Below are 72,089 nucleotides of genomic sequence, written 5' to 3' on the forward strand. Positions count from 1 at the left end.
TAATACTGAAACTTATTCCACTGAAAAACATGAAATCAGTTGACTCATGAGTTGCCATGCAGTGGAATACATTGTACTGAGACACATAGGATATGCATTTAAAAACCATTTACATTCCCACCCAAAGTAACACAGAAATGAAACATAACAAACCAAGTGGGGACAACTTTTAAATTGTTAAATGTGTTACAAAACAGAACATGGAAAAGAATGTTTACCCTGAGTTTATACAAAGCTTACATGTTTAGATTGTAAGCTCTTTTGCACAGGGCCTTCCTCTTCTTTTCAACTGGAGCTGGTCATTATCTATGTAACTCTGTATGTTCTACGTATGAAAACCATGAGATTTCTATTTTGGTGCTCTAAAAATGCATGTTAATAATAAAATAATAATAATAATAATAAGCGGCTCAAGGTTAACAAAAGTCCAGAGACAGGCATACACTAGCCCAAAAGGGAAACAAGAACATGGAGCTTTGGGAAACAGGAACAAGAACCGGGTGATACCAGCCCGGGAGAGAGTCCAGAAAAAGGTTCGGACTGGAACTTGGAAATCAGAAACATAGACCCAGTGTCCAGCAGCTATGGAGACCTATAAACTGGCAAGGAGGGAAGCCAGTTCATGGTTTAAATAAGGGCCAGACTTGCCTTTACCACCTCAGACCAGGCAAAGTGCAATAGAGTAGATAGGACTTCCTCAAAAAATAGTCAAACAAACACTGGCGACTTTTCATTTTTCAGGGTGATAGGCTGCAAAAGATTTTTTTCTGGGGTACCTGGCTTCTCCCCTACATTTCCTAGCATATGGCACCTAAACTATACACTGGGATTATGTGTAGGGCAATATAACACCTCTATTTTATTTTATGAAGGTTTCCCAGGCTTGTGTAGTGTAATGTATTGGCTGCAACATATACGTCCATTCAACTTTAACTTCCTGCCGTATGCAAATTCGGCAACGTCAGTGCAACTTCGCTTCGCTTGCAGCAGTAACGCTAGAGCAACTTCGCCAGCATTTCGCGCCCTGGACGCAATTTTGGATTTTAGTGAATTAGCGTTGTCCTGGCGAATCTACGCCTGTCAAAGTGTTGCACTTAATCTGTAGTTAACTCTGGTGGGCTAGTAAAAGCTCTGACAAGGGAGTTAGTTATTATAATGCTATCGGGCCAGAAGTGTCAGGGCACCCCCTTTATTATGCACACTATATCATCAACTAATTAAATCAGCATAAGTAAAAGTCCCCCACCATTTACTCTCACCACCATAAATGGTCCTTGTAAATACACTTGTACCACCTGTTCTTTCCCTTAGACTCTCCAATCCAAGATGGCAAAACCGTCAGGGTTTCGGCTTGTTTTCCAAAGTGGGATACAAATCACTAAATGCAGATATCAAGGAGCAGCACAATCTTTTTTTACTTCAGCAGTCTTTAAAAAATGAGGATTACTGCACAAATACTATAATTTTCTGCCTTGTATCCCATCGTTATGGTTATGGATACATGTATACAAGGATCCATTGTGACTAAAATATAATTATCATTCCAACAAAACACATTAAATGTGTTCAGTATATCCATAGTATCCCCAGTGTATGATTTACAGATTTTATTGCGACACATTGTTTTATTATTATTTTTGTACTTGAACAAGATCTGTAGTACCGCTCCTTTTATCCAACAGTAAAGCTCATTCAAAACACAGGTAAGTAATGCTTGCTGATGGATACAAAGATAACAAATAAAAAGAAATGTGCTCGAAACTTGTCGCTAATGGATAAGAAGAATTTATGGTGTTTTCGACTTGTCATTAAGTAACAAACACTTTTTTAATATAGAAAAGAAAAATAAGAGTGCATACTTATAGGGGTCAATTTATTAAACCTTGATTTTTTTCTGGTCATGGTTTATAGGGGGAAAACTCAAATTTTTCATGGAAAAAAACTGGAATTTTTGGAAATTTAACATACCCAAAAAGCTGCTAAAAAGCTGAATCCAAAAATACACCATCTCTAACCTGTCAAGGTCATATAGAAGTCAATGGCAGATGTCCCTAAAGTTGGTTCTTGACATTGTGATCTGCGCTGGATAATGAGAAAAAATCGGGGTTTGGTTCGATAATCTAAAAAAGACAGTATTTGCAATGAATATTCGATAAAATCGAGTTTTCAGAGTATCAATCGTACAATACGAATTGACAATAGATTTTGTCCCTATGTTTTGTCTACGATTTTTTTTCAAGAAAAATTATTGATAAATGAGTTAAATTCATGGAAGGGAGTTAGGTTGACTTTGTTTTCATAAAAAACTGAGATTAATTTGAAAGTTTTAGTAAATGAGCCCCTAAGTGTAACAATAAGAATATTTGAATTAAAAAGCTTTTACAAGATGTTTTTGGTCAGGTAGCTTAACTTAGGTTTCAGCTACTAAACTAGTTAATAGTGCAGTACTGGCCAGTGTAAGAAGCCCCAACATGATTCCCAAATGCCAACTTCATCCACATGTGATTTTGTTATGTTTTAATGAATTATACATTTTGAACTCTAAAAGCATATTTTGTTATTGCATAAGATAAATGATGACTTATCTGCAGTGTTGGGCTGGCCCACCAATACACATCCACATTTCAGTGGGCCCTCTTGCTTCTAACTATTTGACCAATTTGGTAGTCATTCCTCATTTCTGTATGGAAATAAGATGTAAGAATATAGTATAGAATGTAAAGAAAATAACTTAGAGAATAAAGAGGTTGAATGAGGACATCAGAAAAAGTAGTTTGGAGAGTGGGACCATGTCCTATGGATGATCTGCCGCTGGCATCCCAGTCCAACTCTGTTTAACAGCAACAATTATAGAGTATAAAGCTGAAACTGGAACTTGAAAAAATTATTCAGGAGCTGCAAACTACCCAGTATCTGAGCAAGTAAGTAGGTAATATGCATGGTGGAGAAGAGACACTATATTGAGAACATATCACTCAGATATTACACTTCACTGCATATTGTCAGCAACTAAACACAACTTCCCATGTATAATATAGATAAACACTGCATTCTGCATGATAAATGACTAAATATGTAATTCGCATATCTTGCTGGCAACAACTACATTATTATTATTTATAACAACTTCATTGCAGCTACTAACCCACTGAGCAAAATGGCCTGTGATATTGTCCAGGGCACAAGGATCCTGTGAACTTTTTAAAATGATATTGCCAGGGCAAAAGGCTACTACCAGATTTCTTGCTTTTAAATGACAATTATTTCCTATTGCGTGAGCTATACAGACTATCACTTACCTTCAATAAAACTATATTAGCTTGATACGAGTAGATCAGTTAGTCATCTTAGTAGTTTGGTCATTGAAAGTTATCCCAAGTAATTTTGTATCATTCTCACCTTAAGGTTAAGGCCATACACTATAAGATCCACTCTTTTGGCAAGGTTGCCAAACGAGTGGATACTAACCCGATATGCCCACTAACGGGCGGGGCTATATCGGGTGATTCCAAACGTTAGGCTCGGATCGTAGAGAAAAAAATCAAACTTGACTGATCGATATCTGGCCGATTTTTGGCTTGATTTCGAACGGGAGGACCCATTGGGAGCCCGCACACATGGGCAGATAAGCTGCCAAATCGGTCTGGAATCGATATCGGCAGCTTTAATCTGCCTGTGTATGGCCACCTTTAGACGATAATTACTCATGAGCCAACCTACACCCTCTTTCATGTAACATGGGACCTGAGGACTAATATTCTTGATAGAATACTTCATCTGAATATTTAGTTTCCTTGGAAACAAGAAGACTTTACTTAATTGTTCTTTAAGACTTTTTTTGGGGATTAGGAAATGAGGCTGTCAAAATGTTCAGAACCCTGAATGATTCACCTGATTCAGGAAACAATATTAGACTAAAATCATGCCACACAATGTTGCTTTGCAGACTGAACAAACAATATGTAGAAGTTTCCATAACTAAACATGCAGTCAGCCCCATTTGCACATCAGTATTTACACTGGTTGCACATCAGTAGTATTGTTAGTGCAAATAGTAATATAATACACAGTATTGCAGAAGCTGCTATAAATAAAAGATAGCTGATAAATGCAGTAAACTGATTTTGCATTAGTGACTTGAGTTGTAAAATATATATACATATTCCATACACAAGAACTTTTGGATTGAGTACAGACAATATGGATTGTATTGTGTATGCAGAAATCATTCTTATTGAACTGTTTTAGAGCAGGTTGAACAAATCTAACTACAAGCTAAAAGCTAAATCTCCAGAACAATATAAATAGCAAAACTCTAAAGAAATATAAGTTTGAAGACTAATTTACTGTGGGTGTCTGTGGTTTGTTTTATAAGCCATACAGTACACTCACACATTGCATGCAGTTTTCATAATTGTTTAACATAAATGACACAGACATTAAATTATAGGTAATAGGGGTCATTTACTTACTACGCTACACAACGTGCAATTTCATGCACAATCACCATGTTTTATACCCACAATTTAGTGGTGTTTTTTGAACAATAATTCCAGCATCGTTGTGTATGCTTGAAATCTAACATAAAAACTACTGAATTGTGTCAAAGTGCAATTGCATCAGTTTTAACACAATGGGGGCACAATTTTGTAAGGCGTAATTTTGGTTGGTGTCATTTCCACCAGTTACCACCAAAATTACATGTGGGGCTGATTCTTTAGGCGCAAGTCTGCTGGGTCCACTGATGCAGCCCCAACTTAGAACCCTGGAGCCACATTCGGTAGGAGGCAGAAGGAAGGCACAGGTGCCAAGTACAACTATACAGATACATGCAATTTATCAGGTACCTGACTGTAGACAATTTAGTGGCCCCCTCAAGTACACTTGCGGTCATACAGTATGCGGCATGCTGTGTGCATGAGCCCTGAATATATTCGAGACCTGGGTGCTCATGCATAAGAAGTAGATACAAAGTGCAAAATGATGGCACTCACAGGATTTAAAGCAAAAAACAGACAAAGGGTGTTTTTTTGACACCCTTTGTCTGTTTTTTGCTTGAAATCCTGTGAGTGCCATCATTTTGCACTTTGTGTGTATATATATATATATATATATATATATATATATATATATATATATATATATATATATATATATATATATATATATATTCCCGTATAAAAAGAAACACCATTTACATTTTTGTGTCAGGTTCCTGCACATGCACTTGCCGAATATGGCCCAAGCGGTTAAAATGGTTGCTATGGTAAAGCAATTGCCAAAAAGCAGCAAGGGTCAGCAGCAGAGACATTTTCACGCATGTGCATATACTTTTCAGCAGCCATATTGATTAAGTGTATGGGGAAACATGGCGCATGTGACAGAACGGTTAGGGGCCCATTCACTAAGTCGAGTGAAGGAATAGAGGAAAATAGACGAAAAATTGTTCAAATTTCGAATGTTTTTTTTTGGCTACTTCGACCATCGAATTGGCTACTTCGACCTTCGACTACGACCTTTCGACTTTGAATCGAACGATTCAAACTAAAAATCGTTCGAATATTCGACCATTCTATAATCGAAGTACTGTCTCTTTAAGAAAAACTTTGACCCCCTAGTTCGCCACCTAAAACCTACCGAGGCCAATGTTAACCTATGGGGAAGGTCCCCATAGGCTTTACAAGGTTTTTCTGATCGAAGGATAATCCTTCAATCGATGGATTAAAATCCTTCAAATCGTTCGATTCGAAGGATTTAATCGTTCGATCGAACAATTTTTCCTTTGATCGTTCGATTCGAAGGATTTAATCGTTCGATTCGAAGGATTTCATCGATCGAACGATTATTCCTTCAAATTGCGCTAAATCCTTCGACTTCGATATTCGAAGGATTTCAATTCGGCAGTCGAATATCGAGGGTTGATTAACCCTCGATATTCGACCCTAGGTAAATGTGCCCCTAAGTGTCATACATATTCAAAGGCACTGCACTTGAAATTAAGGTTATTTTGAAATAAAACCTAGCAATCTGCCACATGCTATAAATATCATAAGAATGGTTTCCTTGTCCTTTAACTAGTAAAAACAGCTTTAAAGTTGACCTTTTACCCAGACACAGAAAACTGTATAATAAAAGTTCTTTTCAAATTAAACATGAAATCCAATTTCATTTTTTATTAAAGCATTCATAGCTGTTGTAAGCTCATTTAAAAATATCAGCTGTCAATCAAAATGTGTCTGCCCCTCCTCTATGCCTTAGGCATAGAGGCTGGGCAGACAATTACTTTTACTTTATATTCAGCACTTCCTAGATATCACTGCTCTCTCCACATTCCCCCAGTTCTCTTAACCATTTAATTGTATAGCCAGTGAATAGAGATGGACATCGGGTCTCCCATTCTGGTGCACAAACAAGATTCTGAGATGATAAAAGGCTTGTCTTAATAACAGTGTCCACAAAAATGGCTCCTGCCTGCTTGCTATAATTATGAATTCCCAGACTGAAGGAAACAAGATTTAAATAATTTATATTGTGTAATTAAAGTTCATTTTGCTTGACTTATGTCAAAAAATAGGATTTTGAAAAAAGAATCTGGGTGACGGGTCCCCTTTAAACTAAAACTCATGTGGTTAATAGGCTAAATTATTATGGTTTGCTGGAACTTTTTTTTAAAGAATTTCCTAAGGGCTCTTACACATGAGCGTTCTCACCTGCGCTCCCCTGCGTTCCGTTTTTTGGCGTTCAGCCGCAGGGGAGCGCAGGAATAGACGCAAGTCATTATTTGAAATGGGGCTGTACTCACTCAGGCGCGTGTAGGCGCCGAACGCAGGTTCAGACGCAACATGCTGCATTTTTCCTGCGTTCGGCGCCTACACGCGCCTGAGTGAGTACAGCCCCATTTCAAATAATGACTTGCGCCTATTCCTGCACTCCCCTGCGGCTGAACGCCAAAAAACGGAACGCAGGGGAGCGCAGGTCAGAACGCTCATGTGTAAGAGCCCTTACTGCGCTGGAATAATTAATTCCAAAATGAAACATTAACCATTCAGAGCCAGATTTCAACCCAAAGTGTCCCTAGTCCGCTTGCAAACTGCTTGTCCCCCACAGCTCAAACCCACCTGATCTTGCACACTCCCCCCTCGCTTGCACCCCTGCTTCCTCTACTGCCCACTGCTGCTGGTGCGGTTCTCCAATCACTGGCATTGGGGACTTGGTGGGCATTCTGAAGATCTGACACAAGTATTGAATTTGATAAAAATGTGAATAAGTTAGGCCTTTTCTGTCTGAAAATATTATAAAGTTTTTTATAAATGGGAACAATATATAACCATTAGGAATCTTTCAAGATTCACCTGTTCAATGTTTCATAAATCAGCCTCCTAAATATTTTTGTCCTTCAATATTGCCAGACAATAACTTTATGACATAATTTACTTGTTATTAGGCACTTATAGAAATACAATTCTAAAAGGATTGATTCCAATTTTATACCTGCTGGCTAGTGATGAGCTAAATTTTTTGCTGGAAAATTAATAGTACTCTATGAAGTACTTCTACATTGTTAGATATTTCATAATGGAAAATTTAACCTGGCCTCAATCACACATATCACAATCGTTTTCTTAGTTTGTAATAATAATAATAATAATGGTGTGACAGAAACATGCAATAAAAGGAATCTTGCTTATAATAGAATGTTGCATGTAAAAAAAATCTCAAATGACAGGAAACATAAAGCAGAAAGAAATTTGTGACAGTTAAATGAGGGGTGGAGGTGAGTGGAAAATTATTATAGTTATGAAAGTTTGTCAGTTTGTATCGGGTGATCTTTAACTGAAATCCAGCTCATTAGAAATGTCCAATTAGCAATGCTAAACTCACTTCATTTCTTGAAATACCTAATTATATACATACATGTATCAAAGGTAAATTAGTTATTGTTAGACTTGGTTGCACAAAAATGGTTTTTATACAACAGCAGCATCTAGTGGACAATGTTCATATAATTTTAAAGCACAAAGAGTCCCGTGCTGTGCATTTCATATCATTACTTTTATTTTTTTTGTGTGGTTTTTCAAATATTTGCCTTTCTATTCTGCCTCTCCAGCCTGAAATTTAAAAAGCTGCCTGGTTGCATGAGTCACCAACTCTCAGAAAAAAAGATATATCTTGAGGCTAGCATTTAAAAATTAAGACCAACAGGGAGATGTCTTAGAATACCATAGTCTACACCTTATTAAAATTAATTTCAAGGTGAACACCCTCTTTGTTTTTTTCCCCTGACAGTCAGCCATGATATTCCTATCTATGTGTATAAAGATTACATTTATATTTCTTTAAAGGAGAATAAAAGTTAAAGTCACTGGGGTTGCCAAAATACACAATGCGCAATATGTTGGCACTCTAAAAATACTTGTTAATAATAATAATAAATAATTTAAGCAACCCCCCCAGTAATTAAAATCAATTACCTGATATCCTGTAATCCTAACATTTAGCAGCCTCCAGTGATTTTAAGTTTAGTCATCTTTTAATAATATCCTGAACATCTTACAAACATAAAGCCTGACACACACATACAAATAAATGGTGAGCACAACTTTCCCTTGTTTGTTATAGTTATACAGGAGCAGTGACCAGCTCCATGTTGTAGCTCCCACCCATCTATAGTCAGGTGATCCCAGTGATGGCCAATAAAAGGGCAACCATATTTGAGAGTTTTAACCTTGAAAAGCAGCAAGTAAGTTGCAGGTAAAACTTATTCCCTGTCTAAAATGTATAATAAAGCAATATAATTTTTAATGAATCTGATGCAAGTTAAGTGTAGGACTGGCCAGATATTGGATGACTTTGACGTAGTTGGCCAGCTTGAATATATTGCAATATATGGACAAACAATCCCTGTTTTGTTTAAAGAGTAAGGCATTTTTTAGTAGCTTATGGCACAAAATGTCTCGAATAGTTATCCTGGTGGTCTAGTGGCTTACCCTAAGGCAGGCGGGGGCGCCCGCCATGCCTTTGGCTGGGATGCCCGCTGCATTCCTCCTGTCCCATCCAGCGCTGATTCACCTATGGTCCGCACGGCTGCGCGCTTCTGGGTTTATGCACCGGCGTGATGACATCATCTTGCAATGGCGCGAAATTTAAAGTATTTAAAGCGGCTTTGAATGAAAACTCATTGCCCGTTGTTAGGTTCAATTTAGTTTGTTCCTGGTGCTATTTCTAATCCTATTGCCTTGCCTGGCTATTCTGAACTCTGTATCCTGACCCTTGCCTGCCTGTTTATTCTGAGCTCTTCAAGCTGATCCTTGCTTGTTTGATTATTCTAAGTTCTCCAATCCTGATTCTGGCCTGTCTGACTATTATACGCTCTCCAATCCTGATTCTGGCCTGTTTGAGTATTCTTAACTCTGCTTGTGCTGGCCCGGCCTGCCCGTCTACGCTACATTGTCTGGTCTGTCTACCAAGCTGTGTTCCTTCCATCCAGTATCCTTGGTGAAACGATTGTGCCCCTTTGATCATCCAGAACCTTTAGCTTTGCTCCTCTCTTAGTAAGACCTGGCAGCATCAAATTAGCTGAGGGCTGTTAAAGGCAGAAGCAAGAGCCGAGACCAGGGAGCCTAGCATTGGTTCTGGAGTTAGGGTGCCGAACGTGACAGTCTCTATGTCCTAAATATATTAATAATGGGTTGAGTGCAGAGGACCTCTTTTGTTTGTCTACAGCTATTATGAGGCCATGTGCCACAGCCTTGGAATTTTATGGCCCAGTGTTTATACCAGGGTTCTATAGATAGTGTAACGTCATAATTGATATACAAGGCGAGTCATGAATCTGTAATGTAATTTTCTGGATAATTATCCCATTTTATGGAAACACTTAGACAGCATAACTGTAGAATTCATAGCATTGCAAAGATGCTATAATTTTAAAAAAAATGCACAATTGATATCATTGTATAACTAAAGGATGATAGCTGGTTAGTCCGTCCACACATGTAGTTTAAATAAAGACATTTTTAAGAATAATCTTTGTGTGCTGTCTGAATCTTCAGAATACTGTGGGTCTAGTGGAAAGTGGCTATTTATGTACTATTCATGTTTCTTAGCCTTGGAAATTTGAATTTGAATTCTCCTGTGTTATAAACCTTTGGCATTGCCATGTGCTTTTATAAGAATGCAAAGCAAAAGAGATTTCACTTTGCAGTCAAGCATCATGGGGAGAAGATGAATGTTAAGAGATATTATCAGGAGAAGCTTTACATTTTATTGATACACAGATTATAACATTCTGATTTTGAATCAGAATGTGAAAAAGAACAAATGAGTCGGTGTGGACACAAAAGGCGACAGGTAGAACACACAAGGAATGTAAATGACACATACTTTTAGATAGTTTAGGATTATGATACTGTGTGACATCTACCAATGGACCTTCAAATAATATAATATTTTTTATCCGATTCGTGTCAAGTAGTGATGGGCAAATTTATTTGGCAGGCGCGAATTTGCGGCGAATTTGCGTGTTTTGCCGCTGGAGAATAAATTTGCGAAAATTCGCAGGTGAAAATTCGCTGGCGTCGTTGAAATTTTGACGCAGGTGATGGTTCAGACGCTCATTGACTTTAATGGGTGCTGGCGTCAACTTTGACTCCGGTGAATTGTTGCCGATGTCAAAATCGCCATTTTGTGAATTTTTTGACATTTTTGCAGATTTCGTGGGAAATTCACGAAATTCGTGGCAAAACGGGACAAATTTGCCCATTACTAGTGTCAAGATGCAAGTGAAACTGTGTCAACTTTGATACATCACCCTTAATTGCATCAGGCATATTTCCCTCTGGCATCTGCAAATGAACTGGAATATTGAGAGAAAAACATGCCAATTGCGCTTAAACTTGCACTTCGCACCACTATATTCTAGACTTTTAGCTGACAAATACATTTTAAAAAATTAAAAACTTGAGAAATAATCTGGGGGGGGTACAACAGCTACCAGCTATATGGGTTGTAGATAATAAATGTATGTTGCATTTTACTTATATACGGGGATGGGGCATAAGAGGTGATTGCATACACACAGTCACACATATACAGAGTCACATGCAATTTTTTGTGGGCCATTTTTGACAATGGTAGAACTGAATATGGCATAAGGGATCTTTTTAATTGCAAGATTCAGCTAGCTAGCTATCTTAAGTGTTAAAAAAAGCTTTTAGTAATGTACACTCCCTTAGACAGAAGGACAATTCTGTTTTCCTAGAATTCCAGTATAGTTACTGGTACCCACAAAACAATGCATCATTACATTTCGAGCATCATTTGCATTGCTATAAGCAATGGCAATACTATGCTAGATGCATGCAAAGGAACAACATAGGAAAGTAGCACTGGAAGTTATTATTCCATGTTGATTTCAGTGCTTCACTATTGCTTAGAAAATAAACATTATAGGTAGTTGGACCCCCTTAGCCTCATCGAACAGTGTCACTGGTTTTCTTTTAATGTTACTTAAGGACTTAATTACAGACACTTTTTGGCCAGATTTTAATGAATGCCCTAAAAAAGCAGCGACCACAAAACTGTGCAAGATTGTTCAATGATCCAGCAGAGTCCATGCCCTCCTATAGCTTAAGGCTATAAAAATCACAACGTTTAGAATTTAGAATGTTCTAAAAATAGATCTGTAATTTCCAAATAGAATCATTTTGAACAACCACCAAATATGATGCATGTTCCAAGGTCTGCAAGGAAGATATCCTGTGGGTTACGTATGGCAGGCATGCAATATTCCCCAGCAAGTAGTGAAGTTACATGAGCTAACATCATGCTACACTCACTGGATGGCTTTGGAACAACTGGACAATTCAGGTTATAGATAGGTCAGTATACACCTAAAACACCCCCCCCCCCCAACACACACACATACACTCACAATAACCAAGGTAATTTGTTCAGAGCTCTTTATCTGCCTTTGAACACTCAACCCCCTACCCTTGCTTAGCCTGCTGCCATTGTGCAGCTCATTATCAGAGGGCTTCTCAGTGCACTGGTAATTAGTGTTATCAGCTTCTCCTCCGCTTGTCAGACCTGGAAGGGACAGAAAGTGTCAAAGTGCTTTCATTTTCTTATTTAGTGCAAGAAATAACAACAACTGTAGATATTTCTTAATTAAAACTATAGGCAAAAAAGTATGTTCAGCTCAAGCCCTATTCATTGAGCTCATGTTGAAACAAGCTATTCAACTGTTTAACAGCAACACAGCAACTGAAACATGTATCTCAAGTATATCTGATATCTTTGCCCCAGGGTAAAGCGAAATTCAGTCGGCCTCATTAGAAAATGTGCATAAACACTATCTGAACTTCCAGATACAAACATAAAAGTATTTTTTTACACACACATTACGGATTCCACACATTGAAAGAAACTAAGATAGTCTGCAACATGTAAGAATCATTTTCCCACTCTTCTTAAGCTCACAAAGTCATTCAAACCCTCCCTTGTTGAGTTATGAAGTGGAGGATTCGGGGAATAGTGGCTGGTGTACAAATTCTCTGGAAATTAGAAGGAATCCATCACTTCACAATAAGAAAAGGTCAGGGGGGGGGGTGAATGTCTTTATCTTACCCTTTAAGGGATTTGATAATGGTTCTTATGAGCAGACAGACTATAGTGCTTTCCATTTCTTTCCAAGCCTCAAAGTAATAAAATGGGTGCAGAATTTAAAATACATTGTCATCACTCACAAATACGCCTGTCCCATCTATTCTAATGAATTATGTGCAAGAGTACATACTCACACAAGGTACCATGGAATTGACTAACCCATGGATTCCCTTAGGGAGTTGCGTAAATAGCTGACGAATGCCAATATTAATGTTAAATGACAGACAGGACACCATTATACCACAAATCTTGATCAATTAGCAGTAAGCATGTTTATTTAAATATAACGGGCAAGATTAAGTTAGACAAGAAACCCTTTCTCTTTCTTTAACTCCAGATTTTCCCATAAAGACATATGTTCAATGACAAAAACATAGCTTAGTGTTTATCACATTAAAACTCTATTGACGTCTATTGGGAAAAAGTGCAACTGAATTATGAGAAAGATTTTTTTTCTGCTCTAATTACATGTTGACGTTTTCACGTGATTAATCATAAAATAGTGTTTTCTCGTTGATTTGAATCTGGCCCAAAATATTTAACTCAGTGGGGCTCATTTATAAACTTTGTGCAAGGCGGAATGATTTGCACAGTGAAAATATTTGCCCTGCGTAAGGTTATATTTATAAAACTGGATAAGAGTGGTGTGGAAACAGAATTGCGATTTTTTTTTCACACTGCGAATGTCCATAAGAGATTTATAAATATGGCGAAAAATGCAAATCGTGAATACTCTGCGTCTGAGTTATGTCACAACTGGTGGCGGAGAAAATACTCGCAAAACAGTTTTGCAAATTGTGAATTTAAGTTACTGTCAATACTATTTTCACGCACAACAACTTCGCACACTGAGCACACTCACACAAAAACCGCCTCATTTGCGCGTCATTTGCAAAAATTTATGCAGAATGCGAATTCGCAAAAACTGGAAAGATGGGCACAGCAGTGCAATATTTTAGCATTCAGGAAAAAGCATGGGCAATACATGCATTTGCGAATAAATATGCGCTGCGCAAACTTTATAAATGACCCCCAATGTATGTCTTTCTTCAACTTGAGTTACAATGTAAGAGTGATACAACTGTGCAGAGAAGCTTTAGGAGACATGTTCTCTATTCTGGAGGCTGCCCAGCCAGACAGCTGGCCAGAACAAAATAGAGCTGTCCTCAAGTTTATATTAGCAGTATAAAACTTCAGTTAAGGAAACAGTTGCCAGGCAGGTTCCAAGTTAGTCTTCTGCGCATCTCCTTGCTGAACTCATTCTAGAAGCCTTCTGAACTAACTTTTGATAGGTAGACACTACTCATTGCAATTGGTCTTCTTTGTTTTCATTTGCCTTTTTATTCTGCCTATAACCTAAAATATAAATGTATCTTTTCCATTAGGCTTTCATGGCAGAATCTGCAAACCAAACTATTGACCTAATTAAAAAATTGCATCTTGAAGTTGGCAGTGAACGTTCCATTGTAATTTCTGATCTAATAAAGTTGAAGGTACAATGGTGTATATATAGTTTGTTTATTTGGGATTATTTTGGATCATTGGGACACACTAGGGTTGCAACCTTTGCCGGTGGCTAAACCTGGACAAAGGGGGCAGGGCAGATAGCATTGGGGTGTAGCAGTGATGTTTGGGTGGGCATGATGATGATGTTGTGGAGTTATGATGCCAGGTCAAAGTTATTCCGTGACTGGCTGGATTTCTGTCCAATTTTTGCAATGTTTTAAATGTGACAGAAAGTAGTGATGTGTGGGCCGACCTGATACCAACGGGACCCGCTGGTTTACCTGCTGGTCGGGCGGGTTTGGGTTGACCTCGCACTGCTCTGCGCGGGTGGCGGGCGGGTGCGGGTTGAGCTCTTCTCCTGCTCTTAGGGTTGCCACCTTTTTTAAAATGTATTACCGGCTGCTGGGGGCGGGGTCACAAAGTGGCGGGTCGTGACGTCAAAAGGGGCGGGGTCACGCCACAGTCGCTAGAAGAAGTAAAAGTTAAGGTAAGTTCCAGGGGATTGGGGGCAGGCCGAGGGCTCCTTTTAATGGTATTACAAATTTACCGGCAGCTACATTGCCGGTAAATTTGTAATACCGGCCCCGGCCATGGGTAACCATACCTGCTCTCCCCATCCGCCACCTTCAAATGCCGGCTTCGGACATTGCCTGCTTGCCCCGCCCATTGTGTGACGTCATCGGTGGGTGGGGGAAAACCCGGACCCGCACATCACTAACAGAAAGTTTTGAATGGACAGCCCTTTGACCAACTCCAGTTGAAAACCCACATGGCTGGAAACCCTACCTCTAGCTATTCTGCCCAATAAATAAGTCCAATCCTTTAAGTACAGGTAGGGGATCTATCCCCTCAGTTATTTAGAAAGCTTTGAAATACAGCAATGCTCATTTAGACAAACTATTTTTGATTGATTTGCTTATCTATGTTTCTGTAATAACAAGAACTGAACTGCGCTTGATAATGACTAAGCCATGTCAAGGTGAGTATCTTGGCACTTAATTGGTTTTCATTTATTGGCCAGATCATTGTTCAGGTTTCACAAGGCTGAAACAGAAAGTTGAGACCCAACCAGGCCTTAGAAAAACTGGCAACCCTAGCACACACATAGGTCACCTTCTTTGTAGGCCAAAAAGAAACAGGGACCGTGTAATAAGGTTTTAAACAGCTAAAACCATATAGAACATCCGCTCAGTTGCTGCATCCTCTTTTTGCGTTACCCTGTTCCTAACCATGGAGCCTCAGACGCTTACAGACTACAACTCCCAGCATGCAAATCGCTCTTTATTATATGTTGAAGGTTGCTGGGAGCTGTAGTCCAAGAACATCTGCACCCGGTTATGAGACAGCCAGCAATTGGAGCGGTTTCTCCTTGATCTCAGTTTAGTGATACTCTTCCTAAGAAGCTGTTTTATATAAGAGGCGAATGCCTTTCACATTTCAGAGCAAAGTCCACTTTTTATTTAACACTTGAGATCCTCTGCCACACAATCAAAGCTTTATAAAAGTTACTTCCGCTTCTGCGCAGTGAGAGCATTTGCAGCAGCCTGGGCGGGCTAAAAGAGGGTGTTGCGCCGCCCGCCTGTCATCCAACGGGGGCACAGCAGCACCAAAGCCAGAGATGGAGCCTGAGTCAGGGTCCAACTATGTATCGGGGTCTCCCGGGTGTCTGACTTCGGGGCACAGCTCCCTTTTAAGTCCGCTGCCCCTGTCTCCGGGCGCGCTGCAGTTTGATGAAGACGATGATGATCTGGAGGTGTTTAGTAAGGTATTGTTGCCTGCAATGAGCTTGCACTGTCACAAAGTTCTCTTATTCAAAGCCGTGTTCCTTCCGCTGTTTAAGAAATACATTTCCCAAGCCTGGTTATGTTTGAGCGAGGATTCTGGGAATTGTAGTTCTGCAACAAACAAAAAAAGTACAACTGAGCAAGTTTTCCGTCTCTCTTTCAATGGACTCTGGTTACAAGTGCTAGGAAAGGCAGCAGCGGGGCAAGGGGTGTGAGTATTCTTCCCTAGGCTCAGTGGCAGCGTTGAAATGCTCTGGAATCTCCCATTGAGCGAGGGGCGAAACCATTGTCTCGTTATGTACAAGCAGCGGATTTTCATGGATCTGCTTTTGTGCGTGGAGCCCGGGGATCAGACTGTTTTACTACCATTATATTGTATTGCTCAGCTGAAAAGCTCTTATCAAAGACAGGCTTTATTGTGATGTTATTGCTGTGTACCCACCCCAGTCCTCATTCTAATAGGACACATTGGACGAATCATTGCAATTAATACTAATTATTACATGTATTTACAAATGGCACAGATTCTTCACCCTCTGAGGCAAATTGGAGAGGCTTCAGATGGGGTTTTTTGCCTTCCCCCAACCTTTTTTTTTTTTTTTACCCATGAGCCACATTCACATATAAAGAGTTGGGGAGCAATACAAAATGAAAAAAACATCCTGGGGTGTGCCAAATAAGGATATGATTGGCTATTCAGTTTCTCTATGTGGATTGACAGCCTACGGGAGGCTCTGTTGGGCCATAAACCTGGTTTTTAATGCAACTAAAACTTACCTCCAAGCCGGGAATTTAAAAATGTGCACCTGCTTTGAGTCCACTGGGAGCAACATCTAAGGGGTTGGAGAGCAACATGTCGCTCACAAGCCACTGGTTGGGGATCACTGGTCTAGATCAACTAGCAATTAGGCAGGATAAAAATAGAGTTAAAAGGTTGAACTTGATGGGCGTGTGTCTTTTTTCAACCTAACTTACTTTGTTACAATGCAGTGAGGCCTTAGATACCTCCGTAACATAACTTGCTTGGAAATGGATGTTGTTCAGTGCGGACACCAGCAGAAACAATAACTGCTATCATCTAAGTGATGCACACCCACTTGTGTGACCTTTGTGATAGTTCAAGAAGCTGGCAGATCAGTGGCAAGAGTGTAACAACGTGTAATGCTTTTCTTTCTCTTATATATAAAATGTATTTAATGCACATACAGTTCAACCCCCATTTTATGCTTTTCTGGGCACCGAATGGCGTAAGTCAGGAAAATGCATTATATATTGATGGGCAGTTTTGGACTGGCCCACCGGGATACCAGGAAAACTCCCGGTGGACCCAGGTGTCAGGGGGCCCTTGTGCTGCTAAAGATTTGACCAATTTCATGGCCATTTCCTATTTGTTTGAGAACAAAGAGGCTAAAAAGATGGAATAATAGATTCCAGTATGTAAAGAATAGAGACTAGGAGAATAGAGGTTGAGTGAGGACAACTTTAAAATCACTGTATGTAAACTTGAGGTTTCACTGTAAACAAAGAGCACTTTGATAAACAACCTACACTATATATTAAAGGGAAATTAAACTTCCCAGCCTCCACTTTTTTAAGTGTTTAGCCCACCCCAACTATGTTGTATAACCGTGCCGCTAAATTTAACAGGTTCTCACTTGTGGCCATCACAATGCATCATGCAGACTGGAAACAGATCTGGTTTCAGGTGTATAAGCTCCTGGACCAACAGGGAGTCTTACACCAGATGTCGTGTTGCCAAACTGTGTGGCCGCCAACCTGTCACAGAGCTCTGAATTTGTACATCCGATATGGACGTAGGTTTAAAACTACAAGTTTGTCATCTTTTATCCAGAAAGCTCTGAATTACAGGAAGACACGTAGAGTGCATTTTAAGCAAACAATCAAATGTTTTACATTTTTCTTTTTTTCTCTATAATAATACTGAAGTACCTTGTACTTCATAACTCAGGTAGTATAAAGCCAAACAATGTAATTGGGTTTATTAAACATGTGATTTTGTTTTTTTTTTTATGTAAAGTGTAATTTTTCACCTTCTAAAGCAGCTCTGGGGAGGGGGGTAGCCGGCCTTGTAAACTGTTCTAAATTTATAGGAAATGAAGTGATGAAAAAAAAAGTTTTTCCCATGACCGTATCCTTTAAGAATCTGCACCTGAATTACTGAGCTGCCAGACTGAAACTGACACATTAAACTTTAAATTTAGATTTTGGAAAATCAGTAAAAAATCAGTAAAAAAAAAAAAAAAAAAATTGTTTGACCCCCATAACCTGATAGCATTTTCAGTTGCAGGATGAATATAGGCAGAATGAGAGCAGAAAATATCATACAAAATAATGATGATTAATTGTAACACACTAAAAGTAAACATCCTTTTAAAGGACAAGTCACCCCCAAAATAAAAATGTGCCTATGCCTAAAAAAAACATACTTGTAAGCAACCTTCTAATATATATTTCTAATTACATTATTTCTATTAAAAAATGTCAGTACATTTTAATAAATAGCAAAAACAGTTGCTATTGAAAGCAGTATTTGCTTAACTCCTGGTTGTTACTTTTTAAACAATGTTGCAAAAGTCTTCCTTCCCCAGCAAAGACAGGTCTGTTAATCAGCTGCTTGTTTTACATTGTAACAACAGTCAAGCCATCCGGTCAGAGAATAAACTGGGACAAAAGCTTTCGAGCAATACAAATAACTTAAAAACCATAGAAAATTTTTAATGAATGTATGTTGCAAAGTTGCTTTGAATTCTGTTTTCTTTTATTTGGTTTGACATTTTCTTTAAGAGACCTGAGAAAAATCGAGATAACAGAAACATGTGAAGTATTTTTGAATATGGAGTCTTGGCTGGAGGAGAGCTGGTTTCTGCAATTTGCTTTTCGAATTATTAGCTTTTTCCATTCTGCCTATTTCCAACGTGCAAATGAAAATACCATCCAGTTGTAGATATTAAAGGACCTGGAAAGGCTAAATGTTAACCCCCCCCCCCAGTTTTTCCCTTGTGCCAATGCTTTTTTTTCTTAGGATAAGAATGCATTGGCCCAATGAAATGACTTCATTGAATTCCTGGCTTGGAACATCTTCATGATGATCCCATAGGCTGTTGACTATATCTATTTTTTAATTTATTTTTTAATCCATATATCTATTTATATGTTGTTCTAAGACTGCATTGTAAGCATATGCGGATTGTTAAGGAACTGTACTTTGCACTGAAGTCTTCGAACATCCGTTCCAAAGTTTACTTTCTGCTGATATGACAGGAAAGAAAATGAGCTGTCCGTTTTACTGAATGCCTTGTAAGCTTCTGAGTTTTGTGAAGCATTGCCAAGTGCCAGTACGTGGAAGCACATAATTATAGGTTTTGTGGTTAGAGCTCTTATGCTTTTAGCTTTAGCTCCTTAACATTTGCTATGCACTAAATAAAAAGCATTCCTCTGGTACAGATTCTATTGTTATTTTGTAACCCTTGTTTGTTCAAATATATTGAGTTTCTTGTTGTACATTATTGTAACACTGCATAACTTGCTATATACAGTTAGGCCCATAAATATTTGGACAGAGACAACTTTTTTCTAATTTTGGTTCTGTACATTACCACAATTAATTTTAAATTATACAACTCAGATGCAGTTGAACTGCAGACTTTCATCTTTAATTCAGTGGATTGAACAAAAAGATTGCATAATGTGAGGAACTAAAACCTTTTTTAACACAATCACTTCATTTCAGGGGCTCACAAGTAATTGGACAAATTACAAAAACTGAAAATAAAATTTTCATTTCTAATAATTGGTTGAAAATCCTTTGCAATGACAGTCTTGAACTCATGGACATCACCATATTCTGAGTTTCCTATTTTTAATGCTCTTCCAGGCCTTTACTGCATTACTGCAATGGCTTTCAGTTGCTGTTTGTTTGTGGTTCTTTCTGTCTTCAACAAGTGAAATGCAGCTCAATTGGGGTCAGATCAGGTGACTGACTTGGCCATTCAAGAATATTCCACTTCTTTGCTTTAATAAACTCCTGAGTTGCTTTGGCTTTATGTTTTGGGTCATTGTCGATCTGTATTATGAAATTCCTCCCAATCAATTTCACTGCATTTAGCTGGATTTAAGCAGACCGTGTCTCTGAACACCTCAGAATTCATTCAGCTGCTTCTGTCCTGTTTCACATAATGGATAAACACTAGTGTCCCAGTGCCACTGGCAGCCATGCACACCCAAACCATCACACTGCCTCCACCATGTTTTACAGATGATGTGGTATGCTTTGGATCATGAGCTGTTCCACGCCTTCTCCATACTTTTTTCTTGTCATCATTCTGGTAGAGGTTGATCTTGGTTTCATCTATCCAAAGAATGTTTTTCCAGAACTGTGTTGGCTTTTTTAGATGTTTTTGAGCAAATGTCCATTCTAGCCTTTGTATTCTTGATGCTTATGAGTGGCTTGCACCTTGCAGTGCACTCTCTGTATTTACTTTCACGCAGTCTTCTCTTTATGGTAGACTTGGATATCGATACACCTACCTCCTGGAGAGTGTTGTTCACTTGTTTGGCTCTTGTGAAGGGGTTTCTCTTCACCATGGAAATGATTCTGTATCATCCACCACTGTTGTCTTCCGTGACGTCCAGGTCTTTTTACATTGCTGAGTTCACCAGTACTTTCTTTCTTTCTCTGGATGTACCAAACTGTAGATTTTGCCACTCCTAATATTGTAGCAATTTCTCGGATGGGTTTTTTTCTGTCTCTGCAGCTTAAGGATGGTTTGTTTCACCTGCATGGAGAGCTCTTTTGACCGCATGTTGTGGTTTGTTCACAGCAAAATCTTCCACATACAAGCACCCCCCTCAAATCTACTCCAGAGCTTTTATATGCTTCATTGATAATGCCATAACAAAGGAATTGCCCACAACTGCCCATAAAATAGCCTTTGAGTCCGTGCCCAATTACTTTTTAGCCCCTGGTCCAATTACTTTTGAACCCCTGAAATGAAGGGATTGTGTTAAAAAAAACATTTTTATGCAATCTGTTTGTTTAACCAACTGAATTAAAGCTGAAAGTCTGCAGTTTAACTGCATCTGAGTTGTTTCATTTAAAATTCATTGTGGTAATGTACAGAACCAAATTTAGAAAAAAGTTGCCTCTGACCAAATATTTATGGGCCTAACTGTACATAAGCAGATGAGGCTAGTAATGGTGATGGCTGGTTTAGGTACAAATAAAAGGAGTTATCAATGTTTTGCAAAAGTACAAGTGCACTCTAACGAGAGATGGTTGTAGATGGGTTTCTGGTACAGGTTAAGGATGGCCTCGGAAAAGAGGTAGCTGCTACTATTAAGGTATATCATGAACATTCGGATTTCAAGAAAAAAAAGTCTTGAACCTCTCCAGCTACCACTGGCAAAAACGCATCCTGGTTTGCTAGGATCAACAATATTCCAGCTATTGGCCACAAAAACCCAGGTAAAATGGCTTACCTTGTTTTGCTTTGACCTTATCATTTAGGTGGTTTCACAGAGGTGGAATCAATTTCTGGCTTTTAGGAATGAGATTTAAACTGGCCATACACAGGCAGATTTTAGCTGTCCATTCAGCCCCTTCAGACAGAGCCTGCAGTTTATCTGGCAGTGTATGGGCCCTATACAGTGTCCTATCTGATATATATCTGGCTAAAAATCAGGTTTCATAATCCAATATGGACAAGACTTACAGCATTGTGTATTTGCTCAGGCCCAAACAATTAGATTGGCCCAATATCACTACCACAAGGTGGCCATATCGTGTAAACAAGCTTGCTAAACAAGCAAAGCAAGTTTTAGTTAAGCATAAATCTGATTTGACTAATTTAAAACAAACATAATTGTGTAAACACTTTGAGGACTATAAACATAGGAGGGTGTATGGTTAGTTATTGTGCTTTTGAGTGCCTTTATTGGATTCCATTAATCAACTTCATCTTTGACCTTGTTTCTTTTTCCTTGTTTATCTCCCACTACTACAGGTATGGGACCTATTATCCAGAATGCTCGGGACCTGGTGTTTTCTTGATAATGGATCTTTACGTAATTTGGATCTTCATACTTTAAATCTACTAGAAAATCATGTAAACATTAAATAAACCTAATAGAATGGTTTTAAATCCAATAAGGTTTAATTATGTATTAGTTTGGATCAAGTACAATGTACTGTTTAATTATTATAGAGAAAAGGGAAATATGTTTTCAAAAATTGTATTATTTGGATAAACTGGAGCCTATGGAAGACAGCTATTCCGTAATTTGGAGCTTTCTGGATAATGGGTTTCCAAATAACTGATACCATACCTGTACTTTGTTAATTTGGCCTTTCTATTTCTATTGCCTGACCCTGTATTGCTCTAGTGAATTTGACTGCTTTGAAAGTTTTAATACAGAGCATATGTGGTTAGTAACTTAAGTACCAGTCCCTCACTTGTTGTGGGTAACAAAGCACAAAATGGGTGAATGCACAAATATATGTCCTAAGCATATCCTCTTAACGTGATAGAACTCACCAAGGTAGAATCATGGCCCAGGTGCTCCTGCCCCAGGCCCTCTGCTTAAGGAGGCGGACAATCCTAATGACACGAAACACATAAGGCTCGAGATGATTGTTTAATAAAAGATTTTTTCTAAATTTTAAATCTATGTTTTTGGTCTGATTTATCTGTAGTTTTCCACTGAGTGCCCTAAAGCCTCTTTTTTTCGCATTGTACACAATGGGTGAACAAGACGATTTATTGGCCATAACAAACCTGTACTAGTGTAGGTGATGAACCATACCTAGTTTCCTTTCCACTGGCAGTAATGTTAATTGCTGTTAGGAAATCATATTTCAGGCTACTTTAGTGATGTGTATGTCTTTCCAGCATGATTTCCATTACTGCTGATAGTAAGGGATATTTTGTCTGCTGCGTTAGCTACAAACTACAATCTGCAACAAAAGGTCCCGTTTGCCATTGCCTTAGCTAATTTTTAATCCTGTGATCTGAAAAGTATAAAGTGATGGAACTTTGCAGTATAAAAGTCCTAAATAAATAAGACTAAATTAACTTTACTTTGGTTTTGAGATAGTCTGGTGTAGTATACTGCTTGTACAGTAAGTGGGTACTGCCCTGAGCACATTTAAATATTATAATTTATAATAAGTATATTATACACTTAGGGCAGTAGATTGTGGCAGCACAATGCTGTCAGCTTAGGCACAGAATGACCACTGTAGAACTGTTGTCCTACCAACACAGGCACTGTTAGGCACAGGCCCACAAACATATCATTTACAGATGTACAAACATTTTTGAACTCCACACACATTCTATTTTGTGCTCCTTTCTTTCTGCCCCTGTTATTTGCTTTCCTCCACTTTCCCCCTGGCCTCTTTTTCTTATTTTTTTTGCTCTTTCTGGCTTTTTTAAATTATTTTTCACATCCCAGTAACTCTTATTCATTCTTATATTTCAAGTTTGCTTTTTCCACTCCTCTTACATCTGCCAGGTTATCAGCAAACTTTCCTTAATTTACTCCCTCAGTTCCAAATTCTCTACATTAATTGCTCTCCCTTTCTCTGTTTTCAGATTGTCTCCTATGTCTCCTACTCTGACCCAATTTCTTCCTCTACTATAACACTTTTCTTTTCCTCTGCACTTTTTATCTACCCTACCCACCATGACTCCTCTCCACCATTATGTTCTATTTTTACAAAAACACCCCTGCTTACTGACCTGCTAGTCTAAAGGCTGTTTAAGATGGCAGGGGATGGGAACTGATGGAAGTCATTAGGTTGTTGCACAGGGACAGAACTGTTGGGGGGGGGGAGGTCGGTTAATGTATACATGGATATTTTATTCATTGCTGACCTCAGGTACTTCCTTTCATCTTTGCTATACCTTCAACGCTGCTGCACTTGCCAACAAAGTTTAGGTGCCAGAACATAGAGCAGAAACTGGATTGGCTGGAGGGAGGTGCAAGTTTCATCCAGCCAATCAGATTACCAGCAGCAGTACCAGACTTTAAGATTAAAGTTACACACCAAAGCTGTAGCAGAAGAAGGATAATATAGTTGCTATGGATTGTAAAATATGCAAACTCACAGTAGTTACAGTCCCACCTGACATTTAGGCTGCCAGTAGTGTCCCCTACACCAAGCTGGAGACTTTGCACTAGTAGTAAAAGATACAAATACAATTTTGTTTTTCTTCTCTTTTTTTCCCCGTGTGTCAGCAGAGACTGCAGGCAGTTTTGGGAAGGCTTAACCTTCCCAAGCCTTAATGAAAATCTGCCCATGGGCTTGGATCAAGTACAAGGTACTATCTTCTTCTTACAGGAAATTTAGGAAAATTTAGAATGGAGTCTATGGGAGGTGGCCTTCCTGTCATTTGGAGCTTTCCGGATAACTGATCCCATACCTGTATAAGGTATAGGTATTTGATCCATTATCCTGAAACCTGTTCTCAAAAAAACCCTAATTCAGCCCCATACCTGTATCCGCACCGTGTGCAAGGTAGCCCTTAATCTCAACACACACCCCCAGAGGCTTGCATCTATTATTTTACAACAGCTAACCCAGCAACCCTCGGTACACTATATTGTGTTGGCTAGCAAGGACATGTGTAGGGTCTAATTTACTACGAACATCGGTTTTAAATTGCACCAGTGCAGTTGCCCCTAGGAACCAGTCAGATGTTCACATTAATTTTCCAAATCGTTAGTCTCATCAAAATCGATTTGCTAATGGTTCAGTTTAGCACCTCTGTTCTCCTTAAGACTGTGAAACAGATGACTAGTTGTACATATATTTAGTAGTGTATGTCATCAGCAGAACATGAAAACCGTGTGTGTGTTTGGAGTGTATTTTCTCTTTAAAGCAATGGTGCTGAAATAAGGTAACTGAAGAAATTAACACTTGCCAAATGTTTAATTTGCTGCAGATGGCATCACTGTCTGGAGAGATTTGCAGTAAATATCAATTCCAACACAGTTTGTTATGCTAAGAAGAGCTGCTATAAACTAGAAAAAGAAGAAAAATACTTTGGAAATGCAATAAAAAAACAAAAACAAGAATATACTATTCTTTTATCAACTTATACCTGTATAACTTATCCCTTATCCGGAAACCTGTTATCCAAAAAAAGCTCAGAATTACAGAAGGTAATTTCCCATAGAGCCCATTATAAGCAAATAATTAAAATTTTTAAAAATGATTTCCCTTTTCTCTGTAAACAGTACCTTATACTTGATGGTAATTAAGCTGTGCACATCTATATTGCAAGCAAAACAATCCTATTGGGTTTCTTTAATATTTACATTTTTTAGCAGACTTAAGGTATGGTGATCCAAATTACTGAAAGATCCCTTATCTGGATATCCCCAGGTCTCAAGCATTCTGGATAATAGATCTTTTACCTGTATGCATGTATATTTTTTTTGTTGAGAAGCACTGTACAGCAGATCAATAAATTAGTCGAATTAGTAGAAAGATAAATACAAATAAGAACAAAATACAATATAAATAACTATAAAGTACAGTTACAATAAAAATGAAGTGCTTAGTGTCAAGGAGACAAGACAAGAGAGAGAGAATAAAGTAACTCCTCTTGCATATATGGATATTATAAGTTACCCAGGCATTCCATCACCACATAAAAACAAAAGGCCAAGTATTTTTATACAGATTATGGGTGACTTCTAATATTCTCATATTTTGCAACAGGGGGTACTTTATTTATATTTTAACCAATTACATCACTAAGCACCATTTATAAGGATATAATTTCAGGCCCGGATTTGTTGCTAGGCCACAAAGGCCTGGACCTAGGGCGGTGAAATTTTAGGGCTAGAATGCCGCCCACCAGCATCATTGAAAATCATATGTAGTGTAGAGGAAGAAAGCACTCACAGCAAAGAACTGATAGAAGCAAATATAATCTTTACTTCATCACAACAAATTGGGACATCGATGCGTTTCAATCCCCTATCGAGGGTCCTTGGGTTTGTAAAACTTTTATTTAGTACAAGGGAAGAATTGTTGAAAATAACTAGGAATGCAAAGATTTTTTGATTTCCAAATTTTTTCATATAATTACAAACATGCATCAGATATAAGCAAAAAAGTTGGCATTCAATTATCCAGAGCTTCAAAGTCACATGACTTTGTATTCAGCGAAACCAAACCCAAACCCTACATATGCACCAAATGCAGGATTTGATTAGGATTCAGCCAAATCCAATTAGAAATCAAATTCTGCATTTGGTGCGCCCCTTCACAGAACAATGCTGTCCCACTCTTTCCGTTTTTAGTAGACCAGTTAGCTTACCTATTACGTATTCATGGGCCAGGTTATCTCATTATATCAAAATGATAATGTTATGTACCTGTGCATCTCATAGGCAGGACAGAAGTCATAAACTCATACCTCTTGTCTTGTGAGCTTCACTTTGGGCAGTTGGCATAGAACATATTTTCAAATGTTTTTTATTATAATTATTATTTCATGTTATTCATTTTATTCAAGTGACTGCCCCAATGGTCGTTTTAATATATACTGTGCCAGACTAGGACTGCTTGTAATTCTGGTACTGACTTATTGTAAATGAAAGAATGTAGTTGCAAAAATATTTTCCATAGCTTTTAAGCTAAAACTAGTATTATAGTTTCTACATGGCTTGGGGGGATGAGGACGATGTTGAAGGGGGGGGTGTGATATTACCAGATCCCTGCTAGAGAAATGTAGCTGCTGTTTAGCAGGGACTTGGAAGATTCTAAAGTAATAACACGTGGCAGGAGTGATTCGTTAGTCAACAACACAAAAAACTAAACCTGTAAAAAATGTAAATGCAACAATGCCACATTCTAACCCTCATTTACAATATTTTCATATTGATTTGAAATATACCTTGAATCTTGCTAAAGCAACTCCCATAGATTTTTACATGAACATGCTATGTGATGTGTAATGTGATTAAATTACAATACGAGTTTCTCACTGTGCTTGTGATAATAATCGTGACATTATTTCTAAACAAGCAATACACTATGCCTTTACTGTTATTTGCAGTTTTCAAATATCTCTTCCTGTTTGCTGTCTTTATTCTATTCTGTTCTGCAAGAAAAAGCCAGCAGGTGGTGATGTTGCCCTTTTACAAAAAATGTTTTCTCTGTGAAACTGCTTTTGCCTGTTTAAATACTTAAGATGTAAGTGCATACGCATGTATGTACCGGTCTTATTACATTAGTGATGGGCGAATCTGACCCGTTTAGCTTCGCCAAATGATTCCGAAACAGCGGAAATTCGGCAAAATGCATTGAAATCTATGGACGAACCTTGGAGAAAATGTTCACTCATCACTTATTGTGGCTCCACTGGAGCTGGGACTGGAGTGAATGCAGTTCCAGATGGAGAGGCCACAAAGGCCTGGGCCTAGGACGCAACATTTTAGTGGCAGCATGCCGCCCTGCCACATCCTAAGGGGCACTGGGTGCTCCGGTACTTAAGAGCGCACTCGCACAGGGTCTTAAGGGGCTGGTGCTAGGATCATGTGGCCACGGGAGGGGGTGCGTGCGCTCAAATAATAATTGTTTTGAACACACTTTAATTGCTTGGATTCCCCTTCTAGGGACAGGGGTCTTACCATCTCATAATTATCCCCTTTTTATAATCATACTTCACCTGTTATAAAAGTGGTCCAATTATAGCACTGTATTATTTTCAGCCGTATTAAATGTCAAGCTTTTGTATACATTTATACAGGTATCCATTATCCAGAAAGCTCCGAATTAAGGAAGGGCCATCTCCCATGGACTCCATTTTATATAAATATTCCAAATTTTTAAAAATTATTTCCTTTTTCAATGTAATAATAGAACAGTATATTGTTATTGATCCAGACTTACCGTATAAGATATAATTAATCCTTACTGGAGGCAAACCAATCCTATTGGGTTTATTTAATGCTTACATGATTCTTTGAAGATCCAGGTCTCGAGCATTCTAGATAACAGGGCCTATACCTGTAACAGAAATATCACTGCAGAAATGGCCATTAAGAACTCCATTAACCCCAGACATGCCATAATTATCACTTCAAATTGGATAGATTTAATTCAATGCCTTCCCTACACGTGCACAAGCAGGATGCAGATATAGGACCTATTATCCAGAATGCCTGGGACCTGGGGTTTTCCAGATAAGAGATATTTCTCTAAATTGGATCTCCATAATCTGTCTACTAAAAAATCATTTAAACATTAATTAAACCCAATAACATTGTTTTGCCTCCAATAAGGATCTATTATATCTTAGCTGAGCCAGCCTGGGACAGTTGGGAGTATGCAGTCTAACAAACAGCACATCTCCAGTCTGCACTCTCTTTCACTCTTGTGCTTAAAACTCCTAGTCATAGTGATAGTCATAGTTATGGCAGTAACACTGTACTCCACTCTCTGGTATTGTCTGTATTTTACTTTAATTCAGCGCAGGAAAGTTTATTTTTAGATTTTGCGGTAGATTCAACAGTGACTCATTTGGCAGTGATTGATAGGCCTGTTCTGTTGTGCCACTATACAATGCAAAGCAGTGACAGCTCAGATTCTCAGTGAAGCTTTAATTAGAAGGTCCTATACATTCAACTTTAGAAGTGTTGAATTGAGGTTTCATTGCTGTTTCTATAGTAACTCCATTTAGTATTTTTCATCATTTTACAAAAGTGGAAGGAAGATTTTCTAAGAATATGCAGAAAAATTAATACCTGTTATTAGCGCCAGTATTTTTTTTTCCATCATTTATTATTAACTGTGGATACATGTTGCGTGTGTGCTGCTGATAAGTTCTAGTTATCAAGTAAACACATTTAAGAAATCAACAAATATTTTTATTTAGTTTCTCTGTCTGCTGTCCTAATGGGATTCTGTCATCCTATTTATATCATCTGTGTTCTAAACTCAACTTTTTAATTCAGTAGCAGCTGATTTTAGGATTTATCATTTTATGAAGTTTAAATATATAGTGGTTTTGTTTGCTCTTCCTCTAAATAGGTAATAAAAAATCGTTGGAAGAATATCCTCAGATATAATTATACACACTCTTAATTTGTGTTACCATAGTTCTTTTAAGACTCTCTTTCTGACCCTGAAAGCATTTCTATAAGGTCTACCATAAAGCAATACAGAATTGCAGTAAAAACTAACAAGGCCCATGACAAAAGCTTTCTGATGTAAGCACAAATGTTGACTGTAACTTTTCTAGAAATGAAGTTAACCCTTACAGATATAAGTGTATTACCTTGTGCAGGATTAGGTCAGTAATCCCCAGCAACCAAAGGGCATTTTCAGATGCAGGCCAGAAGGAAATATATTAGAAAGTTTAATTATTTGAAAACAATAAATGGTAAAAAAATAGTTCCATATATAACCAGATGCATTTCTTTAAAGGTGTACTTCCCTGCAAATGCAACGTCTCTGTTATTGAACTTTATGCAGTTTAAAGTGATCCTATCATCAAAAAAATAAATAATAATAGAACCTGCACTTTGGTTGAGGGAAACAATAGTTCACTTTCAGATTGTTCACCAGAAGACTTTTTGCAGTTGCTTTGCTTTTTTTTTTTTTTTTTTTTTTACTGTTTTTCGAGAATTGAAGTTTAAAATGTAATGTTCCTGCCTCTGGTGGTTCAATCTGGCTGCTCGGTAATCCAGGTACATATTCTGAACGGTTACAATTTTCTACATTAGTTGATACATTTCTCAGCAGCACCTGTAAAATATTAGCAACTTTTGTATCAATTCTAACAGCTACCTTTAATAAAACTCAGGGATTCTGCTTTAGTAGGGCTAAAGATAAGAGATGTATCAACTAATGTATTAATTGAGAACAGTTTACAGAGTCTGCGAACCCCCCCCCCCCCCGAGCTGCTTCAAAAATGTAACTTCAATATTAGAAAAAAAAAAGTGACAAATATAAAATAGAAAGTAATTGAACTATGGCTTTGATTCCGCTGCCAGAATTCATATCCACGCAAACACATATTTCGGCTTATAAGGTGCACTTTATTCTTTAAAAAGGCCTTTTAGTAATATTGCATCATATTTAGTGGTGATCAAACCTGTCGAGATTTGCTGAAAAATTCACTGAATATTGCCGAAATGCATTGGCATATGAACAAGTGAGATTTTATGAGAATTGAAAGCTCGCCACATTCTTGGTGGCAAGCTTTTTATTTTTGACAAAAACCTGTTGGAAAAAACATGTGCAATCTGTAATCAAGATCAGCAAAGGCAAATGAGTTCAGGACATCACTCAGATTTTCTGCAATGGAAAGACCCAAGTTTGATAAATCTGTTCCTTATTGTCTGAAAATGCAAAATAACTAATCCTGATCACAGTAACTGACCTGTAAACAACGGAGCAGCTCTAAGGGCACACCTGGAGATTCGGGGAGATTTAGTCGGCCCGGAGACTAATCGCCTCTTCTTTGGGACAACTAATCTCCCCAAACTGCTTCCTTTTGTCTTCCGCCTCCTTCAATGAAAAAAACCCTGCGGCAATGCACTCGCAGCGCTTTGATTTTTGAAGTCGCCCAAAGTTTCTGTGAGGACTTCAGAAATTGAAGCGCCATGAATCTGCCTGATCTGCCCATATGCCCCTGCCCTTAGAAGAGCACAGCAATGTCTTTTGTTGTTGTTACAGAACATTAGACTTGTAGTTCACAAGGTCGGGTTGCATAATTATGTAAGCTGTAGTATTTCTTCTAAAAAAAAAAAAGTGATACCATTTATCCACTTGCAGTGCCAGATGCAAGAAATAAGGAAATGACGAGAGAAAGGGATCTAATGATTAAATTTCTTAAAGGAATACTGTCATCGGAAAACATGTTTTTTTCAAAACGCATCAGTCAATAGTGCTGCTCCAGCAGAATTCTGCACTGAAACCCATTTCTCAAAAGAGCAAACAGATTTTTTTATATTCAATTTTTTTCCCAGCTGCCCCAGATTTCAAAATTGAATATAACAAAATCTGTTCTTTTGAAAAAAGGATTTCAGTGCACTTAATGGCCTAAGCATTTTGCAATTTGTTCTCTTTACTACTTTTTTTAAAGAACCAGTAACTTCAAATTTTTTTTGAAAAAATTTGTTTGTATAGAATGAAAAAACCACCAAGCCATATGTAACTTTAAAATCGCAAAGTCTTTATCGAAAAATAAATTACCGAAACTCCACTTGCACTCCTTCTCCTCCCTGGCTATCTCCTTTTGAAGGCAGGGAGGAGAAATTGAGTGCCGCACGATGGATCGTCGCCCGGTCGCCTTTTCTGAAGAGGAGCGCAAGCAGAGTTTCGGTAAGTTATTTTTTAATAAAGACTTTGAGATTTTAAAGTTAAATAGGTCTTGGTGTTTTTTTTTTTCATTCTTTACAAACAAATTTAAAAAAAAAGTTTCATTTTTGAGTTATTTAGCTTTTTATTCAGCAGCTTTTCAATTTGCATCTTAAGCAATCTGGTAACTAGGGTCCAAATTACCCTAGCAACCATGCATTGATTTGAATAAGAGACTGGAATATGAATAGGAGAGGCCTGAATAGAAAGAGCAGTAATAAAAAGTAACAATACATTTGTTGCCTAACAGAGCATTTATTTTTTTAGAAGGGAGTAAGCAACGCCCATTTGAAAGCTGCAAAGAGTCAGAAGAAAAAAGCAAACAACTATAAAACTATAAAACAATTATGAAAACCAATTGAAAAGTTGCTTAGAACTGTCTGTTCTATAACATAATAAAAGTTACTTTAAAGGTAAACCACTCCTTTAATATATGTTTCTCCTGAATACTTTCTGGTTAGCAAAATTTCAGAGCCCTAAAAAAACGAAACCTAAGATGTTTAACGAATGCTACTCTTGAAAATTTAATATCTTTTCATGTTGACACTCAGTGAGCAGTATATTTTGTCACCCTTAAGATTTATGAAGATAAGCTTCTCTCATTATGATTAGAATTTTGACACGTATTTACTGATGTGTTTTACAGCCTTCATCTAGGGGGTTTAGAATGAGGTGCTAACTGTTAGTTACTCATGCTGGATATAATCTCCAGCCTGCCGAACCCCCTTCCATTTGGAATCTTTGGCTCCTTTCTGGTTGTTAAAAAAAAAACTCTAAGAAAAACACGCTGCAGGTATGACAGCTTGTCATGTCTTTGTGCAGCTTCATTTGTAGAAATGAAAAACTTTTTCCATCGCTGTGCATATGATACAGAAAGGAAATGTGATTAATGATTTATCCATCTGAGAATTCTTCAGCCATATGGAGAGCGAGGCTTGCAGCAACTTTAAAACAAACTCCTCATTAAAGTGCTAATTAAAGCAGTAGTTTATACAGCCACTTAATATCTTGGTGACCTAGAATTTTTCTGATTTTTAATTACTTTTGAATTTTAAGTCTTGAACTAGAAATATATAGATGGCAGTTCACAAGAAGTGTTGGCTGAAACTTCTGAAGCGTTTGCAATCTGTTGCGCACTTTTGTCTTCCAATACTCCTCTATCTGACTCTTTATAAACCTATAAGCTAGACACCAACATAATTTGTTTAAGAGACAGACACCAAGTCCACTTATCTGGCTGCTAAGCATTTTTTAAAGAAGGGCCCTTAAAGTGGGTGCTATTGGCAATTACACTAGTGCAATTTAGCATCTGTGTTCTACTACTAGTGTAGTGATCCTGCCTATGAGCATCCCATCACTTACCTTAATCTGCTCTATCTACCGCACAGTATTTTTACTATGAATTCTTCCAGCTCAGTAACTTTATTAATGCCACACGGTTCTGAATTCTTTATGGAGGCATGATATAGGAAGTTCAACCAAATAATGTATGTTATTCTTAACAAGCAGTTGAGTTTTTCATCAACTCTGAATCAGACTGCATATACTATTCCTTCTCCTAGAACAGTCCAATGAGAACTCTACAGTTAGCCATAATAGGGTCCAATTTCACTTCATGTGTCAATTTAAGATGTTCTATACATCACACTCTGTTCTATATAGGCTTAGGATGTGTGATATGTGCATTTGACAAAATTATCAGGCACAAGCTCTTGTCAAGCGATTTCAATAAAGTCAACGGGGCAGTTAGGGATGCTTCAATGCCTAAAGCAGCCCCATGTGCCATTATCCTGCACAACTTCATGCCTTAAATAAATATTCTAACCTAATATTTGGTGCTGCATTGTGCTATGCAAGAGAATACCTGTTCACTTTTTTTCTCAGTATTGATCGTTTTCTTTTTTTCTTCTTAATGTGTTTAGGACATGGCACTTACTGATGGTAATTCATTTAGTCCTTTAATGCTAGCCTCTCCATCATCCATGATAAATCAATATAAATTTGAAGATGAGCCCGATGTCAAGGATATTTTCATTACTGTTGATGAGCCAGAAAGCCATGTAAATGCAATTGAAACATTTATTACGTACAGAATTGCTACAAAGGTGAGTGAGTATTTTTGACCTTGTCTTTCAAGTTCACAGTCCTACATCTATTATTGCTAGTATTTGTTTTTTCATGAATTGGAAATGTCTCCTGCCCCAGTATCGCTTTTTAAACATACTCCTGATTACAGCAAAAGAAATTAGCAATAGTGAGAATACAAAACAATTATATGTTAAAATATAAATGATAGGTTTTTTTATGTAAAAAGTAGGCAGAATCTATTTCCAACACAATTTCAATTTATTGTACTCATGTTGAACAAAGTTGTATATTGATTTGAAATGCTGTTTAAGTGAAACGATCAGTGGATTGCTCTTATCTATAGATTGAACATACTTATGTGAAATCATTCAGTGCATGCATCATACTTTTCATTTCCATTTGGAAAAGGGATGTGTCTGTATATGCTAAATGCTTCAATTAATGGAGAACTAAAACCTTAATAAAGACACTTTCCAAGATGATGAACCCCCCTGTGACAAGTGTGAAGTTTTGGATCATTGCTGCTATTGAGAAGCTGAAACTTTAGGTTGGTGCAATAAGTTCAGTGTATACAATGACATTTTTAGCCATATTCATTTTTAGGCTTTAGTTCTCCTTTAAATCTGCTTCATCTGCATGTTACATGGGCAACAAATCTTCCCCTATCGAAATCCACTGCATGTGACTGCACCCAGCCCCGACGCAATGTTTCCAGGTGCAGGCAGCACAGCAGGCTATTGTCCATCTAGGGACTGATCCTTGGCCATCTTATTTCAGTAAGCCTGATTTTCAGACAACTGCCACACCAGTTCTTTGGATAAATGCTTCGTAAGCCTGACTGTGTCTGACTATGTGCAGCCGCATGGAGCAGATTTTGCCAGCAAATGCATAATTGCATGTTTCGGCACAGACATCCACAGACAGGCCGATGCAGTGGCTCCGGGTGCAGTCACAGGACTAGGCAGATGTAGCGTAAGGGCTGATTCTTGGCCTGTGTGTATCCACGGGCAACATTCAGCCTGTTGTGGCAATAACCTAACACTCAACTAAAGCCCACGAGAAGGGATTGAAAACACATCTCTCTGGGTGGTTCTGTAACAGGAAATATTTCATACCAGTACTATCTGCAGCTTCTCGTTTGTTTTTGTCGATCCCTCTCTTCTAGTATCATTATGCAGTGAACATGTAAGGGGTTAAGCACAGTTGACATGTACTATGCGACTCTGTATAAAGGAGACTGGTGCGTAATCATATGGCTGCTGTATTTCAAAGCAGTCCTGTGACCAAGTGTTTATCAATTTTCTTACTTTTTCATGCAAATGTAAATATTTATAAAGGAAATCAAATTCATTGCCCATATATGAAGTGCAGAGGTTGTATATGGTTGAATAATCATTGCTCACGTTTGTATGCCCCTTTGTTTCAGACATCTCGCAGTCAATTTGACTCATGTGAGTTTGAAGTCCGGCGGCGGTATCAAGATTTCCTGTGGCTTAAAAGTAGACTGGAAGATGCCCATCCTACCTTAATAATACCTGTATGTATCTTTGTTTTATTAATATGAACTCGTCACATTATTAACAGATATTGTATATACTACATGCAAATAGCTTTACTTAGGGACTACATGGAGGTTTTTGGCGCGATCCGACACGCTGCAACAAAATGCCAGCGTCAAATCGCATGCAACGGAAATAAGGTAAGTAAATACTAGGGATGCACCGAATCCACTATTTTGGATTCGTCCCAATCCATCTTGTTAGATTTGGAGGAATACCGAACCGAATCCGAATCCTAATTTGAATATGCAAATTAGGGGCAGGAAAGGAAGAAGAGGGAAAAAAAATTGGTTTGCATCCTTGTTTTGTAGCAAAAAGTCAAGTAAAATCCCGCCCTCCCCACAATTTGCATATGCAAATTAGGATTCGGTTTGGCCAGGCACAAGGATTCAGCCGAATCCTGCTGAAAAAGACCGAATCTTGGCCGTATCCCGAACCGAATCCTGGGTAACTCAGCTGTAAGCCATCCTGATCAGTCAATAAGCAACTCTAAAATAAGTGTCTGTGGACTTGGGTTGTTTAACTGACACCCCAAGCACCTTTGGAACCAAGCCATGGGGAAGCACACACAGCAAGTGGACTCTAAGGCCGCCTTGAAGTTGGAACAGTATGCACGCTCTTCAAACCAAAATGGTGCCCGAAGCTCTCCTTCTCCTGTGCAGCAGCATCAACTCGACCCAGATTCTGAACCGCCAAACTCCTCCACGCAGACTATGCAGGATATCTTAACGGCGATCGCTAACTTCCAGTCCTCCTTAACTGCCATGCTGACCACTAAAATAGAGGCTTTAAAGGTGGAATTGTCATTGCTAAAACAGGACGTCCAGGCCATCCGTTGGAGAACAGGGGGCACTAGAGTAACGAGTTAGTTCTTTGGAAGACTGCATAGCTCCACTGTCCAACGAGATCTCACAACTGCACAAGCTGCTAATACAAGCAATGAAGCAAATGGAAGACATGAAAAACCAGCAGAGAGTGGTGGGTCTCCCAGAGAGAATTAAGGGCCAATAACCAGAGCGGTTTGCTTAATGGCTCAGAGATTTGCTTGGGGGAGACATATTTTCCAAACAATTTGTTGCTAAAAGGGCCCACTGGGTCCCAATGAAAGCTCCCCCTCCAGGTGCACTTCAAGCTTTGTGTAAAAAGGTGACTTACTCTGTCAAGGAGCCTGTGTTTCCTTATACCCGGAGTACACGGCTGCCCTTCAACGCCAGCACAGTACCTTTTTATGAGGTCAAGAGACTGATGCGAGACCTGGGTATCAACTACAGCATGCCGTTTCCAGCCAAGCTCTGTATTGTAGACTGAGGTAATACACACATCTTTGATGGACCAACCACTGTGGAAGCTTGGATAGACTCCTTCCCATGACCAGCACAACACAGTCCATCACAGCAATGGCCTTGTCAAGCCCGCTTCCCTTGACAGACTACACGGGTGTAGATACAGAACTAAGGGACTCTGGCTCCCGATTTTGCCAGAGTTCGGGAGGTTGGTTCAATTCCCTGATAACCTCACTGACACTGCAAATAGGACCCCAAACTTTGTGACTTGTTCAATGCGGTTACACAAGAGGCCCGCCTTCCATACATGACTGTTTTCATGCTTCATAGGGCCACTGATATGAATATTTGGCGCCTCTTTGCCAACTTACAGTATGGGCCACACACAGTGTTACAGGGAAGAAAGTGATTGTAGCCCTAGACATAGAGAAAGCCTTCAACACTGTGGAGTGGCAATGCCTCTGGTCACTTCTAGCGCAATACGGGCTTGGGGACCAGTTTATTGTGTGGGTGAAAGCCTTGTATGACTCCCCTAATACAAGGATACTGGTGAATGCGGAGTTGACAGAGGAATTTTCTCTAACGTGAGGCACCTGCTAGGGCTGCCCACTGTCATCTCTCATGGTTGCCTTGGCCATAGGGCCATTGGCCATTAAAATTCACAGCAATACAGACATAAAAGTTCTCAAGTTACAGAGATTGGAGAAAAAGGTCTTGCTATATGCAGACAACTTACTAGTATACCTAGCCAAACCAAAACAATCTCTCTCTGTTCTACTGACAGAAGTTACAAGGTTACAAGGTTTAGTTGCATTTCAGGCCTTAAGATAACCTGGGCAAAGTCATTGGTGTTCCTCATAGATGACAGACTTGTTAGGGACCCACTGTATAGACCCCCAACTGCAATGGGTAAACTTTTTTGGGCTACAGTATTGGCCTGCATGAACACTTCTTTGGGTCAAATATGGCAGATACTAACCTATTTGGCACAGGGATGCCCTGCCAAGTTCGTGAAAATATGGGACTGTTGGTTAGCTGAACCGCAGACAGGCAGCACAGCACTTTAACTCTGAATACTGATGCTCTTGCCCTAAGTGGCTAAGCGTGGCTGCGCAGATGATAAAGGAAAACCCATCAAAACTCTCACTTTCACTACTCATTACATCTACTCCCCCTTAATTGTTCACACTTATTCCCTTTCCTTTAAAGTTAAAAAATTCAATAAAGCAAATCTTTAAATAAAAAAAAAATAAAAAAATTGTGGTGAACCCTTTCCATCGCGTTGAGAAGCAACTAAAACTAGCGCCTAAGGTGGGCAGCAGTGGTAGATTGGGGCTTAAAAACTGGAGTTACGTTTAATTATTAAGCTTTAAATAGTTTCACAATATGAAAGGACTTCATATTTCCTCTGCCTGAGAGCAGCAGTAGTGATAACTGTTGTGCCATCATGTATGTATAAGTAATGTAGTGTTTTGACAATCCCCCTTTACTGATTGATAATTTTAACTATGCAGCGATATATCCACAAACCTGCACTATTGTCAAGAGCAGACTAAAAAACCTTAAGACTGTTATATACAAACTTTCAGAATTGCAGAAAAAGTGATCCTTAGTATAGCTGTAACAGGGCTGTAGCACCACTTGCCAGGTAGAATATCCTTTATAACTAAATATTTACCCCATATTCTTTCCAGTAGTGCTGAACTTTTTGCAGCTTCTTTTGATGAACCCTATCCTTCTCAAGGTGTAGCTTGGACCTTTCCCAGACTACCTCCTATTCCTCTCAGAAAATACTCTGTGACTAAATAAAACATTATTGTCATCGAAATTTAAGTAGTAATGTGTGTCGAAATCTTTAAAGATAATGCAAGTTTTCTTCTTAATTTCTGTAGCCCCTTCCAGAGAAATTCATAGTTAGAGGAATGGTTGAACGATTTACTGAGGAATTCATCGAGACTCGAAGAAAAGCTTTACATAAATTTTTGAACAGAATTGCGGATCACCCAACATTAACTTTTAATGAAGACTTCAAGATTTTCCTCACTGCTCAAGCATGGGTAAGTTTCTCGTACAATTACACAGTTACTGGAGTGTTACACTGCAATCGGCTCTATAAATGTGGTTTTACTTCCCCAATTAAGCCTCATTTCTGAATTTATGATAGATTTAAAAAATTTTGTTAAAGGAATTCTAAACACACTAAACAATTATAACGCCAGAAATCAGCTTTTGACATTTTTCTCTCTTACAGCATTTTTATGATATTGGCAATTTTACACTGCCAGTATCGTGGTTTTTTTCACAGCAGTGTTGGGCTGCCAAGAGGGTTGAGTCAATGTGTAACCAGGGTCTGACTGGGCCAACGGGACACCGGGAAAAGACCCAGTGGGCTCCGGCTTATTTGTGCCCCAGCGGCCCAGACCAGCTCCTGCGCTCCCTCTTCTTTCTAGTCGCACTGCAGCACCATAAAACTTACGCACATGCTTGTGTGGGGAGGGAGTAATCGGTGGCACAAAGTAAGCAGCTGGGGGAAGGTGTGGGGGGACCCTGAGGCTACAGGCTCATTGCGCTCTGGGCCCCCCAGTCTGACATTGTACATAACCAGACACTGCTGCACAGTTTTTTTCCCTCTGTTTTCACTTTACATGCCTCTTGTGTGGTACAGGCTGGTTGTACTACTATAGAGATAGTTTAAAAAAGGGCATCAACGGTTCTTAATTTGGTGTTGGCGTATTTTTTATTTTGTTTTTGTCAACATGCATTCTCTTTTGGTAACTGGTTAAGTCTTGTTTAAACGTTATACGCTGGATTTTTTTCATTTGGTTTGATATTTGCATTGGTTATACATATACTTTAAGAAATATATTTGTGCCAGGGATGTTGCATTGCAACCCTGCTAAAAAACATGACATGCATTTCATTCTGTCCTTAAATATATGGAAAGCGGTACTTTTAAGTTTGACAGGTTTTAGCCGTAAGGAGCCGGCTTTTACATTTTTACCTGGAAAAATCTTTTTGAAGTCATTCACAAGTGGGTTCACAGAACTGCAGCATTGTCTTTATGAACATTATTACCTCAGCTAGTGTTCTCTTGTGCTCTAAAGGACGCAGAAATCAATCTGTACTTTGTTTCTAGCTATTAAACATAATTTTCTGCAAAGTGTCTGAACCATTGCTGAGACTGACTTCATTTTCTGCTTTACTCTCCTTACTTTTCCTACATTAATAGCCTTTTTGGGTTTAAACTCCCTCTGTGCTTTGACTTTTCAAGAAGCCCACGTCCTCTGGAAATGTTGTTAGTGCTTACTTTGTCACTTTCTGGCACAGTTTCATGAATTCTCTCTAACCAGAAATGATATAAGCATGCATGTAATTTGCCTTTAGCTTATTGAGTGTAAAGAGAGGAAAAAAGTGAACCTAGAATGTAGCCATGTTACAAGTGCTATATAGGATCAAGAACTACCTGCAGGTAAGGGTGCCAAATGGGAAAAGCAGGTGCAGTACACCATATTCTTTGAACCCTTCCTTGCAGATTGATAAGTTACTGCAGTTGTCTATGAGAGAACTCCATTTAGCTCATGAACACAGCACTGCCTGCGTCCGGCTGTGTTCTATTCATTGAGGAGTGGAAAGACATGGGTAACTACCTCTTCTTGCACTTTAAATTGTGTGTCATTTAGATTACATGTAATTCACTTATTATTTCCCTTTACAATAGTGGAGCAATGTAATTTAATAAAATGAGTACTTTAGTAAATAAATAAGAATTTTGTGGAAATGTCAATAGAGTTCATGGGGGCAAGTAAGTGTTTTGGAGAAATTTTGATAAAAGCAGCTCTAAACTGCTGTTCTATTTGTGGAGGTATAAAATGTGGTGTATAAAACAATCTTTGTTTTATTCTAAAATTAATTATGCAGAGTTTCCTAAACATATTCATAAAAAATACACTATGGTGTACATTGGCCTCTAAATGATTTGTTGTTTGTTTTTTGTTCTTGCTGGAAGAAACACAACGTACAAATGAATAACAAACTGTGTCTGATGAAGCATTCTGTTGTGACCTTCAAATATAACTTCTATGAAGAATGAGATGGTGTTTAATTATTTTTTTCCCTGGTAAATGTAATCTAGTACAGTGGGGAGAAATGTTAATATCTACAATTTTTTATGACAGGAGTTAACGTCTCACAAGAAACAAGGCCCTGGTCTCTTCAGCAGAATGGGACAGACTATCAAGGCTGTGGCTTCGTCTGTGAGGGGTATTAAAAATCGGCCTGACGAGTTTACAGAATTAGGGGAATACGTTGATGCTTTCAGTCAAAAAATAAATGTACTTGATAAAATATCCCAAAGAATTTATAAAGAACAAAAAGGTATCATTTTATGTTCATTTGATTAACTAATACTGTTGCCAAAATTAGGTGTTTACTTTTCTGTGAAAACGTGTCCCTCTTACCTCTGGATTTAGAAATGGGAATACCCCATAAGTGGGGCTCTTTTATGTGATGCATGTGGTATTCATTAAAGGACATGTAAAGCCTACATTTTCCTACCATGTATATAAGTTGGGCAGATCTTCCTGACACAAGCCACATCATTTATTGCATATACCCCCTCCATTTGCCAGCACCATCACATTTTCCTAAAACAAATAGCAACTTTCACCTGGTGGCCATTTTCCCTCTGACACATCGTCAGTAACATTGACATCTACAAATAGAACATGTAAAGTTCATGTGATGCAGAATGCTGGTTTACACAAGCACAACATACTTGAATAAAATGTTCTGATGGGGTTGAGCACTGTAATGGTTAAGGTCAGGAGAGGTGGTTAGCAGAAGACAATAGGATCAGACAGCTAGAGTTTCTATGGTAACCAGCAATGCTATCTCTTCATTGGCTGTTAGACTGGAGGTTGTGTTTAGTAATCTGAGTTGAGAAGAACTGAGCATGCTCATTAGCCAACAGCCAAAGTACATTCCTGAGGGAGGAGGCAGAGTGGGTTAGAGGAGTAGAAGGATTTCTAAGTGATTAAGGGAATGCTGCAGCCTCACTGTTAACTTTTTAATGTCCATAGTGGCAGTTATCTAAAGATTTCAAAGAGGCTGTTCACTGATTAAATTTTTGTGTGTAGGGTTTACATGTCCTTCAAAAAGATAGTTTACCTTTTGGCCCACTGGACCAAACTACCACCTACACTCTGGGGCAGGATCAATTATTTAAAATTAAATACTTGCCCAAATTCCTGAACCTTTTCCACAATGCTCCGGCCTGGGTCCCTAAACACTTTTTAAGAAAGTAAACTAAGCTCTCATACCTTTTTTGTGGAATAATAAAGTACCTAGAACTATATATATAACTATAACTATAACTATATATATATATATATATATATATATATATATATATATATATATGCCCAATATGAAAGCACTCACAGCAGATTTCATCAGTGTATATACGCGTTTCAACCCTCAATGGGTCGTCATCAGGATAGTGTATCCAAGTGAATAGCACACATTTAAAAATTCTCACACCAATCAATGTAGTGTTTCAATAGTGACATCATCATCCAATTACCCTTAACCATTACCTACACCGCCACTATGTAGATACATCTCAATTTAACCCTCTACTTCAGACACATTCTTAAAAGAGGAAGAACTAATGTATATCTAGATCGAATATGGTATAACAACCTTACATTATAAACTGGATCAGTACCACCAGTTTATATTAAAAATAATCAAAAATCGCCATCCATATACAGCAAACCCTCCAATTTTAATCAATCACTCCCATCGGTATCATCCTATTCAGAATGTGTCATCAGTTAGCATATCCCACACCACTATTAAAAGTGAATATGTGCAAATAAAAATTTATCATCTCAATTGTAAAGTGCTAAGTGCATACTTAGATATAAGTGCCTTAGTCTAATATGACATATGCCATATAAATAGACATATACATTAAGAGTTAAAACATTAAAACTCTTCAATCAAATAGTGTTCTGTGATATAAAAGTTAAATCCATCAAGTGCAAATCAGCAATAAATAGCAATATCATAAAAATCAAAAGAGTTGAAAAGATCTAAGAAATTTCTAAAAAGTCCAGAGAGATGCAAGCCAGCGCCATCAGACTACCAGTCTCTCAGCGTAAAGTCTATTCCGAATGATGAGAAGGGCATCCTATAATTCATTATAAAAAACAGGATAATGAATACATCTCATTCAACCCCTTGGGGGAGATAGTATCCAGGGTCCGTATCCATCTGGCTTCCTTTTGTAGCAAGATCTTCCCCCTATCTCCACCCCTTCTCAATGGGGGAACACAATCAATCAGCATCGCCCGCAATGATGGCAATGAATGGCCACTATTCACAAAATGTCTGGCAAGGGGGATTTCAGTTTTCCCGGTAGCCAAAGCTGACCGAATTGCCGATCTGTGATTGTTCATCCGCAATCTAAAGGATGTAACACATTTGCCTATATAGTATAGGCCACATGGGCAAACGATACAGTAGATCACATGATCAGAGGTGCAAGTTAATCGGTGTCGTATCTGTAACCTCTTCCCACTATGGGGATGGGGGAATGTGTCTCCAATTAGTAGACAGCCACATGTTTTACAGTTTCCACAGCGAAAACAGACAGGTTTTCCTCTTGTTAACCACATGCCGCTGTTCTCATTCTTCAGATCTGTCACCATCAGTACATCCTTTAGAGATCGGCCCCGTCGATAGGCACATATAGGTGGAGAACTTTTAGTAAAAGGTAAACTTGAGTCCATTTGTATTATTGGCCAATGTTTCTTGATCACTGAATTTATCTGTTTACTCACTGGTGTGTAATCCGTCACAAACACCATTTTCTCACCTTCATTCAATACTCCACCTTTAACATCTCTTTCATTATTACTACTGTTGGATGCCCTTTCCAGCTCACCATTTAAGAAGTCCCAAGAGTATCCCCGTTCAAGAAATCGGTCTCTCATCTCCAAAGCCTGTATTTTTGCTGTAGCCCCATCTGAATTAACCCTGAATACTCTCAGGAATTGGGTATATGGAATCGACTTCAGAACAGCAGGGGGATGAAAACTGTGAGCATGTAACACAGTATTACGATCAGTCTTTTTACGAAACAATGTGGTGCCAATCCCATTTGCTGTTCTGAACAATCTTACATCCAAAAAGTCTATTGTGTCCCTATGGTATTCTGCAGTAAACTTCACAGGAGTGGGTAATTCATTTAAATAAGTCACAAAACCCTGGGCCCCAATGTGGTCCCCTCGCCAAATAATCAAAATGTCATCGATAAATCTCCGATACAATAACAAATGTTGTCCAAATTCAGGAAAAATGTACCGACATTCAAAAGCATCCATAAAAAGATTGGCATATGAGGGGGCCACATTAGAGCCCATCGCCGTACCAGTCTTTTGTAGATAAAAGGTCTCCTCGAAACGGAAATAATTGCAGGTCAAAACCATTTCCAGTAAAGTGCAAAGGAATTCAACTGGTGGATTCCCTTTATGTCCAGTTGTTAATGCTCTCCTACATGCCGACACACCCTCTTCCGTTGGAATAATAGTGTACAAACTGCACACATCAATTGTAATGAATAAGGCATCCTCCGCTAGGGTGCCCATCCGTCCAATATATCCAACAGAGAGGGTGTGTCAGCAATGTAGGAACGCATCCCAGCACACAGGGGTTGTAAGAAGCTATCCAGGAAACACGCTACATTAGAAAATAGTGAACCCCGTGCCGAGATGATCGGACGACCGGGTGGACAAGTGGAGTTCTTATGTACCTTCGGTATGGTGTATATAATTGGACATCTTGGAAATGTATTCTTCATATATTGGTGACAACTCTCACTTATCCACCCAGCCGACCTTGCCATCTGTAAATAGGTGTCTAATTTCAACTTAAACATATCAGTGGGGTCCCGAGTTAGTTTCTCATACACTCCACCCTCTGTTAGCTGTTGTAATATTTCTCCCCTATAATAGGAGCGATCCAGCATTACCACCGAGCCCCCTTTATCCGCAGGGCGTATTATTAGCTCCTTATCACTCCGCAGTGACTCAATTGCATCTCTTTCTTGCTTAGTCAAATTGGAGAAAAATTTGCCAGCCCCTTTTAGAGTCTCGAGGTTCTCTTTCTCAAGGATCCCACAATATGTTTTAATTGAAGTAGCTGTGTTTGGCGGGTCAAAATTACTCACTGGCCGAAATTTCTCCTTGTGGTTCTCACTTGGTTTATCCTTAAAATAATCCCGTAGTTTTAGTTTACGTTGTAATTTATATGTATCCACTTCCAATCCAAAAGCATAATTTCTAGTTACTGGTACAAATGATAAACCTCGTGAGAGAAGAGAAATTTCGCCAGGATTCAAAACATGGTTACTCAAATTAAACACTACTGTACTGGTTTTCTGGGTGGTCTGCCTCTGCGGCTTACCACCACCCCTTCTGGTGTGCTTCCTCTTCCTCCTGTGGCCCCTAAAAAATGAACCTGTGTCCGACCACTCCCACCAGTCTCTTCCTGTATAGCACATGATACTGTTGCCTGTGGGGTCTCAATATCAGAGGTGGGTGAATCCCCCGAGCTGTCTACAGTAGACAAATCCCTCGTTTTCCTAAACCTCCTCCTGGGCCTTCTCTCATTATCAGACCTCCCAATCAGCCAACCATAAACCCTTCGGTCCTTATAATCCTGATTGACCTTAATAATCTTAGCCTGTTTGAACACAACCAGCTCCTGACGATATTGTTGGACACTATTCTCAAGTTTCTGTAACCAGTTAACAGATTGATCAGCTTTCAACAATGATATACTCTTGTACATTGGTAGTACCATGGCACCAAAAAAGCATATATATATATATATATATATATATATATATATATATATATATATATATATATATATATATATATATATATATATATATATATATATATATATATATATATATATATATATATATTGGATCATTTAAGAGCACTCACGGGTGTTGTGAAAAATACTTTTTTATTGGAGTGTTACAATCTACCCCACATCAACGCGTTTCGGTTCTCTCTGAACCGTCGTCAGGATGCTTTTTTGGTGCCATGGTACTACCAATGTACAAGTTGCAACCTACAGTACATTGACTTACTTTACAGGTAACTTAACAAAGCACACCAAGCTGTATGTCATGTTTTTGTTTATTGTTAAATCAAATAAAATTTATCTTCTAGTCTTTTTTTATTCTAGACTATTATGAGGAATTGAAGGAGTACGGCCCTGTTTACACTTTGTGGTCTGCATCTGAGGAAGAACTTGTAGACTCTTTCAAAGGGATGGCTAGCTGCATTGATAAGTGCTGTAAAGTCACAGACACCCTGAATTTGAAACTCTCAGGAGAATTAATTCCAATCATTCATGAGTATGTTCTGTACAGTGAAACCCTTTCTGTAAGTAAACAATTGTTTTCTTTTCTTTAAAGTAGAGTTTACTGTTATTTTTTTAATGAATCTCCTTTACTTCTCTTTGTCCATTATGATAATGATTTATTTAACTTACAAACACCCAATGGCAAAACTAGTTTTCTTTTTCTTTTCTTTTTTTTTTTTTTTTAAGGAGAAGGAAAGGATAAACGCAAGTATATCTGTATATGTTAAACATATTATGTATAGTAATATACCCCTTCAGTGCTGCTCTGTGCTCAGTAGAATTGCTACAATCTTCTAGTGCCAGCCAAGAAATTGGACTACCTGTATATCAACTGCTCTGTTTACTTCTTTCCTTGTTTGGAAGCTCTGCCCCGGGAAATTTGCATGTTCGTTGCTCTCCACAGCCATCTTTGAAACTTTTTTTCACCCCTCACCTCTCTTGCTATGTGATCCTGTGCATGCGCATTATCTATCAGTGCTTGGGAGGAAGTGACAATATCAGCATGAAGATGGCGGAAGCAATCTACACAGAAGTAGAGGAGCTTCAACTGGCTATATCTCCAGTGAGCTGGCAAATATGTAAAAAAGAGTTTAGTGGTTCAGTTAGGAGAACCTACAGTGGTGTGAAAAACTATTTGCCCCCTTCCTGATTTCTTATTCTTTTGCATGTTTGTCACACAAAATGTTTCTGATCATCAAACACATTTAACTATTAGTCAAAGATAACACAAGTAAACACAAAATGCAGTTTTTAATGCAGTTTTTAAATGAGGGTTTTTATTATTTAGGGAGAAAAGAAATCCAAACCTGTGTGAAAAAGTAATTGCCCCCTGAACCTAATAACTGGTTGGGCCACCCTTAGCAGCAATAACTGCAATCAAGCGTTTGCGATAACTTGCAACGAGTCTTTTACAGCGCTCTGGAGGAATTTTGGCCCACTCATCTTTGCAGAATTGTTGTAATTCAGCTTTATTTGAGGGTTTTCTAGCATGAACCGCCTTTTTAAGGTCATGCCACAACATCTCAATAGGATTCAGGTCAGGACTTTGACTAGGCCACTCCAAAGTCTTCATTTTGTTTTTCTTCAGCCATTCAGAGGTGGATATTATTATTATTATAATAAGCTATTTGATCTTTGATATGTAAAGATGATATTCAGTAATATTGCACAACTTACTTTTTGTAGCATTTATACATTTTCTTTAAAATTAACCTCAAATAATACAAAAACCAACTTGTTATTTAGTACATTTTGTTAGGCTGACGCAGGTTGGGTTTTCCAAGTTGTAGTGATTCATTAGGGAGGCCAAACGGTGGGTTGGCTTCTAGCCAAAGAGTTTATTTTCTCAGTTTTCTGCAGGGAGCCTCTAGCAATGTATATCACTTCATGTTTATAAGTTTATTTACATAAAACCAAGTTGCTCTCATCTGATTTGTGGAGAACTAATTAATCTACTAAACCTAGTAGGCACACCTCTGGAGCTTTAACTCAGAAAGGACTAGTTATTCAGTTAAATAATTTATAACATCAGTCTGATATTTATTAATTTGGGTGCAATCCCAGGTAATATGTTATGGAGTTAATGTTATAGAACTTGGGACACGATGCATCCCTAGACCTGTCTAAGCTTTTTGAAGATACTTGAACTGGCTCAACCAATCACGTGTTGCAATAAGAATATTCTACAAATTTGTATTTCTTTTTTCTTCCCGTTCACCATCCAGCTGCCTGTTTAACATATTAAGAATCCGTTTATGCAACAGCATGGGGTTCCATAGGCTATACTTCCATAGAGTTATTGACGTGACTGGGCTTTGAAGGCATGCCTTAGTTATAAAAAAATCTATATGGCTGTAGATTAGGTTTCTCTAATATTTCTTTAAGAGGTCAGAACAGAATAATATTGCCTCTGTGCGTTAAATCATTGGGCCATTTTATACCCTTATAGTGGGCAGTATTGAAAGGCCCCCAAAAGACCAGAGTTTCTTCAGAGCAGTAGATGTGTATATATTCCTAGGTTTAGATCCCCCCTTTCATTTTTCTAGTTTAGCCCAGTGATTAATAAGAGTAGTAATTATTTCTGGGAGCAGGGGCAAAAATGTTTTTGGCCATTTATGTAGCATTGCAAAGTGCCTCCGGGGATCCCATAATGACTGTTTGCAATATGGCGAATGGATTGTCAAGGTCCATATTAAACACATTATGTATATAAATTAATTGATTAGCAATATAATAAAGTTAGTTCTTTTGTAACCACCCATATCATAGGGTACTGTGTGAAGATCATATATGGATATGTCTACATATGTTAAAAAAGGAAAAACTTTACGTTGGTTTTAATGACTGTAGATCTAGAAACTTAGTTCTTACTGTAGTAATCATTTTAATGCATTTATATTTTATACTTTTGCAGTACTGTGTATTTCAGTTATAATACTGGAATTGATTGCTTCTGTATAATTGTAATTGTACTTTGTCTTAAGGGGGTGATGAAAAGAAGGGACCAAATTCAGGCTGAATATGATTATAAAGTGGAAGCTTCAAGCAATAAAAAGGCAGATAATACAGACAATGTAAGTATGTAGAAACTTGTATCATCCGGTAGCTATCTTATTGTGCCAAAGAAAAGTGCCATTGTCTTCAGGCTCTTTAAGATGTAGTCTAAAGCTAGAAAGCAGGGCCAGAACTAGGAGTAGTCAGTAGGCACATGCAAAGGGGGGGGGGGCACCAGGCACATACCCTCTCTGCTTCCTACCCCTAGTCCGGTCCCCATTTTTCCTCACCGGCTGTGAGCATGCACGCCTAGTTGGCGCCTTGGCCGGCCTGGCCCAACTCTACCAGAAAGAAGACTTTGTGCTGCAGCTAGATCAGCAAATATCTTCTAGGAGGTTTTTTTTGTTTTTTTTTTAATGTAATGTTACGTAATATTTATGAAAAAACAATGAGTTATATTAAAACTTGTGCACTTTATGTACAGTAACTTCTGCAGAAACTGCCCTGACTTGCCTAGGAATATAACCTATATAGAAGCTTACATATCAAGTAAGTACAGTGCTGAGAAGCTTAACAATGGCAGGCAGGGGCAAATTCCACTGACCATCAATGAATGAAAAAACTTGATTTCCTTGCCCCTGATGAACTCACTGATTAATTAGCACATTAATTATTTTTAACTGTTTAAATGAACTACTACTAATTATTGGGCCCTGTAGCAAGATCATTTGACCCACTTAACTTATGCAGTTTACGCATCTCCTGCAAAAACTAGCATTACTTTTGAAGAAACTTATGTAGCAAAGGTATTAATCAATAAGCTCAGGGCAAACTGCCCCCAATGAACTGACTTCTAATTAGCAGCTTCTTAAATGGAACTATTTAAATTAGTTACTTATTAGTGATGGGGTGAATCTGTCCCAAAAGAAATTTGACTGGTTATTGGGCCTCACAGCAGCATCATTGGGCCCCTAAACTTTGGCAAGACATTTACTATGAACATATATTGCAACTGCTCAGGAGTTCCACAAGGCCCCCCTATATCTCATGGGCCCTCCAGCAGTTGCAGTTTCCTCTATAGTTACAAACTCATCAATGATTTTACTGAAAAGCAGTGGTGTATCATAGTAGCTTTAGTGGAGAAAAATACATCCAAAATATTCAACCTTTTTGTCTTGCCTACCTGCTAGTTGATCATTTGTGTAGCACACACAAGGGGCGTGGCCAAACGTTTTGATACTGAGCTCTTATGTTTATCAAGGCCCCATATAAATAGCTTGTACAGGGACAAAATTTATGATGGGGGGACCCTGGCTACAACCACAGACCTCACATAAGGCATCTAAATCAAGTAGAAAAACGTAAACAGCTGGGAAATTCCTTAAGTTGTTATAGTAACAAACACAAAGCAGTAACAACTAATGCTTTTTTTTACTTCGCATTTGCTAATTGTTCTCTGCTTTTAGGTTTTACATAGGGCTACACAATCACCTAAAATCACTCTGCTTGGTAACTGTTGTGTTCAGTATTGTTTTTTTTTTTAATCTGTTGAGTTAGCAATATTAAATGTATTTCACCACCATTTTTTTTAAAACACCAGTGAAAGCATTGGATGCCTATAGTTCCCCCCCCCCCCATTACTGTGGAATACAAAACATGGTTGCCTGTCTTAGTATAACACTTATTTTGTTTCCTCTTAGGTGCTTGACTTAAGGTCAAGCATACAGGAAGTTTAGTCCCAGAGATAAATCTTCTTTGCTGCTGACGACTACTCTCCACAAATGCCTTCCAACCTGCAAGAAAACAAATCGCTTACAAATCATTTGGATTTCCGAGTTGCCTCACGAGAAAACTTTGGAAATCCGAATCGATTCGAATGCCATCCCGCCAGCGATTTGCACTCTTACCAGCAGGAAGGCATTTGGGGAGAGTAGTCGCCCATAATAGAGTAGATTTGTCGCTGGCGTCTAATCTCCCAGTCTGCCACCACCCTAAAGGGGTAGTTTACCGTTAAGTTTTAGTCTGATGCAGATTGTGATATACTGAGACAATTTGCAATTGGTCTTCATTTTTCATTCCTTGTAATTTTTAATTAGGTTTTGTTTGCCTGAATAGAAAGATAATAAATAAATAGTAACAATATGGTTGTAGCCTGACAGAGCAACATTTTTTTTGGCTACCAGAGAACCCATTTAATAGCTGGAAAAGGCAGCAGAAGATAATTCAAAAATGATAAAAGCATAGACCAAATGAAAAGTTACTAACAATAGGACTTTGTATAACAGAAAAATTAGCTTAACTTAAAGTTAACCCCTCATTAAGCCTAGATTTAGCATATATGGCCACACATCTGTTACTTGTACAAAGCAAAAAAAGCACTGTTTACTGCTTCCTTTTTTTTAATTTAAATTATTTTCATTTTGCCGGCTGTGATATCACAAGGTGTAAAATTAATAACACATGGCATATATGCAAATTGTATTAATATTTGTAAAATCTTGGTATTCTTTTTGCAATAATGCAGCATTTGTGATAACTGTATATCGGTATTCTTAAATCAAATCAGTCTGACTATCAAATTACAAAACCATCATGGATGCCAACATAATGAGCAGGGGTTTTTATGTGCCAGTATTAAAAGCTTCTGTGTAGAAAACACAATCTGTGAGTACATTTCAGGTTATTCTTGCCCAAGGGTATCTTCATTTGGTTTGAAAATCTTATTTTTGTCAATAGAGCAACAGATGGTTTACAATGGAGAAGAGAGATTTTTTTTTTCTTTAAAACATCCTATCTAAAGGCACATATTTGTTTTGTATATGTCATTTATGTAGTCTATTTAAAGTGCTCTTAAAGATAGTTTGATGAAGAATTGAAATAGGGAATCCAGAAGAATTTCCAAAACTTAAATATTTTTCCTATTTACCAACACTTTCCAAATGGTCAGGGAAATACAGAGGAAAGGCCAATAAATGGAAATGTATGCTGCTTTGAGCAGTCATATGTGTTCATGTTCAGTGGCGGTATGACCTTGCAAATCTCTGAGGCAGCACTTAGCACTAACATCCATCTGAATTGTTAATCCTCAATGCAAATCACACCCAGGTATTAATGATTTAAATTAAATATTGACTTTAATTTGGGGGGGCGGAGTTGGGATGTGAACAAGAGCGGACGTGTGAAGCTGTAGTTCCCGCAATTTCAACTATCCTGATCCTATTACCTACTGCCAAACTACGAAACAAGTAATCGGATCTGGCAATATAACTTCCAACTCTGAATCCCCTCAGTTTGAGGGGTTTACGATGCAACCGTTAGAATTCACCCTTCAATCTCTAATGTTGTGGATTACCAGCTCTAAAGCATCTCTATCATCTAAACGCTCCGATACAGCAGCTTCTGTGACGTCCAAGATAGAAGAGATCATGGTGAATCTCTCCCTTATTCGCCATGACATGCAGAAACGGCGCGAGCTCACGGGTGAAGCAGAGCGCCGCATCGGTGGAGGATGGCATTAACCCACTTTAGAGGCAAGTGCAGCAACTCCAGCAAGATCAACGGCTTCTAATAGCGCACGTTGATGACCTCAAGAACAGGCAGCGCAGATCTAACCTTCGGGTGATCAGCCTCCCAGAAAGAAGTGAGGGTGCTTACATGGAAACTTTCCTGGAGACATGGTTCAAAGATAAGCTCGGCCCTGAAGTTTTCTCAGAGCAATTTGCGATAGAGAGGGCCCACCGAGTCCCAGCACGTAGGTCCCCTCCGGGTGCTCCTCCCAAGAGCCGTGGTACTTAAAATGCTGAATTTTTAAAGACATGCTGCGCTTCGGGCAACTAGGAACAAAGGATAAATCATGCAAGAAAACGCAAAGTTCTCGCTGTATCCGGACTTTTCTACCATTGTCTAGAAAAAATGCAGCTCTTTCACTAAAGTTCGACGTAGACTTCAATCGGACAAAACTCAATATGCGATGTTGTTTCCAGCAAAACTATGCATCACCACAGGAGACTCCACCATTTTCTTCGACCAACCGGAGGAGGCCATGCAATGGATCGAGACTCGCCTGAATGCTGCACCACGACACCGCTCTCCTCATTGGGAGAATGTAAACCCTTAATGTTTATATAAGACCGGAGTAGCATCAATAACAGTTTGTGAGTATATTCCATTTATGTCATGCCCGACAAGCAAAGGCCCTAAGTTAAACAATAGTAATAAACGGGATTCAGACTATATCGCATTAGTACCTTCCCCCAGTCTCATATGTACTGTGCTTCAATTCTACAACTATAGACAATAGGGTGGTGCATAAGACCAAACTATCGTAACTTCAGGGTGCTTTACAGGGCGTTGTTAATTTTTTCTTGTTGGCACCAGTAGATCTGTATAATAACCGGACAAGTAACTCTGTGTAAATTAATGCTTTTGCAAAGAGTACTGTGAATCTGGGATTACCGTGGAACCGCTATTTGAAGAATAAGCCCTGTTAAATGGCAGACAAAAAATGGGAATATATAGCAACCTAACACCAAAGTTGAGCACCTGCTTTTACCTCTATTGATATAAAGTTATGGGTATAGGCGGGGAGGACAGGGGCAAGTTGGGGTCTAATAGTTTTCTGTTGGTTTATATGTTTAATTTTCCATTATGCTAAAACTGTAAGTTGTTTACTTATATCGCACTATGGTCAAATGTCTACCGTAACCATCTGCTCATGGAACGTCAGGGGCCTTAATTCAAGGTTCAAACGTGTGCATGAGAAATGTTTCTTATTATATTGGTTGAAAACTGAAAGAAATAGACTATGATCATCTTCTGTCTGAATCCATCTCTCTATAGCTTACAGAAGAGATCGAGAAACTTGAAGATAAAGTCGAATGTGCAAATAATGCTCTGAAGGCGGACTGGGAAAGATGGAAACAAAACATGCAGACTGATTTAAAAGGGACTTTTACTGATATGGCAGACTACAGGATAAACCATTTTGAAGAGGTAATCTATGTGTGAAAAGATCAATTGTGACACATTGGTTATAATAAAGTCTGGTCCTTTTAAAGGACATGTAAAGCCTATCCTACCATGTATATAAGTTGAGCATATGTTCCCCACCCAAGCCACATAATTTGAACTGCATATACCCCCTCCATTTGCAAGCTCCATCACAATTTCCTAAAACAGATAGCAGCTTTCTTCACTCGGGGGCCATTTTTCCTCTGATACATCATCAGTAACATTGACACCTGCAAAAATGACATGTATGCTGTAAAGTTCATGCAATGCAGAATGTAGGTTTTCACAGGCACAACATACTTCGATATAAAGTTCTGCTGGGGTTGAGCACTGTAATGGTTAAGCCAAGCTCAGGAAAGGTGGTTAAGAGAACAAAGAAAAATAGGATCAGACAGCTAGAGCAGACTTTCTATGGGAACCAGTAATGCTATCTCTTCATTGGCTGTTAGACTGTTGGGTGTGTTTAGTAATGTGAGCTGAGAAGAACTGAGCATGCTCATTAGCCAACAGCCAAAGCAAATTCCTGATGGAGGGGGCCAAGTGGGTTAAAGAAGGAGAAGGATTTCTAGGTGATTAAGAGGATGCTGCAGCCTTACTGTTAACCTTTTAACAACCAGAGTGACAATTTTTCGAAAAATTCAAAAACGGCAGTTTAAACTGATTACATTTTGGTGGAGGCGGTTTACATGTCCTTTTAATATCCAGTATGTGATTGCACACCGACAAAAGGGTGACTAAGCTCTGAAAATCCCTTTGCACTGGAGGTTAACATGAATTGGCTCATGTAAAAAATATAAATCTTGTGACTGCCTAACAGTTGCCTTCAAAGGCAATTTTCATATGTTTAATATGTTTCATTTATCCGCTGTGCAAATGTGTATTTGGCCATCTTGTTTCCTATGGGAGACAAAGTGATCTGTGTTCCATCACCTTTAATGTGCTATTCACTTTTTTTTTTTTGTGCATTTCACTTATCTGATGGGGACAGTCTTATGCATAGGTTCCTATAACTGCTTTGTGAAGCCCCTGCCTGCTACAGATCTGCTGTATTATATGTATAATAGAGTAGCCGAGGGGGATTTACCCCTGGAGCACTGATGGAACTCAGAGGGTGCAGCTGGCGAGCACACCCTGTGGGATTTGTCTCTTTTCATCAGTATGTCAGAGAAATTAGCATATAAATTAATGAACTATTAACAGCATAAAAAGGTTTATTTCCTGAGATTTTTAGATTATTATCAAAACATAATTGTCTGTATATGTAAATGTAATATTTTGTTTTTGTATCCCTTGCGTAAGTTTCCTAAAGTGGCAAAACCTTGCTAACCTCCATGGGTTTTTCCATCTACTGGGTCCTCTGGGCACATAAATCCAATCTTATAAGAGTATATTAAACGTACAAAAAAAAATGGACGCTGGTGTCCTTTTTTTGGATGCCGGTGCATTTTCGCCAACAAATTTGCAAAAAAACGGACGCCGGTGTCAAAACGAGACGCCGGCACCATTCTGCAAATTTTTTGCAGTTTCGCGAAATTCGTGAAAAGGCAAAAAATTTGCCAAACTCCCCAAATTCGCCCATCACTAATGATAAACTATATTTGGAATAACTTTCACACTTGTTTTCTTCTAGTGCCTTGCCTTATGGGAGTCGTTCCTTTCTTCTCAGACATGTGATTTTCAAATGGACACAAAAGAAGAGGCGAAATCCTGAATCACTCCAATTAAGTGTATGCTCTACCACACAATATTGCTGACTGACCAAAGATGTGTTTCTTAGCAGAGGCCATTTTTAAGTTTAATTATTTCTATTCCATCTGAAGCTAAGTCACTACAAAGGCACTTGCCCAAACCAAGTGTTTTCTTCCAATCCGATGAACTGATGGTTAATTCAGGGATCAAGTGTTCAGTTATCAAGGTATTCCATAATGTTTTATATGTGTAAAACAACAGTACGGTATTTTGAAAGGGCTATGTAAATCATGTATGTTATTCTTGAAATTTTGTATTTAGTGAATGTTTTAAATATTATGTAAAACAAATCCTTTTAATTAAAACATATTTCTTATACTTCATGTAAACTTTGTTCTAAAGTATTTTATTATTATTATGTGGACATGTACATGGAGCATATTTCATTGATGCATCAGCCTTACTGGCATTATAACTGTGCTCCATGAGTCTATAACATGCCTCTGCACAAATATTGTGGTTGCAATTTCTATCCAGTGCCCTCATGGGATGGAGAAAAAAGTGGTTAGGTATGCTTTCTAAGGCTGCATTTATAAATGCAAAGGGAAACAACACACACAGAGTAGCAACAATCTAAGTAAAATACACTGAAACAGCAATATTTCCTTTAAAGATTATACACCGAGCCAAATTGTCTATATGGGGCTGTGCCTAGATGGGCAACCAATGGATGGGCAGTTTTTATTTCTATGTTTTTTTTTTAAAAGTATACCTTCTGCACTGATATAACAGAGAATAAAATGCAATTTTCATACACAATAAATGCATGTGTTATGTATTTATAAAGCACCAACATATTTCTCATAGCTATTCGATAAATGTGTTTATACATTGAACATACAGCATAACATACAACACAACCAATAACGAACACAAGTGTAAGGGAATACAAATATAACATAATAGTTTAGAAATGCAGACGGAAACATTAGACCAGAGTAAATGCACTTAATTACAATTTTATATATTTTTAGAACACAATAAGGGAGTACCCTGCTTGGACATGAGCAATAAGAGGCATCATTTATGCCCCCAAGTGCAGTGAGCAAAGTGCAAGCTCCTTGTTGATGTCCCATAATGCAGTGTTTTGTCCCAGAACTCCAGCTTAGCAGACGCAAGGGACTGGTGTGCCAGTATTAATGCAATTGCACTTCACTGTAAATCTGACACAATTGTGTTGAAAGTTGCACTGAAAATCCAGTTGACGTCATTTCTGGTGTTCTACACAAGAGTGACGTGTGCCTGATCCTTTAGACACAATTGTGCTGCACCTGTTGAGGGGTTCCTCTAAATAGTTGTAACTTTGCTTTAATTGGAACAGGAGGCAGAAAAGACTTGAGTGCACTAGTGTAACTATATGGAAGTGAAAAGTGCATTTTGACGCAAGAATGGGGTTTTACATGCAACTGACTGCGGGAAATTTGTGCAAACTACAGTAGCGGATGTAAATGAAAAGTATGTGTGACCAGTGTGGTTTTCAAGCTCCCAAAGATGGTGATTAAATAGGGGTTAAAGAGATTTACCCCTGTTTACAGACCTTTCTCACTAGACCTTCAGAGCCAATGATATACTATATAAATGATAGTAGAGTTTCTGAAGCAAACACACCAGATGTACCAGTGCAGAACATCACTACATTCTATTTTCATTACTTTAAAATACTTTCATTTTTTGATGTTCTTATTCCTTTAAACAAACTTTTTATGTCACTCACTCCATACGGTCAGTTGTATAAGGTTTCACATATCCTAAGCCAAAAAAAATACAATTTTGGGGCTTGAGATATTTTTGTTGCTAAATGACCATAAATATGATCTAATACTGGACTATTTAGTCTACCAAAATGTAGTTTTCATCAAAAGTGAATGTGATTTTTCTTTTGTATCCTTTGTCTCAATCAGCCGTCATTGCACTTCCTTCACGATGCAAAGGAAAAAAACTCCTGTGCTGTGGTATAAAAAAATGCGCACACAAAAAAATAGACATTAAAATATTCAACTAATTCAACTTTAGCTAACTTGCAATATGATACCCATTTACAAAACTCATAACAATATATACCAACCCAAATGACAGTTTGGAGAACAGTGGAGTAGAAAAAAATTGAGGTTCAGACAATTGTTAATTTGTGGTGTATTTATTTTCTGGCGTAAACAAACATTTGACTCCAATATAACTTCAAATTCTTCTTAACCTCCCCTTGAACACCATGTTCAATACAGCCTTAGCACATTTATATTTCTATATTTCTGCCATCAAAAACTCTGTCGAATAAAACTATGGGGCAGATTTATAAGAAGGATTGCCAGTACGGTAGTTTTTCTATTTAACAAAACATTTTCCTGAAATGCCAATACTTTTCTTCCAGCATTTCTACAAAAAGAAAAAAATATTCTAACTCTTATTGCTGCTAAACTTTTAAATTGACTTTTAGTTCGTTAAAGTTACTATTCTTAGGAACATTTTAGTTTAGGGGACAATTTTAGAATGCTCAAACATTCAGCTACTAAAACCACAAGAGAGTTCCAAAGGCTTGAGCATTCCTAAATTGGTCCCTTAGTCTTCATTTGAAAATGTGTTATTAGTCTGCGAGGCTACAATTTTATTCTTTCTGTTTAGGCCTTCGCCTAATAATATTCCACTCTCTTATTTAACCATGGTATGGTTTCAAGGATAAATTGGACCCTATCAACCATATAGCTGCTGAGATTCCAGGCTGAAGAGCCAAAAAGCTAAATAAGTAAAAACACACAAATTGCAAAAAGTTTGTGAATATTGAAATCATTCTATAATTTAAAAGTGAAGTTCTCGTTAACGAATGAAAACACATTACAAATTTCTCAGAAAGTTACTTATACAACTAGCTCTCATTTTTTTTCTTTACCCTTTAATAAATATCCCTCTTCGTTTCCTGATGCAATCCCACACAACTTTTATAGTAATCAATTTAAATACTCAAAACTGCCTGTCAAACCAGCTGCTGCTGACATATTAACAAGTGTGACATTTAAATGTCACCATTCAGAACATCTCTAGCTTGATTTTTTAGCAAGCTTGATTTTTTAGCATACATATAGGGAATTCATTGAACATTTTATTTCTGATAAAAAATGAGGGTTTTTTTTATCTTTATAAAGATACATATTTATTAGGGGCTTGGAAAAACTTATATTTTCCATCATGGAGCTAATTTATCAAAGGTCTGCTTAGAACCATACAGTTTTTCTGATGGGTGTGGTCATTGGAAAACTCTTCTAATAAATGTAATAGACTGATTTCTTTTCTTTTTTCCCGAATTTTCTGAGCGGCAAAGTACACTAACCAATAGCAAAGGGGTATTTTATAAAGGCTCCAGATGCAAGTGTTAGAGCGCTAAAAAGAGCTAAATTCCATAAGTTTATAAGCACAGCCCTTGTAGGCACATGGCTTCATTGCACCTATCACCTAGCAACAGTCTGAATGCCATCATGCCTTCCCCAGTGTGCCCCTCATGAATACAGAGTTGTAGTAGACTGTAAAAGTAATTGTTCAGTGTAAAAATAAAAACTGGTTAAATAGGCTGTGCAAAAAAAAAAAATCAATATAGTTATTTAGCCAAAAATGGAATGTATAAAGACTGAAGTGACTGAATGTCTAACATAATAGCCAGAACACAACTTCCTGCTTTCAAGCTCTCTGATTGGTAACCAATCAGTGACTTGAGGGGGGGGGACATGGGTCATAACAGTTTTCTGTTCCTTCACGTGGCAGTGGGCACAAGTGGGTTGAAAGTGTTTAAAGGAGAACTAACCTCCCCCAGTAACAGAAGCCCCCCTTAACAGATCTCATCACTGACACTAAGCCTGTGGGACCATGCACAGTTGAAGCCAATTCCTGACTAGGCCCAATTGAGAGACCTGAAAGAATGCGAACTGTCAAAATAGATAAATAGGCTGCGCAAAATAAAAAATGTTTCTAACATAGTTAGTTCATCAAAAATATAATGTATAAAGGCTGGAGTGACTGGATGTCTAACAGAACTCTTGAGTTAGTCAGTAACTTGAAGGGGGGCGGCCACATGGGACATAACTGTTCAGTGAGTTTGCAATTGATCCTTGGCATTCAGCTCACATTCAAATGCAACAGTTGTGACCCCCCCCCCCCCTCAAATCACTGATTAGTTACTGCTTGGTCATCATGGTAACCAGTGAGTGGAAATCAAGAGAGCTGAAAAGCAGGAAGTAGTGTTTTGTTTTGTTATGTTCAGCCTTTTGGCTAACTAACTATATTAGAAACATTCTTTATTCTGCAGAGCATATATATTTACCCAATTTTTTATTTTTACAATGAAGAATTCCTTTAAGGGGGGCTTTTGTTACTAGGGTGGGTTTTGTTCTTCTTAAAAAAAAAAAAGCCTGGTTTCCCCTAAGTGAAAAGCTCCTAATATACAAGAAAAAGCTTGTACACGGAGTTCACCTGCAGTCTGCAAAGCAGTTAAGCTTACAAAATGTGCTTTGTTTTAAAAGAAAGGCTTCTATTAGAAGAGGAGGTTTGTACAGCCTTATTAAACTCCTGTTATGGCCTTATGAGTTTTGTCTGCAAGGTCTGTCCAACCTTCCTCCTGTGCTGTAATCAATGTACAAGCTACTAGAAGAAGATAAACGTTCTCTATGGGCTATTGCTTTAACAGAATATCTCGTAATGAGGCTAGGTGGGCTAATTAATCTCCAGTCTGGGGTCGGTTCACCTGCAGCATGAAAAGCTGTGTAACAAAACCCCTGTGCTGTATGAGTGCACAAGCTTTAGAAGCAGATAAGCTATATGGCTATACCAATCAGAATTAATGTGACTGATCAATTAAGTAAATTGTCTAATTACGCTATCCTTGAAAAGGAAATCCGGCAAGCTGTTTATCTATGCTAGCCTTTAAGGAAAAAATCCATTTAGGTCTGCTATCCTTTAGAGCAGTGCTGTCCAACTTCTGTGGCACAGAGGGTTGGAATTTATCTGGCCTACGTAGTGGAGGGCCGATAATGAAAGCCAGTGTTGACTACTGCCTGTTTTAAAGCACGCCAACTTTAAACCACACCCATGTTACCACAAGAACTTGACCATGTCTACAGTAATGGTGGTAGCTCACCAGGTTTACTTCCTACATGCAGAATAGGGCAAGCAGAGCGTGGCACACACAGGCAGAGTATGACAAATTCTCAGAGCATAGGGCAGGCAGAGTATGGCACACACGATGAATATAGGGCAAGCAAAGTATTGCACACACAAGGAGCACAGGGCAGGCAGATTTTGTCATACACATGGAGCATGGGGCAGGCAGAGTATGGCACACACAACGAGTATAGGGCAGGCAGAGTATGGCACACACAATGAGCATAGGGCAGACAGAGTATTGCACACACAGGGAGCATAGGGCAGGCAGATCATGGCACACAGGCAGAGTTGGGCAGGCAGAGTTTGACTTTCTGGGATCATAGGGCAGGCAGAGTATGGCACACACAATGAACAAAGGGCAAGCAAAGTATTGCACACACAAGGTGGACAGGGTAGGCAGATTATTTCGTACACAGGGAGCATAGGGAAGGCAGAGTATGGCACACACAGGGAGCATATGGCAGACAGAATATGGCACACACAGGGAACATAGGGCTGGTAGAGTATGACACACAAAGGGAGAATAGGGCAGGCTGAATATGGCACACACAGGAAACATAGGACAGGCAGAGTATGGCACACAAAGGGAGAATAGGGAAGGCAGAAATAGCAGGAGACAGGGAAACATATCAGGACCACTCTGAGATGTTGTGTACATACTGTGATACAATGCTGGTGCCCCTTCAGCAGTTTGTATGAGCTGTGAACAGATGAACAATTTGGGTGTGTGTGAACGGTACAGGGCTTTAGGGTTGAGAACAATAGAGGTGTCATAGATGTGAGCCTGTGAGTTTATGACACGAAACGCGTAAGGCTGTGGACACGGTTAACTCTCTTCACTTTGAACTATTTGCCTGGTGGAAGTTTGCCTTCATTGAGTGCCTGCTCCTAATTGGTTTTTCGTTTTGTCCGCTCCTTGTGCTGAGGGCTCAGGGCGGTGCACCTGGGCCACTTCCACTTTGTGGTGAGTAATCCCTTTACTTTTGGAGACCCTAATATCACAGATGTATCATTGATAGATGTGAACATTGTAGGGAAGATTACAAGTGTGAATCTTACTGTCTGAATTTGAGGTGTAAATGCAGGGGCCAGTTAATCTCAAACTATACAATTATTTAACCAGTATATACTAAATTTAGATGTGTTTGAGCTTACCGCTGTGTACGATGGGCCCGGGTGCACACACCCAGACCTACAGCAAGGGGAGCCAAACACCAGAAAACTTCAAAAGAGGCTGGCACAAGCATGGACCCACAAAGTAGTAAAGCCAGAGTCAGATTGTAAAAGGGTTAAAAAGGCTTACATTTTATTTTCCATTATTAAGACCCAAGGCCTGACACGTTTTGTTTCTTCCAAGGACACTTACTCATAGGCTGAACATTGAACAATACATACAGGATATTTAAAAGATAGATGGCCAATGGGAAACAAGTAGGCAGTGCTATCTGATGTGTCACTCAAAGAAAACATATAAATCCTAGGATGTAATGGACTAACCTCCCTGGCCAGAGCAATACATGGGTTGTCTTAATTACAGAATACAGAGTAGAAGCTATATTATGTAAAGTACAAAGTAAATATGTTAATAGTAGGGGAGAACGAAAATAGGGAAAAGAGGAATGACTATTATACATAGCAGGAAACATCAAAATCAAAAAGTCGACATTCTTAATATTAACAACAAGGAATCACGAAGACCAGTGGCCAGACATTGTGATGAATGTAATAATAGGAACATCCTCCTTTTTGAGAGTTACTGGTATAGACAGAGTAGTTCCAAATATAAGGGATGGGAATATTTATTCCGAGTTATTAAAAATAGAAACAAATTGATTTTTCACTTAGGTACAAGGCAGCCCCTAGGTTTAAATTTTGATTTTGATGTTTCCTGCTATGTATAATAGCAAATTGGCATTTCTGGTGGGGTTTAACCTAGAAAAATTATTTAATTTATCTGCTGTGAGAGTATGAGTTATACAGTGGTGTGAAAAACTATTTGCCCCCTTCCTGATTTCTTATTCTTTTGCATGTTTGTCCCACTTAAATGTTTCTGCTCATCAAACACATTTAACTATTAGTCAAAGATAACACAAGTAAACACAAAATGCAGTTTTTAAATGAGGGTTTTTATTATTTAGGGAGAAAAGAAATCCAAACCCGTGTGAAAAAGTAATTGCCCCCTGAACCTAATAACTGGTTGGGCCACCCTTAGCAGCAATAACTGCAATCAAGCGTTTGTGATAACTTGCAACGAGTCTTTTACAGCGCTCTGGAGGAATTTTGGCCCACTCATCTTTGCAGAATTGTTGTAATTCAGCTTTATTTTTTTTTATTTTTTTTTAGGGTTTTCTAGCATGAACCGCCTTTTTAAGGTCATGCCACAACATCTCAATAGGATTCAGGTCAGGACTTTGACTAGACCACTCCAAAGTCTTCATTTTGTTTTTCTTCAGCCATTCAGAGGTGGATTTGCTGGTGTGTTTTGGGTCATTGTCCTGCTGCAGCACCCAAGATCGCTTCAGCTTGAGTTGACGAACAGATGGCCGGACATTCTCCTTCAGGATTTTTTGGTAGACAGTAGAATTCATGGTTCCATCTATCACAGCAAGTCTTCCAGGTCCTGAAGCAGCAAAACAACCCCAGACCATCACACTACCACCACCATATTTTACTGTTGGTATGATGTTCTTTTTCTGAAATGCTGTGTTACTTTTACGCCAGATGTAACGGGACGCGCACCTTCCAAAAAGTTCAACTTTTGTCTCGTCGGTCCACAAGGTATTTTCCCAAAAGTCTTGGCAATCATTGAGATGTTTTTTAGCAAAATTGAGACGAGCCTTAATGTTCTTTTTGCTTAAAAGTGGTTTGCGCCTTGGAAATCTGCCATGCAGGCCGTTTTTGTCCAGTCTCTTTCTTATGGTGGAGTCGTGAACACTGACCTTAATTGAGGCAAGTGAGGCCTGCAGTTCTTTAGATGTTGTCCTGGGGTCTTTTGTGGCCTCTCGGATGAGTTGTCTCTGCGCTCTTGGGGTAATTTTGGTCGGCCAGCCACTCCTGGGAAGGTTCACCACTGTTCCATGTTTTTGCCATTTGTGGATAATGGCTCTCACTGTGGTTCGCTGGAGTCCCAAAGCTTTAGAAATGGCTTTATAACCTTTGAAATTGAACTCAGGTGTGATAAACCACAGTTAAGTTATTTTTTAACAAGGGGGGCAATCACTTTTTCACACAGGCCCATGTAGATTTGGAGTTTTTTTTCTCCCTTAATAACGTAAACCTTCATTTAAAAACTGCATTTTGTGTTCAATTATGTTATCTTTGACTAATAGTTAACGGTTTTTGATGAGCAGAAACATTTAAGTGTGACAAACATGCAAAAGAATAAGAAATCAGGAAGGGGGCAAATAGTTTTTCACACCACTGTACATACCTGTAGCAAGATTGTTGTTTGAATCATTGTGGTCTGGTAATGATGAGGAGGACTTGGTGCCATCTTGGCTGGGGTCTGGAGCAGAGATTTGTTTCTGCAACCTGTAAAAAGGGGTGAGTTTCAGAGGCTGAGCTTTATATTTCCACTTAGCCACGGTTCTTGGCATGGATGATTAATCTCCTGGGATGCAGGTCTGAGATTTTCAGATTCAGACTTTTCCATCCTCCGGGTTTAATAAATTCTGAAAAATTTGTGATTTTTTAAAAGTCTGATTTTATAAAAGTCACGAATTATTTGTGATTTTTGCATTCTGCGTTTAGTAAATAACCCCCATAAAGTTGAAAAGCAAGAGGTAAATTGTCAGACTTTAAAAAAAAATAAAATAAAAAAAAAAAAAGTTCAGAAAAGCTTTGAAGTTTGGTAATTAAGAGTAAAATACTTATTTACCCAATTTGGATTTGGCAGTATGTTTCCAAAAATATATTGTTTCCTTCAGGTAAACCTACTGGTACAGGATTTCTTGGTTTTGAAATATAAAATTTGCAGATCTTTGCTGTGGTGCTCTGCAAATTTGGTAATGTACTTCTGGGAGTTTTAGTAAACTATTGTTCATGAGAAAGCATGAAAATAGCAATTTTTCATTTTTTTCAGTGTTTAAAGTTCTAAAACTTATTCTAGAAGTGAATACACACAAAACCTCCCACAGATTTAGAAGCTTAGGTTCTCCTAAAACACAATGTGAGAGACCCCCAAAAAAATTGCGCTCTCTGCACTAGAAGAGCCGAATTTCCAGTTTCTGGTTTTCCAGGATTTTTACCGCCTGGTAATTGGTGGGGTGCATTGGCCAATCACCAAGATGGCTGCTGTATGCAGAAGTGGTGGTCAGTGCATCAAAGTAGTTCTATACATGCTATGGGGGCACAGATATCTTAGGTCAAGTGTCTAAGTGATGCTACCTGCCCCCATACCTCTCCTTTGGATAGAGGCCGTAGTTCCTCCACCTGTCCTCACACAGGGGACACATGCTGGAGCCATTCCAATAACCTTTTTTTCAGGCAGAACACTTGCAGAGAGCTCACACAGAACTGGTACAGGCATCCATAGAATCTCACAGGCCGGTCCCAACAGTCATCTGAAGTGTGAGCACATCCAAGCCTCTTTCATAGAAATCCTTTACCAGACAGCTTCTTCACTCTCTCTGCTGCCATCAAACTCCAAGCGATTATCGGGTCTCATTATTCTACCAATGGCATCACCACCCTTGTGGCTTTTCTCCATAGCCTGTGGCCTTTTTGCCCCAGTCGAAACAAATCACTCCATCCTGAGGTGAACAAGGAAGTAGACTGTCCCTGAGCACATGGCAGCTCAGCTTTATGAAGAAATGGCTCAAAAGTGACACCTTTTGGCCAAATCCAGAATCTGCCAGGGCACATTGCACAGGGACAAAAGACCCACCCCCCCCCCCTTATCTAATTTAGGTCCAACACTTAACTGGCCACAGTAGGGGATTTCCAACCATGTGGGATTTTTAGACCATAGGGGATCTTAACCCTATGGATCCCTACACTTATAATGATAAATGTATGTTACAAATAAATACTAGACCATCTCTAGATTTTTTTTTACCTGCACAGTCTCTTTGATTAGTAGAGGAGTGATTACATCATGCCGCTGAACAAGTGTGCTTCTCAATTAGCTTAAGTACATTGTCACCACAGTAACGCAATAATAACACTGCAAGTGCTTTTGGCAAATGCCTTACAGATCGGTTCAACCCTGAACCATTTCAATATTTACTTGCTAAACTGAAGATGGAAATACAAACAGCTACTGAGAATTGCGCAAGGAATTGTGTTATTTTTCTTTTATATACCTCTGTTTTATTCAAAGCCATTGCTTAAGCCTCTAATTAGTATCTCCAGGAAGCAGAAACATCAGAGATGCTGGGAAGAAATTCTTCCATAAAAAAAGTGTAAATAAAGCATTTTATTAAAGAGAAATAATACAGCATTAAGTTCTAGTGCATTTAGAGGTGCAAACTCAGACCTCTGCATCTAGGGCAGAGCTGTACACTACATCTTGTGCCGGCAGGCACAAAACATTGATGTGAAAGCCTGTAATTATAGGGGTTATTTATTATTACAAAGGCAGTATGCAAATTGTTTAAATGGATGCAATGCCCCTGATTTTGCTCTTTGCATGCAGCCATCCTTGATTAAAAAATTGTTGTAGTTTTCACTTCATTTTGGATGGGGCCCTGTAACCAGACAATGAGTCTGCACCTAGTGTAATTTTTTATCCAGTCTGAGATTTAGACCACTGGCAGACTGGGGGAAGATGTAAATGGCACTGCAGTGGCAGGTGGTAAGTACAGAACTCCTTGCTCCCTAGACCTTTTGCTCCCAGCCACCCCTTATGAATACAGCACAGTACTCGTGATAAATAACCTTAAAGAACTGAATAACATAAAGGTAATGCAGTCTATTTTATATCTATAATCACGAGCACAAAACCTGACATTTTATGTACGCAGCTGCCTTCTGCTTAATCACCATAAAGGGGTGGTTCACCTTTAAGTTAACGTTTCGTATATTATAGAATGGCCAATTCTAAGCAATTTTTCAGTTGGTCTTCATTATTTATTTATTATAATTTTTAATTATTTGCCTTTTTCTCCTGACTCTTTCCAGGTTTCAAATGGGGGTCATTGACCCCATCTAAAATACAAATGCTCTGTAAAGCTACACATTTATTGTTATTGCTACCTTGTATTACTCATCTTTCTGTTCAGGCCTCTCCTATCCATATTCCAGGTACTTTGGACCCTAGCAACCAGATTGCTGAAATTGCAAACTAGAGAGCTGCTGAATATGAAGCTAAATAACTACAAATAATACAAAATTTTCAAATTGTCTGAGAATATCTCTCTCTACATTATACTAAGATTTAATTTAAAGGTGAACAGCCCCTCTGTAGAATGACAGGTTTTTTTCTCCACTTTTAAGAAGCATCTAACACTTAAAGGAGTAGTTGACCTTTAAATTACCCGTGTGATGCAGATTGTGATGTTCTGAGACAATTTGCAATTGGTCTTCATTTTTTTAATTTGTTAGCAATAAAATGGAAGCCTCACAGTGCAATATTCTTTTGGGATGCCAGGGTCACTGACTCTTACTTGAAAGATTGAAAGAGGTAGAAGATTAAAGCAAATATTGCAAAAGCTATAAAGAATGAAGACTAATTGAAAAGAATAAGATGTACTATAACATACTAAAAGCTAACCTGAAGGTGAACCAAACCTTTAACTAGAATAGGCACAGTGTATTTATGTGAAAACAAATTTAACTCTTCTAAGAAAAGAACATATTGAATGATCCATACAATTACCCTTTGTTTATTTGCTTAACTGTAATGCTTTGGTCAAAGCTTGTATTATAAATGCTTAGTTACCAGTGTGTGAATGTTACCTGAGCCCTGTACTAGAGCCACAGCCTTGTGATGGAAGTTAGCTCAGTAGAAGTGAGGGAGAAAGCACAAAATCAGAATGCAAAGCTACAGAGAAGATCTGATCAAAACTCAGAGAATCATTTCTCGATTTCCAAACAGGTAAAGACCTTTTATACTGCTAATTGTGTAACCTGGTTGCTCCCACCAGCTGAGCATAATGCATTTGGGTCTAGATTATTGTTGGAGGCATTAAGCTCTTTAAAAGAACAATGTTTTTGTATTTAAAACTTTTTTGATTTATTGTTGATCAACAGTCACATGTAGTGGTCCAATCATTTCTCCTGCAGCATGTTAGAGAATGAATTAAATTAAACCAATGATGTCATATAGTGAAGTCTTTGGAGCCTCTGGGCAGACTAAGGGTCATAAAATTCCCTTTGAGGGCCACATCTGGTCTGTGGGCCTCCAATTGGACAACCCTAATTTAGATATTCAGCATCAAGAGTACTAAGGCTTGGTACTTATAACTTTAAAGGAGAAGGAAACCCCCTGGGCGCAAAACCCCTCCCCTGTGTGGCCCCTCCTCCCCCCTGGCCTACCTGTCCCCCTGGGCAAATGCCCCTAACTTGTTACTCACCCCTCTGCGCAGGTCCGGTCCACGGATTTCACAGTCGCCATCTTCTCCCACGCGCGTCTTCTTCCTGCTTTGACCGGCGTCTTCTGGCGCATGCGCAGTAGGAACATTTACCAGGACGGCTCTACTGCGCATGTGCCGAATGTCACAAAGTTTTCCAATTTCACTTTGTGACATTCGGCGCATGCGCAGTAGAGCCGTACCGGTAAATGTTCCTACTGCGCATGTGCCAGAAGACGCCGGTAAAAGCAGGAAGAAGACGCGTGTGGGAGAAGATGGCGACTGTGAACTCCGTGGACAGGACCTGCGCAGAGTAACAAGTTAGGGGCATTTGCCCAGGGGGGGACAGGTAGGCCAGGGTGGAGGAGGGAGGGGGGCAACACAGGGGAGGGGTTTTGCGCCCAGGGGGTTTCCTTTTCCTTTAAGGGCAAATCATAAGATTGTAAAATCTGGATCTCAAATTAGCCAGTACAGGTAACGATTCCATTATTAAATTGTCCAAAAAGATCAGAGGCTATGTTATATGTTTAGAAGGGTCATGGGGTAATGTAGCAGTAGTAGTCCTTTGCCCCTCTAGAATTTAATGAGGCAGTTTGAATACAAAACTTGCAACAGTTGCAAAATAAGAGTGAGGCATTGTGCTGTTCTGGGGTTTTCCTGATATTTGAATACAGCACCTATGCTGTAGGATGGGCACTCAGGGGTTCATACATTTGGGTGACTATGTTGGTTGTTTAGTGTGGCCAGTCCAAAGAGCTTTATGGTATAATTCCTGTGCTATGGTGCCCACAACTTGCACATTCTCACTTAATCTTTGTATATTAAAATAATTAGTCCCATACAACATCCCATACCATTATATGGTTTGCTTTTGATCACTTGAGCAAAATAACTAATTTCATGATGCTTTCTATGTTGTCATGTGCACAAGGACTTATTTGGGGCTTCACTTGCACAAAAGGAAAGGCAATGGAACAGACCCTGATCCATGGCAGGATCATGTGAAGCTTGTAGGAATGAGGCAATGGGATGCCATCTGCTTATCTTGACCTGTGTATAAAATGCAGACAGAGAAAACCAATACAAAGCTCTAGGTGTGTGTTTCCAGCATATTTTAAATGCAACTTAAACTAATGACCAGCATAGATTATTCTCAGTGGGGCTCATTTAAGGACCCTGGGTAAAACTGCACCTGGGCAGTAATCCAAGTGCTGTTTTCATGGTTGCAATTATAGCTGACTTAACAAAGCTAATCACTGACTAGTTGGCACTAGTTACAATTTTCCCACTGTTTGTAAATCTGGCTATATGTATTTGAGTTTGTTTTTTCATTTATAAAATGTACATGTCCATGAGTGGAGATGGTGTCATGTCTAGCACATCAATGCAAGTCAGTAACAGCTGCTGATACGACTTGCCTGGGAAAACCTGAAATTACTGCCAGATCAAGGGTGGCAATTCCAGGGTTCTTCTCTTATACTTGCAATTGCATGAAGGCTGGGTGGGCACATTGATATGTTTTGGCAGAAGTAGCCAGCGGGGGCTGCTGCATCAAGGGCCTGCTCATTCCCCTAGGCCCTCTGTTATGTTTTGGTAGCCAAGAATGAGTAGAGTATGAGTGCTTTATTAGCAGGTTCATGCAGCCATTACACAACAATAAGCAACTCTAACACCACGTTTTCTGTCAGTATAAGCCTTGCATTTGGCTTGGTGACGTTTCATAATGTCAGCAGTAGATGATTTTGTAGGCACAGTATTTTGTGTAAGTTTGTCTGCAACATGTAACTTAGTGCGCATCTGTCTGCCATGTAATAATTTAGCTGGAGATGATTGGGTTGTGCATGGCACGTTGCTCTGTAGTTATGTAGGAACTCTGTTGTAAATACTTTCCAAGATTTCACAGTAAGATTTGCTGTCTGTAGCGCTTCTTTCAGACTTCTGTTTAATTGCTCGATTTCTCCATTTGCTTGTGGGTAATACACTGAAGATTTCCTATGCACAATATTTCTCTCTCTCAGAAAGAATTTAAACTCAGATAAGACAAACTGTGGTCCGTTGTCTGATATTAACTCCTTTGGATTACCTTCTCTGCTGAAGACTGTAGACAGAAATGTTATTGCTGTAGCTGATGTTGTATGAGAAACACATGTAATTTCAGGCCATTTACTGTAATAATCCATCAAGGTTATAGCAAATCTACAGTCTATAGGAGCATCTGCAAAAGGACCGACTATATCAATAGCAAGTTTTTCCCATGCTGAATCAAGAAATGGTACTGGCTGAAGTGGTGGTGTATGTGTGATAGCTGTTTTGTCACGATTCTGATAAGTAACACAAAAATGAATCGCAGTTATCACATTGGCATCCATTTTAACTTTGTGTACAACCCAGTGAGGTATTGCTTTGTGTGAGATTTTAGACACTGGCTGTGTGGCAGGCACTGGTGCTGTAGTAATGAGACCATCAACTACTGTAATTGTAGGTTTAATGCAGCAAAGAGATCCCTTCCAAGTATAGCAGTACCCTTATTCACAATGTAAAAGTCACATTTTGCAGTATTTGATTCAAATTGTACAGTCACTGGCAAGCAACCAAGCACAGGGATTGGATCCTTTAAGTAACTGACCAGTTTCAGGGATCTTTTGCAAAGTATTCCAAGAAAATATCCTTTGGTAGTATAGAAACAGCTGAACCTGTATCAAGCATCAGGTTAATGGAGTGTCCCTTGTCAGCAGAAGCAGTACTGACAGTGCATATAAACATGTCTGGAATAAATGTACCAGCTTTATCCACACTTAATACTGTGACATTTGTAGTAGTGACTTCATGAACATCTTTAGCAGAACGACAGCAGATCTTAACAAAATATCCTACCCTTTTGCATTTGCAGCACGGTAAAGCTTTTGCAGGACATGTAACATAATTTGCAGTGTGTTGTGTTGAACCACAGCGAAAGCAGTATTTTTTATTTGTATTTGCTGCATGGTTTTACAATGTAGGTGAATCCCTTTCCTTAGCACTGTATTTTGCCTGTTACTGTGCATTATTAGGCCATAGTGCTGAATTCACAATCTGTACATTCCCAGCAGTTCCCTGACTGAGAGTTTTAGCCTCTGCCACTGCTGTTTCAATCTGGCTAGCAACTGTAATAGCCTTTGCAAGGGTTAAGTCTCTATCTAATGCCACGTGAGTTTTTTCCACTATTTGGTCTCTCAGCTTTTCATCTTTTAGATTCCCAAACTCACAGGTAACAACCAGCTCTCTCAAAGCTGCTACAAATTGTTCTGTGGATTCGCCATTACGTTGTCCACGTTGGCGGAATTTATATCTTTCAGCAACCACATTTACTCTTGACATGTAAAAGTTCTTTATAGCAGTAAGTGCAGTTTCATAAGTATCATCAGGTAATGCCAATGTATAGAATATACGCTGTCCCTCTTCTCCCAGTCAGTGAATAAGTAAAGCACACTTTCTAGCAGCAGAAATCTCCCCTTGGTCAGCAGCAATAATGTAATTTTCAAACATACGGATCCAAGCAGTAAAAGGTATGGTAGGCTCACCAGGGTTTGGGAGAAAAGGTGCAGGCTGCTGCAGAGGTAGAAGAGACATCTTGTCGCCAATTTGTTATGTTTTGGTAGCCGAGGATGAGTAGAGTAAAAAGTGCTTTATTAGTAGGTTTCTGCTGCCATTACACAACAGTAAGCAACTCTAACACCCTCCACTCCTACCCCCTCCACTAGCGTGTACCTTAGTATCTCTTTGTGTGGCCACAAATGGAGCAGGAGGGGGTCAGAAGCAGCATGCTGGGGGATGTCCATGTTCCATCCACCTGCTGCTTTTTGTATGACAACCAGCTATCATTTGCAACTTTGCAGACTGGATGAAAGATTTACATTGACTCTAATAGGCACATTCCAAACATAAACACAAACACATAGCAATCTCACATATCTTATGCACAGTGGAATATTTTAGTAAATAAACATTTATGGGTTTTCTTTTTAAACATTGAGTACAAACTGTTAAAAGAATGTACTATATTTATTAGTATCCCAATATTACTTTAATTACTACTAATTAGTCTGAAAGCACTATAAAGTATATTGCAGCTTAATACTTAGTCAGAAATGGTACTATAGCATGTCTGGATATTTGGTCCAAATAATTAGTTTCACAACATGGTGTTTCATATTTATAAAAGTTATAGCAGGGACTCCTCCAGCATGCTAATTGCATCTGTAAATTTTACTTATTAGCTTGTTCCAATCTTCTCCAACAGTATTAATATTATTACTGCTGCAATAGAAATGCAAATTTGCAGGATTAAAACCTGAGATTCATAATGTGAACATATTCCAACCAGCACAAAAAAACCCACAGGGAAGTTAAATTCTGCCTTTTTCTTTCTGGCTTTTAATTGATTTGAATATGTATAGAGGCGTGCG

General features: G+C 38.7%; 1 protein-coding gene across 1 annotated transcript; it reads left to right on the top strand.

The window, feature by feature from the left end:
• The first annotated feature begins 15,691 nt into the window (after positions 1–15,691).
• On the top strand, positions 15,692–55,747 carry snx7.L (sorting nexin 7 L homeolog). The gene is made up of 9 exons (XM_018258545.2): positions 15,692–15,937; positions 33,282–33,464; positions 34,874–34,984; positions 38,182–38,346; positions 40,465–40,663; positions 45,557–45,756; positions 48,220–48,309; positions 53,069–53,221; positions 54,870–55,747. The coding sequence occupies exons 1-9, from the start codon at positions 15,791–15,793 to the stop codon at positions 54,948–54,950; spliced, it is 1,329 nt and encodes a 442-aa protein (XP_018114034.1). The 5' UTR covers positions 15,692–15,790; the 3' UTR covers positions 54,951–55,747.
• The last annotated feature ends 16,342 nt before the right edge of the window (positions 55,748–72,089 follow it).

This window comes from Xenopus laevis, chromosome 4L (assembly GCF_017654675.1).
Source record: "Xenopus laevis strain J_2021 chromosome 4L, Xenopus_laevis_v10.1, whole genome shotgun sequence".
Lineage (NCBI taxonomy): Eukaryota > Metazoa > Chordata > Amphibia > Anura > Pipidae > Xenopus > Xenopus laevis.

What these genes read in the sequence shown, in the direction of transcription:
- snx7.L (XM_018258545.2), top strand. Translation starts at nt 15,791, where the DNA reads ATGGAGCCTGAGTCAGGGTCCAACTATGTATCGGGGTCTCCCGGGTGT. An exon ending in AGGCAGATAATACAGACAAT is followed by an intron (nt 48,310 to 53,068) that starts GTAAGTATGTAG and finishes ATCTCTCTATAG; the next exon opens with CTTACAGAAGAGATCGAGAA. An exon ending in GGATAAACCATTTTGAAGAG is followed by an intron (nt 53,222 to 54,869) that starts GTAATCTATGTG and finishes GTTTTCTTCTAG; the next exon opens with TGCCTTGCCTTATGGGAGTC.